Raw genomic sequence first — 72,089 nt, 5'->3', positions numbered from 1 at the left:
CACACCTCGTACACGTGCAGCTCTGCTCCACACACCTCGTACATGCGTGTCTCTGCTCCACACACCTCGTACACGTGCGGCTCCACTCTGCACACCTCGTACACGCACGGTTCCGCTCCGTACAGCTTGTACACGCGCGGCTCCTCTCCGTACAGCTCGTACACGCGCGGCTCCGCTCCATACACCTTGTACACGCGCGGCTCCGCTCCGTACACCTTGTACACGTGCGGATCCGCTCCGCTCCGCGCACCTCATACATGCGCGGCTGTGCTCCACACACCTCGTACACGCGCGGCTCAGCTCCACACACCTCGTACACGCGCTGTTCTGCTCTGCACATTTCGTACACGTGCGGCTCCGCTGCGCACACTCGTACACGCGCGGATCCATTCCGCACACTCGTACACGCAGTGCTCTGCTCTGTACACCTCGAACACGCACGGCTCCGCTCCACACACCTCGTACACGCGCGGCTCCACTCCGCACACCTTGTACACGCACGGCTCCGCTCCACACACCTCGTACACGCGTGTCTTCGCTCCACACACCACGTACACTCGCGGCTCCGCTCCACACACCTCATACACGTGCGGCTCTGCTTTGCACACCTTGTACACGTGCGGCACCGCACACTCGTACACGCGCAGCTCTGCTCCGCACACCTCGTACACGCACGGTTCCGCTCCATACACTTTGTACACGCGCAGCTCCGCTCTGCACACGTCGTATACGCACGGCTCCGTTCCGTACAGTTCGTACACGCGCGGCTCCGCTCCTTACAGCTCCTACACGCGCGGCTCCACTTCGTACACCTTGTACACGCATGGATCCGCTCCGCACACCTCATACACGCGTGTCTCCGCTCCATACACCTCGTACATGCGCGGCTCCGCTCCGTACACCTCGTACACGAGCGGCTAAGCTCCACACACTTGTACACGTGCGGCTCTGCTCCGCACACCTCGTACACGCGTGGCTCCGCTCAGCACACCTCGTACACGCGCGGCTCCGCTCTGCACACCTCGTACATGCACGGCTCCGCTCTGTACAGCTTGTACACGTGCGGCTCTGGTCCGTACAGCTCGTACACGCGCGGCTCCGCTCCGTACAGCTCGTACACGCGCAGCTCCGCTCCGTACACTTTGTAGACGCGCGGATCCGCTTCACTCTGCACACCTCGTACACGCGCGGCTCCGCTCCGTACACCTCGTACACGATTGTCTCCTCTGCGTACACCTCATACACGATTGGCTCTGCTCCACAGACCTCATACACGCGTGTCTCCGCTCCACACACCTCGTACAAGCGTGTCTCCACTCCACACACCTCGTACACGCGCGGCTCCACTCCGCACACCTCGTACACGCGCAGCTCCACTCCGCACACTCGTACACGCGCGGCTCCGCTCTGCACACCTCATACACGCTGGCCTCCACACACTCGTACATGTGCGGCTCCGCACACCTCGTACACGCACAGCTCCGCTCCATACACTTCATACACGCGCGCCTCCGCTATGCACACCTCGTACACGCACGGCTCTGCTCCGTACAGCTCATACACTCGCTGCTCCGCTCCATACTCCTTGTACACGCGTGGATCCACTCCACACACCTCATACACGCGTGTCTCCGCTCCAAACATCTCGTACACACGAGGTTCCGCTCCAGCTCCGCACACTCGTACACGCGCTGCTCTGCTCTGTACACTTCGTACACGCGCGGCTCCGCTCTGCACATCTCGTACACGCGCGGCTCCGCTCTGCACATCTCGTACACGGGCGGCTCCGCTCCGCATACTCGTACACGCGCGTCTCTGCTCCGCACACATCGTACACACACGACGCTGCTCCGTACGTCTTGTACACGCGCGGCTCAGCTTCGTACAAATCGTACATGCGCGGCACCACTCTGTACACCTAGTACACACGCGGCTCCGCTCCGTACACCTCCTACACGCGTGGCTCCGCTCCGTACACCTCGTACACGTCCGACTCTGCTCTGCACACTCGGACACGCGCTGCTCTGCTCTGTATACCTCGTACACGCGTGGCTCCGCTCCGCACACCTCGTACACGCGCGGCTCCGCTCAGCAGACTCGTAATTGCGCAGCTCTGCTCCATACACCTCGTACACGCGTGGCTCCGCTCCGCACACATCATACAAGCACGACTCCGCTCCGTACACCTTGTACACACTCGGCTCCACTCTGTACACTCGTACACGCGCAACTCAGCTCCGTACACGCTCGGCTCCGCTCCGTGCAGGTCGTACACGCGCGGCTCCGCTCTGTACACCTCGTACACGCGTGGCTCCTCTCCGTACACCTCGTAAACGCGTGGCTTGGCTCCGTACATCTCGTACACGTGCGGCTCCGCTCCAGCTCTGCACACTCGTACACGCGCTGCTCTGTACACCTCGCACACGCGCGGCTATGCTCTGCACAAATCATACAAGCGCGACTCAGCTCCGTACACCTCGTACACACTCGGCTCCACTCTGTACACCTCGTACACACGCAGCTCCGTTTCGCACACTCGTACACGCGCGACTCTGCTCCATACACTTCGTACACGCGCGACTCTGCTCCGCACACTCGTACAAGCGCAACTCAGCTCCGTACACCTCGTACACACTCGGCTCCACTGTGTACACCTCTTACACACGCAGCTCCGCTTCAAACACTCGTACATGCGCGACTCCGCTCCGTACAACTCGTACACGCTCGGCTCCGCTCCGTGCAGCTCGTACACGCGCGGATCTGCTCTGTACACCTCGTACATGCATGTCTCTGCTCCACACACCTCGTACACGTGCGGCTCCGCTCTGCACACCTCGTACACGCACGGTTCCGCTCCGTACAGCTCGTACACGCGCGGCTCTGCTCCGTACACCTTGTACACGTGCGGATCCGCTCCGCTCCGCGCACCTCATACATGCGCGGCTGTGCTCCACACAACTCGTACACGCGCGGCTCAGCTCCACACACCTCGTACACTCGTGTCTCCGCTCCACACACCTCGTACAAGCGCTGCTCTGCTCTGCACATTTCGTACACGTGCGGCTCCGCTGCGCACACTCGTACACGCAGTGCTCTGCTCTGTACACCTCGAACACGCACGGCTCCGCTCCACACACCTCGTACACGCGCGGCTCCGCTCCGCACACCTTGTACATGCACGGCTCCGCTCCACACACCTCATACACGTGCGGCTCTGCTGTGCACACCTTGTACACTTGCGGCATCGCACACTCGTACACGCGCAGCTCTGCTCCGCACACCTCGTACACGCACGGTTCCGCTCCATACACTTTGTACACGCGCAGCTCCGCTCTGCACACGTCGTATACGCACGGCTCCGCTCCGTACAGTTCGTACACGCGCGGCTCCGCTCCTTACAGCTCCTACACGCGCGGCTCCACTCCGTACACCTTGTACACGCATGGATCCGCTCCGCACACCTCATACACGCGTGTCTCCGCTCCATACACCTCGTACATGCGCGGCTCCGCTCCGTACACCTCGTACATGTGCGGCTCCGCTCCGTACACCTCGTACACGAGCGGCTAAGCTCCACACACTCGTACACGTGCGGCTCTGCTCCGCACACCTCGTACACGCGTGGCTCTGCTCAGCACACCTCGTACACGCGCGGCTCCGCTCTGCACACCTCGTACATGCACGGCTACGCTCTGTACAGCTTGTACACGTGCGGCTCTGGTCCGTACAGCTCGTACACGCGCGGCTCCGCTCCGTACAGCTCGTACACGCGCAGCTCCGCTCCGTACACTTTGTAGACGCGCGGATCCGCTCCACTCTGCACACCTCGTACACGCGCGGCTCCGCTCCGTACACCTCGTACACGATTGGCTCTGCTCCACAGACCTCGTACACGCGTGTCTCCGCTCCACACACCTCGTACAAGCGTGTCTCCGCTCCACACACCTCGTACACGTGCGGCTCCACTCCGCACACCTCGTAGACGCGCAGCTCCACTCCGCACACTCGTACACGCGCGGCTCCGCTCTGCACACCTCATACACGCTGGCCTCCACACACTCGTACATGTGCGGCTCCGCACACCTTGTACACGCACAGCTCCGCTCCATACACCTCATACACGCGCGCCTCCGCTCTGCACACCTCGTACACGCACGGCTCTGCTCCGTACAGCTCATACACTCGCTGCTCCGCTCCATACTCCTTATACACGCGTGGATCCACTCCGCACACCTCATACACGCGTGTCTCCGCTCCATACATCTCGTACACGCGAGGTTCCGCTCCAGCTCCGCACACTCGTACACGCGCTGCTCTGCTCTGTACACTTCGTACACGCGCGGCTCCGCTCTGCACATCTCGTACACGCGCGGCTCCGCTCTGCACATCTCGTACATGGGCGGCTCCGCTCCGCATACTCGTACACGCGCGTCTCTGCTCCGCACACATCGTACACACACGACGCTGCTCCGTACGTCTTGTACACACGCGGCTCAGCTTCGTACAAATCGTACATGCGCGGCACCACTCTGTACACCTAGTACACACGCGGCTCCGCTCCGTACACCTCCTACACACGTGGCTCCGCTCCGTACACCTCGTACACGTCCAACTCTGCTCTGCACACTCGGACACGCGCTGCTCTGCTCTGTATACCTCGTACACTCGTGGCTCCGCTCCGCACACCTCGTACACGCGCGGCTCCGCTCCGCAGACTCGTAATTGCGCAGCTCTGCTCCATACACCTCGTACATGCGCGTCTCTGCTCCGCACACATCGTACACACACGACGCTGCTCCGTACGTCTTGTACACGTGCGGCTCAGCTTCGTACAAATCGTACATGCGCGGCACCACTCTGTACACCTAGTACACACGCGGCTCCGCTCCATACACCTCCTACACGCGTGGCTCCGCTCCGTACACCTCGTACACGTCCGACTCTGCTCCGCACACTCGGACACGCGCTGCTCTGCTCTGTACACCTCGTACACGCGTGGCTCCACTCCGCACACCTCGTACAATCGCGGCTCCGCTCCGCAGACTCGTAATTGCGCAGCTCTGCTCCATACACCTCGTACACGCGTGGCTCCGCTCCGCACACATCATACAAGCACGACTCCGCTCCGTACACCTTGTACACACTCGGCTCCACTCTGTACACTCGTACACGCGCAACTCAGCTCCGTACACGCTCGGCTCCGCTCCGTGCAGGTCATACACGCGCGGCTCCGCTCTGTACACCTCGTACACGCGTGGCTCCTCTCCGTACACCTCGTAAACGCGTGGCTTCGCTCCGTACATCTCGTACACGTGCGGCTCCGCTCCAGCTCTGCACACTCGTACACGCGCTGCTCTGTACACCTCGCACACGCGCGGCTATGCTCTGCACACATCATACAAGCGCGACTCAGCTCCGTACACCTCGTACACACTCGGCTCCACTCTGTACACCTCGTACACACGCAGCTCCGTTTCGCACACTCGTACACGCGCGACTCTGCTCCATACACTTCGTACACGTGCGACTCTGCTCCGCACACTCGTACAAGCGCGACTCAGCTCCGTACACCTCGTACACACTCGGCTGCACTGTGTACACCTCTTACACACGCAGCTCCGCTTCAAACACTCGTACATGTGCGACTCCGCTCCGTACAACTCGTACACGCTCGGCTCCGCTCCGTGCAGCTCGTACACGCGCGGATCTGCTCTGTACACCTCGTACATGCGCGGCTCCGCTCTGCACACGCGCGACTATGCTCCTTATACGTAGTACACGTGCGGCTCCGCTACGTACACCTCATACACTCGTGGCTCCGCTCCGTACACCTCGCACACGCACGGCTCCGCTCCGCACACCTCGTCCACGCGCGGCTCCGCACACCTCGTACACGTGTGTTTCTGCTCCACAACCTCATACACGCTGAGCTCCGCTCTGCACACCTCGTACACGCACGGCTCCTCTCCCTACAGCTCGTACACGCACGGCTCCACTCCTTAAATGTCGTACACGTGCGGCTCCGCACACCTCGTACACACGCAGCTCCGCTCTGTAAACCTCGTAAATGCGTGGCTCCGCTCCATACACCTCGTAAACTCGCGGCTCCGCTCCGTACACCTCATACACGTGCGGCTCCGCTCCGCACACTCGTACACGCGCAGCTCTGATCCGTACACCTCGTACACGCACTGCTCTGATCCGTACACCTCATACACGCGGGGCTCCGCTCCGTACAGCTCGTACACGTGCGGCTCCGCTCCGTACAGCTTGCACATGCGCGGCTCCGCTCCGTACACCTCATACACGCGGGGCTCCGCTCCGTACAGCTCGTACACGTGCGGCTCCGCTCCGTACAGCTTGCACATGCGCGGCTCCGCTCCGTGCACCTTGTACACGTGCAGATCCGCTCCGCAAACTCGTACACACGCTGCTCTGTTCTGTACACCTCGTACACGCGCGGCTCCGCTCTGCACACTCGTACACGTGCGGCTCTGCTCCGTACACCTCGTACATGCACAGCTATGCTCCGTACATCTAGTACACGTGCGGCTCCGCGCCGTACACCTAGTACAAGCGCGGATCTGCTCCGCACACTCGTACACTCACTGCTCTGCTCTGTACACCTCGTACACATGCGGCTCCGCTCCGCACACCTTGTACATGCGCGGCTCTGCTCCGTACACCTAGTACACATGTGGCTCCGCTCCGTACACCTCGTACACGCGTTGCTTCGCTCCGTACATCTCGTACACACGCGGCTCCTCTCCAGCTCTGCACACTCGTACACATGCTGCTCTGCTCTGTACACCTCGTACATGGGTGGCTCTGCTCCGCACACATCGTACACACGCGACGCTGCTCTGTACGCCTTGTACATGTGCGGCTCAACTCCGTACAACTCGTAGAAGCGCGGTTCCGCTCTATACACCTCGTACACGCGCGGCTCTGCTCCGTACACCTCATAGACGCGCAATACCCCTCCGTACACCGCGTACACGCGTGGCTCTGCTCTGTACACCTCGTACACGCGTGGCTCCGCTCCGCACACCTCGTACAAGCGCAGCTCTGCTCCGCACACCTCGTACATGCAAGGTTCCGCTCCGTACAGCTCGTACACGCGTGGCTCCGCTCCGTACACTTTGTACACGCGCAGCTCCGTTCTGCACATCGTACATGCACGGCTCCGCTCCGTACAGCTCGTACACGCGCGGCTCCGCTCCGTACAGCTCAACACGCGTGGCTCGCTCCGTACAGCTCGTACATGCGCGGCTCCGCTCCGTACACCTTGTACACGTGCGGATCTGCTCCACACACCTCATACACGCTTGTCTCCACTCTGCACAGCTCGTACACGCACGGCTGTGCTCCACAACTCGTACACGCGCGGCTCCGCTCCACAACTCGTACACGCGCGGCTCCGCTCCGCACACCTCGTACACGTGCGGCTCAGCTCCACACACCTCGTACATGCGTGTCTCCGCTCCACACACCTCGTACATGCGCGGCTCCGCTCTGCACATTTCGTACACGCGCAGCTCCGCTGCGCACACTCGTACATGCGCGGATCCGCTCCACACACTCGTACACGCGCTGCTCTGCTATGTACACCTCATACACACACGGCTCCGCTCCACACACCTCGTACATTCGCGGCTCCGCTCCGCACACCTTGTACATGCGCGGCTCCGCTCCGCACACCTTGTACACGCGCAACTCCGCTTTGCACACCTCGTACACGCGTGACTCCGCACACTCGTACATGCGCAGCTCTGCTCCGCACATCTCGTACACGCACGGTTCCGCTCCATACACTTTGTACACGCGCAGCTCCGTTCTGCACATCATACATGCACGGCTCCGCTCCGTACAGCTCGTACACGCGCGGCTCCGCTCCGTACAGCTCAACACGCGCGGCTCCGCTCCGTACAGCTCCTACACGCGCGGCTCCACTCCGTACACCTTGTACACGAGCGGCTAAGCTCCGCACACTCGTACACTTGCGGCTCTGCTCCGCAAACCTCGTACACGCGTGTTTCCGCTCCGCACACCTCGTACACGCATGTCTGCGCTCTGCACACCTTGTACATGCACGGCTCCGCTCTGTACAGCTCGTACACATGCGGCTCCGCTCCGTACAGCTCGTCCACGCGCGGCTCCGCTCCGTACAGCTCGCACACGCGCGGCTCCGCTCCGTACACTTTGTACACTCGCGGATCCGCTCCGCACACCTCGTACACGCGCGGCTCCGCTCCATACACTTTGTACACGCGCAGCTCTGCTCTGCACACCTCGTACATGCACGGCTCGGCTCCGTACAGCTCATACACGCGCGGTTCCGCTCCATACACTTTGTACACGCGCGGATCCGCTCCGCACACCTCGTACACGCGCGGCTCCGCTCCATACACTTTGTACACGCGCAGCTCTGCTCTGCACACCTCGTACATGCACGGCTCCGCTCCGTACAGCTTATACACGCGCGGTTCCGCTCCATACACTTTGTACACGCGCGGATCCGCTCCGCACACCTCGTACACGATTGGCTCCGCTCCGCACACTCGTACATGTGCGGCTCTGCTCTGCACACCTCGTACACGCGCGACTCCGCTCCGCACACTTCGTACACGCGCGGCTGTACTCCACACACCTCGTACACGCGTGTCTCCTCTCCCCACCTTGTACTTGCGCGGCTCTGCTCCACATACCCCGTACACGCACGGCTCCGCTCTGCACACCTCGTACACGCTAAGCTCCGCTCCGTACACCCTGTACACGCATGGATCCGCTCCGCACACTCGTACATGCGCTGCTCTGCTCCGTACACCTCGTACACGTGCGGCCCGCTCCGTACAGCTCGTACACGCGCGGCTTTTCTCTGTACACTTTGTACACGCGCGGATCCGCTCCGCACACCTCGTACACATGCGGCTCCGCTCCATACAACTCATACACGATTGGCTCTGCTCCGTACACTTTGTACACGCATGGTTCCGCTCCATACACTTTGTACACGTGCAGCTCCGCTCTGCACACCTCGTACATGCACGGCTCCGCTCTGTACAGCTCATACACGCGCGGCTCCGCTCCGTACACTTTGTACACGTGTGGATCCGCTCCACTTCGCACACTTTGTACACCATTGGCTCCCCTCCGCACACTCGTACATGTGCGGCTCTGCTCCGCACACCTTGTACACGCGCGGCTCCGCTCCGCACACCTCTTACACGCGCGGCTCTGCTCCACACACCTCGTACACGCGCGGCTCTGCTCCACACACCTTGTACACGCGTGTCTCCGCTCCATACACCTCGTACACGCGCGGCTCCACTCCGCACACCTCGTACACGCGCAGCTCCACTCTGCACACCTTGTACACGCGTGTCTCCGCTCCACACACCTAGTACACGCGCGGCTCCGCTCTGCACACCTCATACATGCTCGGCTCCGCACACTCTTACACGCGCGGCTCTGCTCCGCACACTTGTACACGCGCTGCTCTGCTCCGTACACCTCGTACACGTTCGGCCCGCTCCGTACAGCTCGTACACCCCCGGCTTTTCTCTGTACACTTTGTACACGCGCGGCTCTGCTCCGCACAACTCGTACACGCACAGTTCCGCTCTATACACCTCATACACGCGCGCCTCCGCTCTGCACACCTCGTACACGCACAGCTCCGCTCAGTATACCTTGTACAAGCGCGGATCCGCACACTCGTAAATGCGCAGCTCTGCTCCATACACCTCGTACACGCGCGGCTCCGTTTCGCACACATCATACACGCTCGGCTCCGCTCCGTACAAATCGTACATGCGCGTCTCCATTCTGTAAAACTCGTACACGCGCGGCCCCTTTCCGCACACCTCGTGCACGCGCGGCTCTGCTCCGTACACGTCGTACACACGCGGCTCCGCGCCGTACACCTCGTACTTGCGCAGTTTCGCTCCGTACACCTCGTACTTGCGCGGCCTCGCTCCGTACACATTGTACACGTGCGGCTCCACTCCGCTCCGCACACCTCGGACACGTGCGGCTCCGCTCCGTACACCTCGTAAACGCACGACTCTGCTCCGCACACCTCGTACACGCGCGTCTCCGCTCCTTACACGTCGTACATGCGCTGCTCTGCTCTGCACACCTCGTACACGCGCGCCTCCGTTCCGCACACCTCGTACACGTGTGGCTCTGCTCCGCACACCTCGTATATGCGTGGTTCCGCACACCTCGTACACGCTCGACTCCGCTCCGCATACCTCATACATGCGCGGCTCTGCTCTGTACACCTCGTACACCCGCGGCTCCGCTCCGCACACCTAGTACACGAGCGGCTCCGCTCCATACACCTCATACACGCGGGGCTCTGCTCCGCACACCTAGTACACGCGCGGCTCCGCTCCGTACACCTCGTAGACGCGCAGCTCCACTCCGCACACTCGTACACGCGCGGCTCCGCTCTGCACACCTCATACACGCTGGCCTCCACACACTCGTACATGTGCGGGTCCGCACACCTCGTACACGCACAGCTCCGCTCCATACACCTCATACACGCGCGCCTCCGCTCTGCACACCTCGTACACGCACGGCTCTGCTTCGTACAGCTCATACACTCGCTGCTCCGCTCCATACTCCTTGTACACTCGTGGATCCACTCCGCACACCTCATACACGCGTGTCTCCGCTCCATACATCTCGTACACGCGAGGTTCCGCTCCAGCTCCACACACTCGTACACGCGCTGCTCTGCTCTGTACACTTCGTACACGCGCAGCTCCGCTCTGCACATCTCGTACACGCGCGGCTCCGCTCTGCACCTCTCGTACATGGGCGGCTCCGCTCCGCATACTCGTACACGCGCGTCTCTGCTCCGCACACATCGTACACACACGACGCTGCTCCGTACGTCTTGTACACACGCGGCTCAGCTTCGTACAAATCGTACATGCGCGGCACCACTCTGTACACCTAGTACACACGCGGCTCCGCTCCGTACACCTCCTACACGCGTGGCTCCGCTCCGTACACCTCGTACATGTCCGACTCTGCTCCGCACACTCGGACACGCGCTGCTCTGCTCTGTACACCTCGTACACGCGTGGCTCCACTCCGCACACCTCGTACACGCGCGGCTCCGCTCCGCAGACTCGTAATTGCGCAGCTCTGCTCCATACACCTCGTACACGCGTGGCTCCGCTCCGCACACATCATACAAGCACGACTCCGCTCCGTACACCTTGTACACACTCGGCTCCACTCTGTACACTCGTACACGCGCAACTCAGCTCCGTACACGCTCGGCTCCGCTCCGTGCAGGTCATACACGCGCGGCTCCGCTCTGTACACCTCGTACACGCGTGGCTCCTCTCCGTACACCTCGTAAACGCGTGGCTTCGCTCCGTACATCTCGTACACGTGCGGCTCCGCTCCAGCTCTGCACACTCGTACACGCGCTGCTCTGTACACCTCGCACACGCGCGGCTATGCTCTGCACACATCATACAAGCGCGACTCAGCTCCGTACACCTCGTACACACTCGGCTCTACTCTGTACACCTCGTACACACGCAGCTCCGTTTCGCACACTCGTACACGCGCGACTCTGCTCCATACACTTCGTACACGCGCGACTCTGCTCCGCACACTCGTACAAGCGCGACTCAGCTCCGTACACCTCGTACACACTCGGCTCCACTGTGTACACCTCTTACACACGCAGCTTCGCTTCAAACACTCGTACATGTGCGACTCCGCTCCGTACAACTCGTACACGCTCGGCTCCGCTCCGTGCAGCTCGTACACGCGCGGATCTGCTCTGTACACCTCGTACATGCGCGGCTCCGCTCTGCACACTTCGTACACGCGCGACTATGCTCCTTACACGTAGTACACGTGCGGCTCCGCTACGTACACCTCATACACTCGTGGCTCCGCTCCGTACACCTCGCACACGCACGGCTCCGCTCCGCACACCTCGTCCACGCGCGGCTCCGCTCCGCACACCTCGTACACGTGTGTTTCTGCTCCACAACCTCATACACGCTGAGCTCCGCTCTGCACACCTCGTACACGCACGGCTCCTCTCCCTACAGCTCGTACACGCATGGCTCCACTCCTTAAATGTCGTACACGTGCGGCTCCGCACACCTCGTACACACGCAGCTCCGCTCTGTAAACCTCGTAAATGCGTGGCTCCGCTCTGTACACCTCGTAAACTCGCGGCTCCGCTCCGTACACCTGATACACGTGCGGCTCCGCTCCGCACACTCGTACACGCGCAGCTCTGATCCGTACACCTCGTACACGCACTGCTCTGATCCGTACAGCTCGTACACGTGCGGCTCCGCTCCGTACAGCTTGTACATGCGCGGCTCCGCTCCGTACACCTTGTACACGTGCGGATCCGCTCCGCAAACTCGTACACACGCTGCTCTGCTCTGTACACCTCGTACACGCGCGGCTCCGCTCTGCACACTCGTACACGTGCGGCTCTGCTCCGTACACCTCGTACATGCACAGCTATGCTCCGTACAGCTAGTACACGTGCGGCTCCGCGCCGTACACCTAGTACAAGCGCGGATCTGCTCCGCACACTCGTACACTCACTGCTCTGCTCTGTACACCTCGTACACATGCGGCTCCGCTCCGCACACCTTGTACATGCGCGTCTCTGCTCCGTACACCTAGTACACATGTGGCTCCGCTTCGTACACCTCGTACACACGTTGCTTCGCTCCGTACATCTCGTACACGCGCGGCTCCTCTCCAGCTCTGCACACTCGTACACATGCTGCTCTGCTCTGTACACCTCGTACATGGGTGGCTCTGCTCCGCACACATCGTACACACGCGACGCTGCTCTGTACGCCTTGTACATGTGCGGCTCAACTCCGTACAACTCGTAGAAGCGCGGCTCCGCTCTATACACCTCGTACACGCGCGGCTCTGCTCCGTACACCTCATAGACGCGCAATACCCCTCCGTACACCGCGTACACGCGTGGCTCTGCTCCGTACACCTCATACACGCGCGACTCCGCTCCGCACACTCGTACACGCGCTGCTCTGCTCTGTACACCTCGTACACGCGTGGCTCCGCTCCGCACACCTCGTACAAGCGCAGCTCTGCTCCGCACACCTCGTACATGCAAGGTTCCGCTCCGTACAGCTCGTACACGCGTGGCTCCGCTCCGTACACTTTGTACACGCGCAGCTCCGTTCTGCACATCGTACATGCACGGCTCCGCTCCGTACAGCTCGTACACGCGCGGCTCCGCTCCGTACAGCTCAACACGCGTGGCTCGCTCCGTACAGCTCGTACATGCGCGGCTCCGCTCCGTACACCTTGTACACGTGCGGATCTGCTCCACACACCTCATACACGCTTGTCTCCACTCTGCACACCTCGTACACGCACGGCTGTGCTCCACAACTCGTACACGCGCGGCTCCGCTCCACAACTCGTACACGCGCGGCTCCGCTCCGCACACCTCGTACACGTGCGGCTCAGCTCCACACACCTCGTACATGCGTGTCTCCGCTCCACACACCTCGTACATGCGCGGCTCCGCTCTGCACATTTCGTACACGCGCAGCTCCGCTCGTACATTCGCGGATCCGCTCCACACACTCGTACACGCGCTGCTCTGCTGTGTACACCTCATACACACACGGCTCCGCTCCACACACCTCGTACATTCGCGGCTCCGCTCCGCACACCTTGTACATGCGCGGCTCCGCTCCGCACACCTTGTACACGCGCAACTCCGCTTTGCACACCTCGTACACGCGTGACTCCGCACACTCGTACATGTGCAGCTCTGCTCCGCACATCTCGTACACGCACGGTTCCGCTCCATACACTTTGTACACGCGCAGCTCCGTTCTGCACATCGTACATGCACGGCTCCGCTCCGTACAGCTCGTACACGCGCGGCTCCGCTCCGTACAGCTCAACACGCGCGGCTCCGCTCCGTACAGCTCAACACGCGCGGCTCCGCTCCGTACAGCTCCTACACGCGCGGCTCCACTCCGTACACCTTGTACACACACGGATCCGCTCCACACACCACATACACGCGCGGCTCTGCTCCGTACACCTTGTACACGAGCGGCTAAGCTCCGCACACTCGTACACTTGCGGCTCTGCTCCGCAAACCTCGTACACGCGTGGGTCCGCTCCGCACACCTCGTACACGCATGTCTGCGCTCTGCACACCTTGTACATGCACGGCTCCGCTCTGTACAGCTCGTACACGTGCGGCTCCGCTCCGTACAGCTCGTCCACGCGCGGCTCCGCTCCGTACACTTTGTACACTCGCGGATCCGCTCCGCACACCTCGTACACGCGCGGCTCCGCTCCATACACTTTGTACACGCGCAGCTCTGCTCTGCACAACTCGTACATGCACGGCTCCGCTCCGTACAGCTCATACACGCGCGGCTCCCTCCATACACTTTGTACACGCGCGGATCCGCTCCGCACACCTCGTACACGATTGGCTCCGCTCCGCACACTCGTACATGTGCGGCTCTGCTCTGCACACCTCGTACACGCGCGACTCCGCTCCGCACACTTCGTACACGCGCGGCTGTACTCCACACACCTCGTACACGCGTGTCTCCTCTCCACACCTTGTACTTGCGCGGCTCTGCTCCACATACCCCGTACACGCACGGCTCCGCTCTGCACACCTCGTACACGTTAAGCTCCGCTCCGTACACCCTGTACACGCGTGGATCCGCTCCGCACACTCGTACATGCGCTGCTCTGCTCCGTACACCTCGTACACGTGCGGCCCGCTCCGTACAGCTCGTACACGCGCGGCTTTTCTCTGTACACTTTGTACACGCGCGGATCCGCTCCACACACCTCGTACACATGCGGCTCCGCTCCGTACAACTCATACACGATTGGCTCTGCTCCGTACACCTTGTACACGCATGGTTCCGCTCCATACACTTTGTACACGTGCAGCTCCGCTCTGCACACCTCGTACATGCACGGCTCCGCTCTGTACAGCTCATACACGCGCGGCTCCGCTCCGTACACTTTGTACACGTGTGGATCCGCTCCACTCCGCACACTTTGTACACCATTGGCTCCCCTCCGCACACTCGTACATGTGCGGCTCTGCTCCGCACACCTTGTACACGCACGGCTCCGCTCCGCACACCTCTTACACGCGCGGCTCTGCTCCACACACCTCGTACACGCGCGGCTCTGCTCCACACACCTCGTACACGTACGGCTCTGCTCTGCACACCTTGTACACGCGTGTCTCCGCTCCATACACCTCGTACACGCGCGGCTCCGCTCCGCACACCTCGTACACGCGCAGCTCCACTCTGCACACCTTGTACACGCGTGTCTCCGCTCCACACACCTAGTACACGCGCGGCTCCGCTCTGCACACCTCATACATGCTCGGCTCCGCACACTCTTACACGCGCGGCTCCGCTCCGCACACTTGTACACGCGCTGCTCTGCTCCGTACACCTCGTACACGTTCGGCCCGCTCTGTACAGCTCGTACACGCGCGGCTTTTCTCTGTACACTTTGTACACGCGCGGCTCCGCTCCGCACAACTCGTACACGCACAGTTCCGCTCTATACACCTCATACACGCGCGCCTCCGCTCTGCACACCTCGTACACGCACAGCTCCGCTCAGTATACCTTGTACAAGCGCGGATCCACTCCGCACACTCGTAAATGCGCCGCTCTGCTCCATACACCTCGTACACGCGCGGCTCCGTTTCGCACACATCATACACGCTCGGCTCCGCTCCGTACAACTCGTACATGCGCGTCTCCATTCCGTAAAACTCGTACACGTGCGGCCCCTCTCCACACACCTCGTGCACGCGCGGCTCTGCTCCGTACACGTCGTACACACGCGGCTCCGCTCCGTACACCTCGTACTTGCGCAGTTTCGCTCCGTACACCTCGTACTTGCGCGGCCTCGCTCCGTACACATTGTACACGTGCGGCTCCACTCCGCACACCTCGTGCACGCGCGGCTCTGCTCCGTACACGTCGTACACACGCGGCTCCGCGCCGTACACCTCGTACTTGCGCAGTTTCGCTCCGTACACCTCGTACTTGCGCGGCCTCGCTCCGTACACATTGTACACGTGCAGCTCCACTCCGCTCCGCACACCTCGGACACGTGCGGCTTCGCTCCGTACACCTCGTACATTCACGGCTCTGCTCTGCACACCTCGTACACGCGTGTCTCCGCTCCTTACACGTCGTACATGCGCTGCTTTGCACACCTCGTAAACGCGCGTCTCCGCTCCTTACACGTCGTACATGCGCTGCTCTGCTCTGCACACCTCGTACACGCGCGGCTCCGCTCCGCACACCTCGTACACGTGTGGCTCTGCTCCGCACACCTCATATACGCGTGGTTCCGCACACCTCGTACACGCTCGACTCCGCTCCGCATACCTCATACATGCGCGGCTCTGCTCTGTACACCTCGTACACCCGCGGCTCCGCTCCGCACATCTAGTACACGAGCGGCTCCGCTCCATACACCTCGTACACGCGCGGCTCCGCTCCGTACACCTAGTACACGCGCGGCTCCGCTCCGCACACCTCGTACACGCGCAGCTCCGCTCCACACACCTCGTACACGCGCGGCTCCGCTCCACACACCTCGTACATGCGCAGCTCCACTCCACACACCTCGTACACGCGCGGCTCCGCTTCATACACCTCGTACATTATTGAGTTGATCAAAAATGTTGTGACGTTTGGTGTTTTCATGTCAGTTTTGCCCAGCTTCACCAAAATGGGCAGAGTTGGGGCAGGATGGAAGTGTGGCACCACAGCTTGTCTAATTCATAGCGAACTGTGGCTTCCCTTACACCAGAAATCTTACTCCAGTCCGTGACTGGAGTAAGATTTGTGGCAAGGTGCACACACCACTTGTCAGAAGTGCATAATTCATGCGCCACTTAATGAATCTGGACCGTCTGACTCCAGCACGCTCCCTCATCAAGAGCAGCTTGAATATGGCCAGTCTTAATGAATCCCTGTCCTAAGTGCTTTATTAGTTAAAGAATAACCGTTGTTTTAATTTTTGTTTTGTAAATTAATATTACACATGAAAATAAGTAATTTTATAATCTTATCAGAGAAGTCTTCTTTTTCCTGCTGGATTGATCTTTCAGTCTCAATTCGCGGTAACATCTGTAAAATCTGTATTCAGTGAAGACAAACTTTCCTATTAGTGAGATAGATGACAGTTAGTGCTATTAATACTCTTTACAGAAGGAAGGGGAGGAGCTAACAGAAGGGGGAGGAGCTAGCGGAAGGCACAGACCTTCTGCTGCAAGTTCTCCTGAAACCACAGTTACTTCTCCATGGAAGATTGCAGCTGGTGTTTATACATAGAATCCTAGAACATTAGAATTGGAGGAACCTCCAGGGTCCTAGTGTCCAACCCCTGCTCAATGCAGGATTCACTAAACCATCTCAGACAAATGTCTGTCCAGCCTCTGTTTGAAGACTTCCATTGAAGGAGAATTCACCACCTCTCGTGGCAGCCTGTTCCATTGAAAAACGCACCAAATCTGCAGCGTGTGCACACAGCCTTGTTGTTCTTTTGGTCACAGGCAGGTCTTTGCACAGTCCTGAATGATAAGTACAGCACATACACGCTAAGGCTATGTGCCCACGTAGCAGATTTACATGCATTTTTTCTGCCAGAGAGAAGTGTTTTTTCAGCATTTTTTCAGCGTTTTTTCAAGCACTTTTCCAAGTGATTTTGAGCATCACCTGGAAAGTGCTTGACAAGTTGGTTGCACAATATAAATCCATGCAACCGGCAACCGGCATGGATTTATATTGTGTGACCAACTTAGATGCTTTAAATGCTGCATCTATAGTAACAAAAAAAAAGAAGTTAAAAATAAAAAAAACCCTGTATACTCACCTCTCCAGTCTCCTCCCGGCGGTGTTCTCTCTCTTCAGCGTCCCGCGGTATACTGGCAGGACCTGCGGTGACGTCATTTAGTCAGCTGATGGTCACGCGACCATCACCTGACCTCTGACGTCAGCGGTCGCATGACCATCAGCTGACTAGATGACGTCACCGCAGGTCCTGCCAGTACACCGCTGGACGCCGAGGAGAGAGGACGCCGCCGGGAGCAGACCGGAGAGGGGAGTATACAGGGTTTTTTTATTTTTAACTTATTTATTTCTTTTTTTCACCGCTTGGTAGCCGGGATGAAGAGGAGCTGTAGTCTCTTCTTCATCCTGGGTACCACACGCACCCCGATTACGCTGCAAATTCTCGGCCATTGAATTTAATTGAAACGCAGCAAATCCACATATACCTGCGGGTTTGCTGCTTTTCAATGGCCGCGTAATCGCGGTAGAAATGGTCATGCTGAGTTTTGCAACGCAATGCGAATTCGGCGCGCTAATTAGCGCATCATGTGCACAGCACATCCCAATTCACATTGCTTTGCATGGCAGACGGTTTTACATGGGCACATAGCCTAAGAGCGGGGAGCGGCTCTAGTGTCACCGGCTGGGATGGCACAATCACTGTCAGCAGGATACAGGTGACATTATCAGAAAGGAGGAGATGACGTCTCTGCCCTCTCGCCTATCAGAGAATAGATTGCTGTATACGGGGGGCCTTATCCTCTTCTATTACACAGCACTCAGCTCCTAAAGGGAATGATTTGACCATAATACAATATATTTGAGTGGGGCCAGTGCTCCAGTTTTACGTTCATAATGTTGAATGGAGATTGATCAGTTCCAGTGTGTCTGAACAGGGTCCGAGCCCACATCTCCTGAGCTCAGGCTTTACACTGAGCATCACTGTCACGGAGGTCAGATTAGAAGGGCATGGAGCACGATGTGGATGGTTGCCTCCGTATCCGCCATTACCTGGACTGCTAGCTTTCCCTGGACACTCTGGATCAGCTCCTCCGTCTTGTCGAGACCTCTAAGGGCCGGTTCACACAAGCAGATAAAATATCATTCAGAGTTTCATCCAGAAAAGTGGGAGAATTCTTTCCTCACTTGTCGTCCATGTGCAGTCCAGATCTAATCTGGCTTTTTAACCATTTACAGTTTCCAGGGCTACAGGATTGCAATGTATCTGTAGAAAGCAGATTTTTTTCTGTACCCATAGACTTGAATGGGTGAATCTTGTCTGACAGATGAAACGAGGACATGCTGCCATTTTCTTTCTTTATTTTTTGCTCACACACAGATTCGATCAGTGACAAAAAAGAAAAATGACTCCTCTGCACTTTCCCATTGAATCCCATTGGTCTGAGTGCCGTCCATTTGTTCCACAGACAACTTTCCTACTGAAAATACATTCGTGTGAACGAGTCCTAAGAAAGACATTGTAATTGGTTATTAGATGTTGACTGAAGTTTGGCTCTGAACATGCAGGGCTCTTAAAGACGTTCTCTAATACTTTAATGCAGATGATTTATGCATAAAATAGGTGGTCTATATCAGATCGTTGTAGGTCCGACTCTTGGCTCCCCACCAATAAGTTGTTTATAGCTCTGGCAACGGCCGGATGTAACTTGTGCACAGAGCGCACCCCAGTGGCCACTGCCTGGTGCTGCAGATCACCTCCGGTACTCCTCAATAGCTGGTCTGCACCCGGCAGCGGCCGCAGTGTACGGAGCGGTTTTGTTCCACTTTGAACATTGCCTGCATCTTGCCAGAGGTGATGACAGCTGATCATCGGGGGGCCGATGGTTGGACCCCACCTATCTTATATTAATGACCTATCCAGTGGAGTATAAAAGTGTTTGATAACTCCTTTTAAAATCTTGTTTCCATCCCATTGTCTTATACAGCGTGTATCTGTGTTCTTTCTGTAACCAGATGGGCCTGACCTCTGATGGTTCTTCTAGGCCTCTATTACAGCTCTTACAGCCCCAGCATGCATCATTTGTGCTGGAGAGGAATATGAAGACGCAGGAGCAAATAGAAGAACAATTAGGAAAGCTTGGATTATTAGAAGAGCAAGAAATGCTCATAGTGGAGGTGAGGCTATTATTATTTTTATTTTTTTTTTCTTAACTTTCATTTTTATATATTTTTATTTTTAGGACATTTGTTTCCTCTCTTCAGAAAATAACAGTAGATAAGATTGATTAAAGCTTCTGGAAAGGTGTTCAATAACGTCTGATCAGGTGGCTGGTTTGTAATGGTTGTCCCATCTTACCAATCCCTCTCTTCTACCATGAATGTGACATTGTGGGATGAATATATATATATATGTGTATGTGTGAAAAGTTGTTTGCCCCTTCCTGATTTCTCATTCTTTTGCATGTTTGTCATACTTAAATATTTCAGATGTCAAAACAAATTTTAATATTAGACAAAGATAACACAAGTAACCACAAAATGCAGTTTTTAAATGAAGATCCTAATTATTAAGGGAAAAAGAAATCCAAACCTACAGGGCCCTGTGTGAAAAAGTGATTGCCCTCTAAACCTAATAACTGGTTGAAGCACCCTCAGCAACAACAACTACAATCAAGTGTTTGGGATAATTGTCAATGAGTCTTTTACAACACTCTGGAGGAATTTTTGCCCACTCATCTTTGCAAAATTGTTGTAATTTAGCCACATTGGAGGGTTTCCGAGCATGAACCGCTTTCTTAAGGTCAGGACTTTGACTAAGCCACTGCAAAGTCTTAATTTTGTTTTCCTTAAGCCATTCAGAGGTGGACTTAATGGTGTGTTTTGGATCATTGTCCTGCTGCATAACCCAAGTGCACTTCAACTTGAGGTCATGAACAGAAGGCCAGACATTCACTTTCAGGATTTTTTGGTTAACCAGCAGAATTCTTGGTTCCATTTCCACAGCAAGTCATCCAGGTCCTGAAGCAGTATAACAGTCCCAGACCATCACACTACCGCCACCATATTTTACTGTTGGTATGATGTTCCTTTTTTAAAATGCAGTGTTACTTCTACACCAGATGTAATGGGACATACACCTTTCAAAAAGTTCAACTTTTGTCTTGTCAGTCCACAGAGTATTCTCCCAAAAGTCTTAGCGATCATCAAGATGTTTTCTGCCAAAACTGAGATGAGCCTTTGTTTTTATTGCTCAGCAATGGTTTTCGTCTTGGAACTCTGCTATGCGTGTCATTTTTGCCCAGTCTCTTTCTTATGGTGTAGTCATGAACACTGTCCTTAACTGAGGCAAGTGAGACCTGCAGTTCTCTGGATGTTGTTGTGGGGTCTTTTGTGACCTCTTGGATGAGTCGTTGCTGCGCTCTTGGGGTAATTTTGATCAGCCGGCCATGCCTAGGAAAGTTCACCATTGTTCCATATTTTTGCCTATTGTGGATAATGACTTCCACTGTGATTCACTGGAGTCCCAAATCTTTAGAAATGGGTTTAGAACTTTTTCCAGACTGATAGATCTCAATTACTTTATTTCTCATTTGGTCCTGAATTTCTTTGGATCGCAGCATGATGTCTAGCTTTAGAGGATCTTTTGTTCTACTTCACTTTGTCAGGCATGTCCTATTTAAGTGATTTCTTGATTGAGAACACGTGTGGCAGTAAACAGGGCTGTGTGGGGCTACGGAAATTGAACTCAGCTTCCCAAAGATGTGACAAATCACAGTTAATTTATGTTTTAAGGAGGGAGGGGCATCACTTTTTCACACAGGGCCCTTTAGGTTTGGATTTCCTTTTCCCTTAATCATAAAAACCTTCCTTTTAAAAACTGCATTTTGTGTATACTTGTGCTATCTTTGTCTAACAGGAGTCTGCTGCTGACATTGGTATTGGGGTAATGTCCCCCAATTCTGTTACTATCCTCCATCCTGGTATGTATGGTCCCTCCTTCCTGGTATATGTGGCCCCCATCACATCTTGGTATACGTGACCCTCATCCCCATCCTGGAATGCATGGTACCCCTTGAGCCCCCGGTATTCATGGCACCCCTTTGATCTACCATCCTGGTATGCATGGCACCCCCTGATCCCCATCCTAGTTTTCATGGCACCCCTTGATCCCCCATCCTGGTATACATGGCATCCCTTGATCACCCATCCTGGTATGCATGACACCCCTTGATCTCCCATTCTGGTATGTATGGCACCCCGTGATCACACATCCTGGATATATACAGTAACAGACCAAAAGTTTGGACACACCTTCTCATTTAAAGATTTTTCTGTATTTTCAATGACTATGAAAATTGTACATTCACACTGAAGGCATCAAAACTATGAATTAACACATGGGGAATTATATACTTAACAAAAAAGTGTGAAACAACTGAAAAAATGTCTTATATTCTATGTTCTTCAAAGTAGCCACCTTTTGCTTTGATGACTGCTTTGCACACTCTTGACATTCTCTTGATGAGCTTCAAGAGGTAGTCACCGGAAATGGTTTTCACTTCACAGGTGTGCCCTGTCAGGTTTAAAATGTGGTATTTCTTGCCTTATAAATGGGGTTGGGACCATCAGTTGTGTTGTGCAGAAGTCTGGTGGATACACAGCTGATAGTACAAATTCTATTCAGTAGGATTATGGCAAGAAAAAAAGCAGAAAAACATGTCCCCAGCATGAGACACCCATTCAGGGCCGGCGTAATTGCAAGCAGACTAGGCATCTGCCTGGGGCCTCCAGCCCGTGGCGTGCCTCTATAGGGTCCGTGAGTTCGTCCCCCCACATCGCGCATTGAACTGTATAGGTAGCGGGGGAATGACTGTGCCTGCAGAGTGGAGCTGCTGAGACGCTCTGCAGAGCATGGAGCAGCTGGAGAACGAGGAGAGGTGAGTATTGTATGTATTTGTTTTTTATATGTGGTGACCATAATACTGCAGAACTGGGGGGCTGCATTATACTGTATGGAGTGGCTGAATTATACTCTATGGTTGGGGCCGAATTATACTTTACGAGGACTATGGGTTGGGTTATATTATATGTACTATATGTTTGGCTGCATTATACTATAGGGAGGCTGCATTATACTCTATTAAGGACTGAGGAGAATGCATTATACTATATGAAGGACTATGGGGAGTGCATTATACACTATGAAGGACTATGGAGAGTGCATTATACTATAGGGAGGGCTATGGGGAGTGCATTATACTATAGGGAGGGCTATAGGGAGTGCATTATACTATATGGAGGACTATGAGGTGCATTCCATTATATGGAGGACTATGGGGAGTATATTATACTATATGGAAGGCTATGGGGAGTGTATTATACTATATGGAGGACTATGAGGTGCATTATACTATATGGAGGGCTATGGGGAGTGTATTATACTATATGGAGGACTATGAGGTGCATTATACTATATGGAGGGCTATGGGGAGTGCATTATACTATATGGAGGGCTATGGGGAGTGTATTATACTATATGGAGGACTATGAGGTGCATTATACTATATGGAGGGCTATGGGGAGTGTATTATACTATATGGAGGACTATGAGGTGCATTATACTATATGGAGGGCTATGGGGAGTGCATTATACTATATGGAGGGCTATGGGGAGTGTACTATACTATATGGAGGACTATGAGGTGCGTACTATACTATATGGAGGACTATGAGGTGCATTATACTATATGGAGGGCTATGGGGAATGTATGCACTATATTGAGGAATATGGGCCACATTATACAATATGGAGGGCTGTGGGGCACATTATACAATATGAAAGACTATGGGGAGTGCATTATGCTATATGAAGGACTATGGGGAGTATATTATACTATATGGAGGGCTATGAGGTGCATTATACTATATGGAGGGCTATGAGGTGCATTATACTATATGGAGAACTATGAGGTGCATTAAACTATATAGAGAGCTATGGGGAGTGTATTATACTATTTGGAGGAATATGGGCCACATTATACAATATGGAGGGCTATGGGGAGTGCATTATGCAATATGGAGGACTATGGGGAGTGCATTATACAATATGGAGGGCTGTGGGGCACATTATACAATATGGAGGACTATGGGGAGTATATTATACTATATAGAGGGTTATGGGGAGTGCATTATACAATATGGAGGACTATGGGGAGTATATTATACTATATAGAGGGTTATGGGGAGTGCATTATACTATATGGAGGGCTATCGGGAGTGTATTATACTATATGGAGGACTATGGGGAGTGCATTATACAATATGGAGGGCTATGGGGAGTGCATTATACAATATGGAGGGTTGTGGGGCACATTATACAATATGGAGGACTATGGGGAGTATATTATACTATATAGAGGGTTATGGGGAGTGCATTATACTATATGGAGGGCTATCGAGAGTGTATTATACTATATGGAGGACTGTGGGCCTCATTATACAATATGGGGGGGCTGTGGGGCACATTATAAAATATGGAGGACTATGGCATGTATTATACTAAACAAGCAAAATGCTGCCTATTCATCGAGTAATTGGATTGTTTATGCCAGAACAAAAATCCTTGTTCTCAGCAGCACATCGGCCGGTGTAACCTGCAGATGTGCTGCTGATAACATGATGCTGTATGGGGACAGATTGATCTATTAGTGATTGTTCTGTATCCATCATTCTTCCTCAGCTGGTGTAAAGAGGTTGGGAAACAAGCGTCGAACGGCTTCAGTATTGTGGATTGCGCTCGTTTAGCGGCCTGATCTCAGCGCATGTAAATACAAGCTAAATGTTTGTGTGGTGCTGTATGTCAGCATTTGGGACCCCACTTTAAACTTTTCCCCAGGGCCCCACTTTAACTAAAATCGGCCCTGCACCCATTTAAATGGTTCCCGTCCGCTGCACAGACTGGGAGAGAGAGGGGAGACTATTTGTGGCTTATGTAGTGGCGCTCAGTTTTGTGGACATCGGAGGGAAAGTTTTCTTTTAATTTATGAAATTCAATTCATGTCCTAAATTTACAAAAATATTAGTAACAATTCAACTTTATTTTAATCCTTAGGTTATGGGTGAGGATCTTTTGGCAGAAAGAACAGAGGAAGGACAAATGGACACAAAAACCACTCAGACATTGGCCTCTTACATAATGGCGTCTGACGCCGAGTTCAGAGTCAAATGGTTTCAGAAAGCGAGAACTTTCCTAATGAGCAGCGAGTAAAGATGATCAGCTCTCCGCCATCACTGACTGTCTGCAGACTGGAGCTTGTCCATCTCTAATCATTCCTGCTCAATGGGGGCCACAATATTTTTACTTCACAGTAATCACTGACATCTTTTCGGGTGCCGTATGTGTTGTACCCAGGGCCGGCATCACCACCCGGGCAAGTGCCTGGGCCCTGAGCGAGCAGGGGGGCCCACTCACCCTCTGGGACACCAGCGCGCTATGGGGCCCATGAGTCAGCGGGGCCTGATGCCAGCGAATGGGCACTTGCATTGGGCCTTCCCCAGTGCTTTAAACTGTTTGCAATACTTACCTCTCCCTGTTCCTCTGCTGCTCCTCTGTGTTCTGCGTCTTCCTACTCTGTGACATCTCAGGACAGAGGGCGCGATGACGTCACTACAGAGCGCCCTCTGCTGAGCAGTCCCAGTGCAGAGAGTCGGAAGACGCTGATGAGACAGGCCTGCTTCCAGCAAGGAGTGGTGAGTATTTGATTTTTTTTTTTTATGTTATGAGTATTATATGGGGCTCATTATCTATTGAACAATATATGGGACCCATTATGTATGGAGTATTATATAGGGCTCATTATCTATTGAACAATATATGGGGCTCATTATGTATGGAGTATTATATGGGGCTCATTATCTATTGAACAATATATGGGGCTCATTATGTATGGAGTATTATATGGGGCTCATTATCTATTGAACAATATATGGGACTCATTATGTATGGAGTATTATATGGGGCTCATTATCTATTGAACAATATATGGGGCCCATTATGTATGGAGTATTATATAGGGCCCATTATCTATGGAGCATTATATGGGGCTTATTCTTCATGGAGCAATATATTGGGCCCACTATTTAGGGAGCAATATATAGGGCCCATACTGTATGGAGCAATATATGGGGCCCATACTGTATGGAGCAATATTTGGGCTCCATTATTCTGTATGGAGCATTATATGGTACCCATTATGTATGGAGCAATATATGGGGCTCATTTTACTTTATGGAGCAATATATGGGGTCCATTATACTGAATGGAGCAATATATGGGGATCATACTGTATGGAGCATTATATGCGGTCCATTATTCTGTATGGAGCAATATATGGTGCCCATAGTACTGGACGCAGGACCATGTGCTGCCCATAATACTGTATGAAGGACCATGTGGTGTCCATAATACTGTATGGAGGACCATGTGGTGTCCATAATACTGTATGGAGGACCATGTGGTGTCCATAATACTGTATGGAGGACCATGTGGTGCCCATAATACTGTATATGGAGGACCACGTGGTGCCCATAATACTGTATATGGAGGACCACGTGGTGCCCATAATACTGTATATGGAGGACCACGTGGTGCCCATAATACTGTATATGGAGGACCACGTGGTGCCCATAATACTGTATATGGAGGACCACGTGGTGCCCATAATACTGTATATGGAGGACCACGTGGTGCCCATAATACTTTATGTGGAGGACCACATGGTGCCCATAATACTGTATATGGAGGACCACATGGTGCCCATAATACTGTATGGAGGACCACGTGGGGCCCATAATACTGTATATGGAGGACCACGTGGGGCCCATAATACTGTATATGGAGGACCACGTGGTGCCCATAATACTGTATATGGAGGACCACGTGGTGCCCATAATACTGTATATGGAGGACCATGTGGTGCCCATAATACTGTATATGGAGGACCACGTGGTGCCCATAATACTTTATGTGGAGGACCACATGGTGCCCATAATACTGTATATGGAGGACCACATGGTGCCCATAATACTGTATGGAGGACCACGTGGGGCCCATAATACTGTATATGGAGGACCACGTGGGGCCCATAATACTGTATATGGAGGACCATGTGGTGCCCATAATACTGTATATGGAGGACCACGTGGGGCCCATAATACTGTATATGGAGGACCACGTGGTGCCCATAATACTGTATATGGAGGACCACATGGTGTCCATAATACTGTATGGAGGACCACGTGGGGCCCATAATACTGTATATGGAGGACCACGTGGGGCCCATAATACTGTATATGGAGGACTACGTGGGGCCCATAATACTGTATAGAGGACTATATTGTCTGGTCTGAACTGTGCGCTGGGAGGATTCGCCGGTTTCTGAGCTGTTGTAGACTTTACAATAGATATCACTCATGTAATGTGAGAAGTCAGTGAAATCTTTAGCATTGTACTATACCTATATTTCTGTGCATCATGAATCGTGGTAGGTGTGAAAGGGGCCCACTGAGACTTTTGCCCGGGGCCCATGAAATCCTGGAGCCGGCCCTGGTTGTGGCATCTATTTCTTTTTGTACTGTATGCATGAGTTTTAATGGCGAATTTCTTTCAAAAAACAGTGGGATAAACAGTGATCTGAACTTGTCCCTTAACTTACATTGGTCTGTGAGGTGATCTGAAAGCAGAAAATCCAATGCTGACTTCTAGAACATTTGGGGTAACTTTCCCGCATTGGTCTCTACATAATCTGTGAATTCAGGGAACTGCTAGATCTGCAGCAGATAAAAGAGGGATTATATCAAAATGCCATCATGCAGACCAGCAAGTGACACATCGCTGGCATAAGGTCCTCTGCCCCGACTTGTTGCTTTTAGATTACATAGCAAAAACCTGATGACAGTTTCCCTGTAATAAAATCCCAGAGCTTCTCCCATGGGAAATCCAGCGGGTGGCAGATACTGGCCTGGAATCCTGCAGATACACAGCACTGCCGTCGCCTATACACTGCATTGTGAAAGGATTTGGCCCCCTTGAACTTTTCTACCTTTTGCCACATTTCTGGCTTCAAACATAAAGATATAAAATTCTATTTTTTGGGGGAAGAATCAACAACAAGTGGGACACAATCGTGAAGTGGAATGAAATTTATTTGCTATTTCAAACTTTTTTAACAAATTAAAAACTGAAAAGTGGGGCGTGCAATATTATTCGGCCCCCTTGAGTTAATACTTTGTAGCGCCACCTCTTGCTGCGATTACAGCTGCAAGTCGCTTGGGGTATGTCTCTATCAGTTTTGCACATCGAGTGGCTGAAATTCTTGCCCATACTTCCTTGCAAAACAGCTGGAGCTCAGTGAGGTTGGATGGAGGGCGTTTGTGAACAGCAGTTTTCAGCTCTTTCCAAGATTCTCGTTTGGATTCAGGTCTGGACTTTGACTTGGCCATTCTAACACCTGGATACGTTTATTTTTGAACCATTGTAGATTTTGCTTTATGTTTGGGATCATTGTCTTGTTGGAAGATAAATCTCCGTCCCAGTCTCAGGTCTTTTGCAGACTCCAACAGGTTTTCTTCCAGAATGGTCCTGTATTTGGCTCCATCCATCTTCCCATCAATTTTAACCATTTTCTTTGTCCCTGCTGAAGAAAAGCAGGCCCAAACCAAGATGCTGCCACCACCATGTTCGACAGTGGGGATGGTGTTTTGAGGGTGATGAGCTGTGTTGCTTTTACGCCAAACATATCGTTTTGCATTGTGGCCAAAAAGTTTGATTTTGGTTTCATCTGACCAGAGCACCTTATTCCACATGTTTGGTGTGTCTCCCAGATGGCTTGTGGCAAACTTCAAACGAGACTTTTTATGGATATCTTTGAGAAATGGCTTTCTTCTTGCCATTCTTCCATAAAGCCCAGATTTGTGCAGTGTACAACTGATTGTTGTCCTATGGACAGCCTAACCCACCTCAGCTCTAGATCTCTGCAGTTCATCCAGAGTGATCATGGGCCTTTTGGCTGCATCTCTGATCAGTCTTCTCCTTGTTCGAGATGAAAGTTTAGAGCAGTGTTTCCCATACTCCAGTCCTCACAGACCCCACAGGTCGTGTTTTCAGGATTTCCATAGTATTGCACAGGTGAGAGAATTCCTGATGCCTTGATGATACTTCCATCACCTATGCAATACTAAGGAAATCCTGAAAACACGACCTGTGGGGGTCCGTGATGACTGGAGTTTGGGAAACACTGGTTTAGAGGTACGGCCGGGTCTTGGTAGATTTGCATTAGTCTGATACTCCTTCCATTTCAATATGATCGCTTGCACAGTGCTCCTTGAGATGTTTAAAACTTGGGAAATCTTTTTGTATCCAAATCCGGCTTTGAACTTCGCCACAACAGTATCTCGGACCTGCCTGGTGTGTTCCTTGGTCTTCATGATGCTCTCTGCACTTGAAACAGAACCCTGAGACTATCACACAGCAGGTGCATTTATACAGAGACTTGATTACACACAGGTGGATTCTAGTTATCGTTACCAGTCATTTAGGACAACATTGGATCAGTGGATTCTATTTATCATTACCAGTCATTTAGGACAACATTGGATCAGTGGATTCTAGTTATCGTTACCAGTCATTTAGGACAACATTGGATCATTCAGAGATCCTCACTGAACTTCTGGAGTGAGTTTGCTGCACTGAAAGTAAAGGGGCCGAATAATATTGCACTTTTCAGTTTTTATTTTTATTTAAAAGTTTAAAATATCCAATAAATTTCATTCCCACTTGTTAATTCTTCCCAAAAAAAATTCAATTTTATATCTTTATGTTTGAAGCCAGAAATGTGGCAAAAGGTAGAAAAGTTCAAGGGGGCCAAATCCTTTCACAATGCGCTGTATCTACCACTCGCTGACCTCCCTCTGTGAGAAGCTGATGGTTATTAATGATGGAATACAATGTTTTATTATAGCGGTGAGTGCTGCATTCACTTCTTACACTCATTCATGTGGATTTGTCTGATTAGTGACCTGCACCAGCTTATATCATGGGGCTGCTCAAAGTATAAAAATTTACCAAAAAGGTGTGGTCTGTTTATTTTCTTTTGGTTTCCATTTTGTTTTACTTTTTTTTTTTTTTCTTTACGTGGATCTTTCTGTAAAAAATAAATAAAAACTAAAATATAGTCAACCTCTGGTATGCTCTACTACCATGAGATCCCCATAATAAAGGCAGAATTTAATATAGGGTTACACATTTATCCAAGACATTGAAAGTTATGGTTAAAAAGGTAAAAAGACTTTTCTTTTTTTGCAGCAAAATTGGCTACAATTGCCCAGACAGGTTATATTTGCCCACAGCGTCGCACTGGGGAGACTGGGGCCCACCCTACAGCTAGATGCTGATACCTGATAGCCGTTATCCCCGTTATAGTGGGACCTCGACTGTAAAACACAGGCGGCTCCTGCACATCTACTGTGCGCACAGCACAACTGGGATGGACAATTACGGTAGTTTGCATTAAAGGGCTTCTTTGGTGAAAACAAGTTATCACCGATCCATGGGCTCCTCAGGATTGGTGATAACTTAATGATCGTTTGGGTCCGACCATTGGAAACCGCACTGATCAGAATTGGGAAGTTTTATTCCTGACAGGACACTTTTATCCCCATTTTAAAATGCAGCGTCAGGTGGGATGTCTGACCCCAGATCCATTCATTCTCTTTGGGGCTTCCAGAAAAAAACAAGAGCAGCGCTCGCAGCCATTGAGGGAATGAATGGATCAGTGGTGAAGTCGCACATGCTGCTCCAGTCTAGTGGGGATAAAAGCTCCACATTCTACCAATCGGTGCGGGTCCCAGCAGTCAGACCCCCACCAATCAATACCTTATCACTTATCCTTTGGAAAGGTGATTACTTGTTTTCACAGTAGAATTCCTGTAAGTGCATCTTGTTCCAAGTATTTAATCACAAATCTAAATAAAGATTATTCTCCTAATTAATATCAGAGAGAACAATTGACTGCTGTACACAACACAATCCACTTTTTCAAGACCAATAATACCACATTCAAGGGAGAACTAACGTGACACTGTGACCAGACCACATATTACCAGCATAAAGCGACCGAATAATCCCACGTAGAAGGGAGAAATACAGCCACACCGTGACCAGACCACATATTACCACCACATAGTGACCGAATAATACCACATATTGTATAAGGGACAAATATCGCCACACCATGATCAGACCAGATTTTAGCAGCATATAGCGACCAAATTATTCCACATAGAAGGGAGAACTACCGTCACACCGTGAGCAGACCACATATGACCACCACATAGTGACCGAACAATACCTCATACTGTAAAAGGGACAAATATCGCCACACCATGACCAGACCAGATTTTAGCAGCATATAGCGACCAAATTATTCCACATAGAAGGGAGAACTACCGTCACACCGTGAGCAGACCACATATGACCACCACATAGTGACCGAACAATACCTTATACTGTAAAAGGGAGAAATATCGCCACACCATGACCAGACCAGATATTACCAACATAAAGCGACCGAATAATCCCACGTAGAAGAGAGAAATACAGCCACACCGTGACCAGACCACATATTACCACCACATAGTGACCGAACAATACCTCAGACTGTAAAAGGGAGAAATATCGCCACACCATGACCAGACCAGATATTACCAACATATAGCGACCAAATAATTGCACATACAAGGGAGAAATACCACCACACCATGTCCACACCACATAGTGACTAAATAATAACACATACAGGGATAAATACCACACCATGACCGGACCAGATATTACAACATAGTGACCGAATATTACAATACTGATCATTAATGAAATGTCCTCGGACGCACATTCAGTTGAAACCAGTGGGCCCCCTCTACGTCCTGCTCAGGGTCCTGCCAAGGACCCTGGCCCACCGGATAATCGTCCAGTGTCCCGGTGCTCCAGTCAGACCCTGTTTGCCCACCAAACTCATCCATTTAAATGTCTGATTTTAGAGTTTGCATTGTGTTCCTTTTCTTTGCTTATAAAAACATAATAATTATAGTCTATGGACCTTTTCTGATGCTGATGGTTCACAAAAGAAATTTGAGACATGTTTGATTGTAATCTGATTTGCAGATAAAGCTGGCCCATTCAAATGATTGGATTGCCAAAAAAAGATCCATTTGCATCCTTGTTCTGTATGTTTTTCACTGACTAATGTTAGAAGTTTGTAAATCTTCATCACTTTTTTTCTCTCATCAATAGGTGGCAGAAAATGTCATTTTTCAACATGAGGAGAGAAAACGTCATTCCATCACTTTACCTGATGGGCCCATGTAGGGTTGGACTGGCCTGGTGTGATAAATTCCCGGTGGGCCCCGATGAGAGAGTGAGAGAATTGGTAGCGGGGGCTCTTAAAAAGTGCGGGCCTTTAAAAGCGCAGCCGAAGGAAATGTAGCGTCGCGTGCGGCGCTCCTACTATTCAGTGGTGACAGCGGGTGACGCGCATAGTCACATGACAGGAGGACGTGATCTTGGTGGGCGGTGACACGCACCGCGCTCTGCTTTCCCGCTGGTGGCTGGCAGGTGTGTGGTGTCAGGTGACACGCTGACGTCACGCTCTCCTCTCCCTGCTCCCCTGCCGGCTTTTGATACGCCGACGCCGCGCTCTGCTCTCCAGTCCCGGCTCCTGCTCCCTTGGAATTGGCCTTGTAACACCGGCTCCCGTCCGGGTATGTAACACCGCACCAGCACCGCGCACCGCCCTCTTCTCTCCTGCTCTCTTGGTCTTTTAAGCCGGCTCCTGGGCTGAGTATGCGGTGACCTGCACTCTGCTCTCTCACCATCACTCTGGAAACAAGACTGCAGGCCTGGCTACAGCTCTCCCTGCTTCAACTTCAAGTCAAGTGCAATATCCACGTTTTTCTGGGTGAGTGTTCCCAGCATTGGTCATCATCCATATATGGAGGGGTCGCAGGCTGGTCACATGGGGACATGGGGCTGAAGGGGGGACTGGCTGGACCCATGGGAACATGGATGGGGACATGGGGCTGAAGGGGGGCCTGGCTGGACCCATGGTGACATGGATGGAGACATGGTGCTGAAGGGGGGGGCTGGCTGGACCCATGGGGACATGGATGGAGACATGGGGCTGAAGGGGGGGCTGGATGGACCCATGGGGACATGGATGGAGACATGGGGCTGAAGGTGGGGCTGGCGGGACCCATGGGGACATGGATGGAGACATGGGGCTGAAGGGGGGGCTGGATGGACCCATGGGGACATGGATGGAGACATGGGGCTGAAGGGGGGCTGGCGGGACCCATGGGGACATGGAGGAGGATATGGGGCTGAAGGGGGGGCTGTCTGGCCCCATGGGGACATGGAGGGGGATATGGGGCTGAAGGGGGGGCTGGTGGGACCCATGGGGACATGGAGGGGGATATGGGGCTGAAGGGGGGGCTGGAGGGACCCATGGGGACATGGAGGGGGATATGGGGCTGAAGGGGGGGCTGTCTGGACCCATGGGGACATGGGGCTGAAGGGGGGGCTGTCTGGACCCATGGGGACATGGGGCTGAAGGGGGGGCTGTCTGGACCCATGGGGACATGGGGCTGAAGGGGGGGCTGTCTGGACCCATGGGGACATGGGGCTGAAGGGGGGGCTGTCTGGACCCATGGGGACATGGGGCTGAAGGGGGGGCTGTCTGGACCCATGGGGACATGGGGCTGAAGGGGGGGCTGGCTGGACCCATGGGGACATGGGGCTGAAGGGGGGGCTGGCTGGACCCATGGGGACATGGGGCTGAAGGGGGGGCTGGCTGGACCCATGGGGACATGGGGCTGAAGGGGGGGCTGGCTGGACCCATGGGGACATGGGGCTGAAGGGGGGCTGGCTGGACCCATGGGGACATGGGGCTGAAGGGGGGGCTGGCTGGACCCATGGGGACATGGATGGGGACATGGGGCTGAAGGGGGGGCTGGCTGGACCCATGGGGACATGGATGGGGACATGGGGCTGAAGGGGGGGCTGGCTGGACCCATGGGGACATGGAGGAGGACATGGGGCTGAAGGGGGAGCTGGATGGACCCATGGGGACATGGAGGGGGACATGGGGCTGAAGGGGGGGCTGGATGGACCCATGGGGACATGGAGGGGGACATGGGGCTGAAGGGGGGGCTGGATGGACCCATGGGGACATGGAGGGGGACATGGGGCTGAAGGGGGGGCTGGCTGGACCCATGGGGACATGGAGGGGGACATGGGGCTGAAGGGGGGGCTGGCTGGACCCATGGGGACATGGAGGGGGACATGGGGCTGAAGGGGGGGCTGGCTGGACCCATGGGGACATGGAGGGGGACATGGGGCTGAAGGGGGGGCTGGCTGGACCCATGGGGACATGGAGGGGGACATGGGGCTGAAGGGGGGGCTGGCTGGACCCATGGGGACATGGAGGGGGACATGGGGCTGAAGGGGGGGCTGGCTGGACCCATGGGGACATGGAGGGGGACATGGGGCTGAAGGGGGGGCTGGCTGGACCAATGGGGACATGGAGGGGGACATGGGGCTGAAGGGGGGGCTGGCTGGACCCATGGGGACATGGAGGGGGACATGGGGCTGAAGGGGGGGCTGGCTGGACCCATGGGGACATGGAGGGGGACATGGGGCTGAAGGGGGGGCTGGCTGGACCCATGGGGACATGGAGGGGGACATGGGGCTGAAGGGGGGGCTGGCTGGACCCATGGGGACATGGAGGGGGACATGGGGCTGAAGGGGGGGCTGGCTGGACCCATGGGGACATGGAGAGGGACATGGGGCTGAAGGGGGGGCTGGCTGGACCCATGGGGACATGGAGGGGGACATGGGGCTGAAGGGGGGGCTGGCTGGACCCATGGGGACATGGAGGGGGACATGGGGCTGAAGGGGGGGCTGGCTGGACCCATGGGGACATGGAGGGGGACATGGGGCTGAAGGGGGGGCTGGCTGGACCCATGGGGACATGGAGGGGGACATGGGGCTGAAGGGGGGGCTGGCTGGACCCATGGGGACATGGAGGGGGACATGGGGCTGAAGGGGGGGCTGGATGGACCCATGGGGACATGGAGGGGGACATGGGGCTGAAGGGGGGGCTGGCTGGACCCATGGGGACATGGAGGGGGACATGGGGCTGAAGGGGGGGCTGGATGGACCCATGGGGACATGGAGGGGGACATGGGGCTGAAGGGGGGGCTGGCTGGACCCATGGGGACATGGAGGGGGACATGGGGCTGAAGGGGGGGCTGGCTGGACCCATGGGGACATGGAGGGGGACATGGGGCTGAAGGGGGGGCTGGCTGGACCCATGGGGACATGGAGGGGGACATGGGGCTGAAGGGGGGGCTGGCTGGACCCATGGGGACATGGAGGGGGACATGGGGCTGAAGGGGGGGCTGGCTGGACCCATGGGGACATGGAGGGGGACATGGGGCTGAAGGGGGGGCTGGCTGGACCCATGGGGACATGGAGGGGGACATGGGGCTGAAGGGGGGGCTGGCTGGACCCATGGGGACATGGAGGGGGACATGGGCTGAAGGGGGGGCTGGCTGGACCCATGGGGACATGGAGGGGGACATGGGGCTGAAGGGGGGGCTGGCTGGACCCATGGGGACATGGAGGGGGACATGGGGCTGAAGGGGGGGCTGGCTGGACCCATGGGGACATGGAGGGGGACATGGGGCTGAAGGGGGGGCTGGATGGACCCATGGGGACATGGAGGGGGACATGGGGCTGAAGGGGGGGGCTGGCTGGACCCATGGGGACATGGAGGGGGACATGGGGCTGAAGGGGGGGGCTGGCTGGACCCATGGGGACATGGAGGGGGACATGGGGCTGAAGGGGGGGGCTGGCTGGACCCATGGGGACATGGAGGGGGACATGGGGCTGAAGGGGGGGGCTGGCTGGACCCATGGGGACATGGAGGGGGACATGGGGCTGAAGGGGGGGGCTGGCTGGACCCATGGGGACATGGAGGGGGACATGGGGCTGAAGGGGGGGGCTGGCTGGACCCATGGGGACATGGAGGGGGACATGGGGCTGAAGGGGGGGGCTGGCTGGACCCATGGGGACATGGAGGGGGACATGGGGCTGAAGGGGGGGGCTGGCTGGACCCATGGGGACATGGAGGGGGACATGGGGCTGAAGGGGGGGGCTGGCTGGACCCATGGGGACATGGAGGGGGACATGGGGCTGAAGGGGGGGGCTGGCTGGACCCATGGGGACATGGAGGGGGACATGGGGCTGAAGGGGGGGGCTGGCTGGACCCATGGGGACATGGAGGGGGACATGGGGCTGAAGGGGGGGCTGGCTGGACCCATGGGGACATGGAGGGGGACATGGGGCTGAAGGGGGGGCTGGCTGGACCCATGGGGACATGGAGGGGGACATGGGGCTGAAGGGGGGGGCTGGCTGGACCCATGGGGACATGGAGGGGGACATGGGGCTGAAGGGGGGGGCTGGCTGGACCCATGGGGACATGGAGGGGGACATGGGGCTGAAGGGGGGGGCTGGCTGGACCCATGGGGACATGGAGGGGGACATGGGGCTGAAGGGGGGGGCTGGCTGGACCCATGGGGACATGGAGGGGGACATGGGGCTGAAGGGGGGGGCTGGCTGGACCCATGGGGACATGGAGGGGGACATGGGGCTGAAGGGGGGGGCTGGCTGGACCCATGGGGACATGGAGGGGGACATGGGGCTGAAGGGGGGGGCTGGCTGGACCCATGGGGACATGGAGGGGGACATGGGGCTGAAGGGGGGGGCTGGCTGGACCCATGGGGACATGGAGGGGGACATGGGGCTGAAGGGGGGGGCTGGCTGGACCCATGGGGACATGGAGGGGGACATGGGGCTGAAGGGGGGGGCTGGCTGGACCCATGGGGACATGGAGGGGGACATGGGGCTGAAGGGGGGGGCTGGCTGGACCCATGGGGACATGGAGGGGGACATGGGGCTGAAGGGGGGGGCTGGCTGGACCCATGGGGACATGGAGGGGGACATGGGGCTGAAGGGGGGGCTGGCTGGACCCATGGGGACATGGAGGGGGACATGGGGCTGAAGGGGGGGGCTGGCTGGACCCATGGGGACATGGAGGGGGACATGGGGCTGAAGGGGGGGCTGGCTGGACCCATGGGGACATGGAGGGGGACATGGGGCTGAAGGGGGGGGCTGGCTGGACCCATGGGGACATGGAGGGGGACATGGGGCTGAAGGGGGGGCTGGCTGGACCCATGGGGACATGGAGGGGGACATGGGGCTGAAGGGGGGGGCTGGCTGGACCCATGGGGACATGGAGGGGGACATGGGGCTGAAGGGGGGGGCTGGCTGGACCCATGGGGACATGGAGGGGGACATGGGGCTGAAGGGGGGGCTGGCTGGACCCATGGGGACATGGAGGGGGACATGGGGCTGAAGGGGAGGGCTGGCTGGACCCATGGGGACATGGAGGGGGACATGGGGCTGAAGGGGGGGGCTGGCTGGACCCATGGGGACATGGAGGGGGACATGGGGCTGAAGGGGGGGGCTGGCTGGACCCATGGGGACATGGAGGGGGACATGGGGCTGAAGGGGGGGGCTGGCTGGACCCATGGGGACATGGAGGGGGACATGGGGCTGAAGGGGGGGGCTGGCTGGACCCATGGGGACATGGAGGGGGATATGGGGCTGAAGGGGGGGGCTGGCTGGACCCATGGGGACATGGAGGGGGACATGGGGCTGAAGGGGGGGGCTGGCTGGACCCATGGGGACATGGAGGGGGACATGGGGCTGAAGGGGGGGGCTGGCTGGACCCATGGGGACATGGAGGGGGACATGGGGCTGAAGGGGGGGGCTGGCTGGACCCATGGGGACATGGAGGGGGACATGGGGCTGAAGGGGGGGGCTGGCTGGACCCATGGGGACATGGAGGGGGACATGGGGCTGAAGGGGGGGGCTGGCTGGACCCATGGGGACATGGAGGGGGACATGGGGCTGAAGGGGGGGGCTGGCTGGACCCATGGGGACATGGAGGGGGACATGGGGCTGAAGGGGGGGGCTGGCTGGACCCATGGGGACATGGAGGGGGACATGGGGCTGAAGGGGGGGGCTGGCTGGACCCATGGGGACATGGAGGGGGACATGGGGCTGAAGGGGGGGGCTGGCTGGACCCATGGGGACATGGAGGGGGACATGGGGCTGAAGGGGGGGCTGGCTGGACCCATGGGGACATGGAGGGGGACATGGGGCTGAAGGGGGGGGCTGGCTGGACCCATGGGGACATGGAGGGGGACATGGGGCTGAAGGGGGGGGCTGGCTGGACCCATGGGGACATGGAGGGGGACATGGGGCTGAAGGGGGGGGCTGGCTGGACCCATGGGGACATGGAGGGGGACATGGGGCTGAAGGGGGGGGCTGGCTGGACCCATGGGGACATGGAGGGGGACATGGGGCTGAAGGGGGGGCTGGCTGGACCCATGGGGACATGGAGGGGGACATGGGGCTGAAGGGGGGGGCTGGCTGGACCCATGGGGACATGGAGGGGGACATGGGGCTGAAGGGGGGGCTGGCTGGACCCATGGGGACATGGAGGGGGACATGGGGCTGAAGGGGGGGGCTGGCTGGACCCATGGGGACATGGAGGGGGACATGGGGCTGAAGGGGGGGGCTGGCTGGACCCATGGGGACATGGAGGGGGACATGGGGCTGAAGGGGGGGGCTGGCTGGACCCATGGGGACATGGAGGGGGACATGGGGCTGAAGGGGGGGGCTGGCTGGACCCATGGGGACATGGAGGGGGACATGGGGCTGAAGGGGGGGGCTGGCTGGACCCATGGGGACATGGAGGGGGACATGGGGCTGAAGGGGGGGCTGGCTGGACCCATGGGGACATGGAGGGGGACATGGGGCTGAAGGGGGGGGCTGGCTGGACCCATGGGGACATGGAGGGGGACATGGGGCTGAAGGGGGGGGCTGGCTGGACCCATGGGGACATGGAGGGGGACATGGGGCTGAAGGGGGGGGCTGGCTGGACCCATGGGGACATGGAGGGGGACATGGGGCTGAAGGGGGGGGCTGGCTGGACCCATGGGGACATGGAGGGGGACATGGGGCTGAAGGGGGGGGCTGGCTGGACCCATGGGGACATGGAGGGGGACATGGGGCTGAAGGGGGGGGCTGGCTGGACCCATGGGGACATGGAGGGGGACATGGGGCTGAAGGGGGGGGCTGGCTGGACCCATGGGGACATGGAGGGGGACATGGGGCTGAAGGGGGGGGCTGGCTGGACCCATGGGGACATGGAGGGGGACATGGGGCTGAAGGGGGGGGCTGGCTGGACCCATGGGGACATGGAGGGGGACATGGGGCTGAAGGGGGGGGCTGGCTGGACCCATGGGGACATGGAGGGGGACATGGGGCTGAGGGGGGGGCTGGCTGGACCCATGGGGACATGGAGGGGGACATGGGGCTGAAGGGGGGGGCTGGCTGGACCCATGGGGACATGGAGGGGGACATGGGGCTGAAGGGGGGGGCTGGCTGGACCCATGGGGACATGGAGGGGGACATGGGGCTGAAGGGGGGGGCTGGCTGGACCCATGGGGACATGGAGGGGGACATGGGGCTGAAGGGGGGGGCTGGCTGGACCCATGGGGACATGGAGGGGGACATGGGGCTGAAGGGGGGGGCTGGCTGGACCCATGGGGACATGGAGGGGGACATGGGGCTGAAGGGGGGGGCTGGCTGGACCCATGGGGACATGGAGGGGGACATGGGGCTGAAGGGGGGGGCTGGCTGGACCCATGGGGACATGGAGGGGGACATGGGGCTGAAGGGGGGGGCTGGCTGGACCCATGGGGACATGGAGGGGGACATGGGGCTGAAGGGGGGGGCTGGCTGGACCCATGGGGACATGGAGGGGGACATGGGGCTGAAGGGGGGGGCTGGCTGGACCCATGGGGACATGGAGGGGGACATGGGGCTGAAGGGGGGGGCTGGCTGGACCCATGGGGACATGGAGGGGGACATGGGGCTGAAGGGGGGGGCTGGCTGGACCCATGGGGACATGGAGGGGGACATGGGGCTGAAGGGGGGGGCTGGCTGGACCCATGGGGACATGGAGGGGGACATGGGGCTGAAGGGGGGGGCTGGCTGGACCCATGGGGACATGGAGGGGGACATGGGGCTGAAGGGGGGGCTGGCTGGACCCATGGGGACATGGAGGGGGACATGGGGCTGAAGGGGGGGGCTGGCTGGACCCATGGGGACATGGAGGGGGACATGGGGCTGAAGGGGGGGGCTGGCTGGACCCATGGGGACATGGAGGGGGACATGGGGCTGAAGGGGGGGGCTGGCTGGACCCATGGGGACATGGAGGGGGACATGGGGCTGAAGGGGGGGCTGGCTGGACCCATGGGGACATGGAGGGGGACATGGGGCTGAAGGGGGGGCTGGCTGGACCCATGGGGACATGGAGGGGGACATGGGGCTGAAGGGGGGGCTGGCTGGACCCATGGGGACATGGAGGGGGACATGGGGCTGAAGGGGGGGCTGGCTGGACCCATGGGGACATGGAGGGGGACATGGGGCTGAAGGGGGGGCTGGCTGGACCCATGGAGGGGGACATGGGGCTGAAGGGGGGGCTGGCTGGACCCATGGAGGGGGACATGGGGCTGAAGGGGGGGCTGGCTGGGGACATGGAGGGGGACATGGGGCTGAAGGGGGGGCTGGCTGGGGACATGGAGGGGGACATGGGGCTGAAGGGGGGGCTGGCTGGACCCATGGGGACATGGAGGGGGACATGGGGCTGAAGGGGGGGCTGGCTGGACCCATGGGGACATGGGGCTGAAGGGGGGGCTGGCTGGACCCATGGGGACATGGGGCTGAAGGGGAGGCTGGCTGGACCCATGGGGACATGGGGCTGAAGGGGAGGCTGGCTGGACCCATGGGGACATGGGGCTCAAGGGGAGGCTGGCTGGACCCATGGGGACTTGGATGGACACATGAAGGTGAAGGGCGGCAAGCTGGACACATGGGGACTTGGATGGACACATGAAGGTGAAGGGCGGCAAGCTGGACACATGGGGACCTGGATAGATATATGGGGTGGGGTGGGATGCATATATGAGGTGGACAGGATGGATATCTGAAGGGGGGCGGGCTGGTCACATGGAGGCCCGGATGGATATATGGGAGGGGCAGGCTGGACACATGGAGACCAGAATGGATATATGGGGGGGGTCAGGATGGATAGATGGGGGGGCCACGCTGGACAAGGGACTTTATTACTGTTTAGGGGCCAGATTGAGGAACTTTATTAGTTTATGATGGCGAGTGGGGAACATTATTACTTTAGAGTCCAATTAGGGACATTATTACTTCTGTAATATAGCTTACTTTTTAGGAAACTGTTTTCCATAAGAGGGGACAAAAGGGGGGTCCTGTTACTGTGCAGGGCGCCACTATGTTGCTTTATTTCTTCAACTGGTGTAGTGTAGAAGCCTGGGGAAAAGTGGGAATGTGCTCTAAAAGAGATCAGTTATTGATAACTGTGTTATTTTCTGCAGAGATGATTCCTGGCTGGAAGAAGTGATGGCGGACTGTGCCAGATGAAGAAAAGCGAAGATGAAGAACTTCACCTAGAGACATCACTGGTAAGTCAGTGTATTACTGTACACTTACAGTATATAGTATATTCAGAGCTCCTGTGTATGTCACTGCTGACCAGTGTATTACCTATATACAGAGCTCCTGTGTATAATGTCACTCGTGATAACTGTATTACCTGTACACTATATGCAGAGCTCCTGTGTATAATGTCACTCGTGATAACTGTATTACCTGTACACTATATGCAGAGCTCCTGTGTATAATGTCACTCGTGATAACTGTATTACCTGTACACTATATGCAGAGCTCCTGTGTATAATGTCACTCGTGATAACTGTATTACCTGTACACTATATGCAGAGCTCCTGTGTATAATGTCACTCGTGATAACTGTATTACCTGTACACTATATGCAGAGCTCCTGTGTATAATGTCACTCGTGATAACTGTATTACCTGTACACTATATACAGAGCTCCTGTGTATAATGTCACCGGTGATCACTGTATTACCTGTACACTGACACTATATACAGAGATCCTGTTTATAATGTCACTGGGGATCACTGTATTACCTGTACACTGACACGATATACAGAGATCCTGTTTATAATGTCACTGGGGATCACTGTATTACCTGTACACTGACACTATATACAGAGCTCATATGTATAGTGACAGTGTTGTTAGTATTGTGGTTTGTATTCCTGATCAGTATTGTATTATTTGGTCACTATGTGGTGGTAATATGTGGTCTGGTCATGGTGTGGCGATATTTGTCCCTTTTGTATGTGGTATTATTGGTGTTGTTATAGTGGATTATGTTGTGTATGGCGGTCATTTGTTCTCGCTGAGATTAACTAGGAAAAGATTTTTTTCCATGAGGCCACGGCTTCACTATCAGCATTTGGTCAGTATTTTTTCTCAGTAGTGAGAGGCAAAAGCAGGAGTGGGTGATAAATCCAGAATTGGTGACTTGTTTCTATTCTACCTTTTCTCTCATTGTTCCTCACCTGGTTTTGGCTCCCACTCCTGAGAATAATCCTGACTGAATACTGATAGTGGGGCTGTGGCCTTAGAGATGGAATACTTGGAGCAGAGCGTCAGAGATGCACTTACAGGGGTTCTCCGGTGAGAACAAGTCATCACCTCTCCACAGGATCAGTGATAACTTATTGATTGGTGGGGTCTGACTACTGGGACCTGCACCGATCGGCAGAATGTGGAGCTTTTCTCCCCATTAGACTGGAGCTCATGTGCGACTCGACCACTGATCCATTCATTCCCTCAGAGGCTGCGAGCGCTGCTCTTTTTTGGAAGCCCCCAAGAGAACGAATGAGGCTGCGGTCAGACATCCCACCTGTCGCTGCATTTTAAAATGGGGATAAGTGTCCTGTCAGGGATAAAACTTCCCCATTCTTCCAATCAATAAGTGATCACCTATCCTGTGCAGCCCATGAATCTGTGATCACTTGTTTTAACCAAAGAAGCTCTTTCATGCAAACTCCAGAAATTGTCCATCCCTGTTCTAGTCTGTGCACAGTAGATGTGAGGAGCCGCCGGTCACTGCTCCACTTTAACAGGGAGAGCAGAGAAAAGAGATCTGCATATTGCTGTAGGTGGCCCCTAGAGTCAATGTCCCCTGTGGGCCCCAGACACCCCAGTCCGACCCTGCTGACATCTGATTAAGGCCTAAGGCCCCGTTCACATGTCAGGTTTTAATCAGTGTTTTTTTCTCATTTTCATCTGATTTTGGTCAGTGTGGCAGTTTTTCTCCTCAGTGGGGCATATTTTTTTATATGTAAAGTAAAAAGCTAAAGGTTTCCTCGCCTCGCTTGCCCGGCCTATAGACACTGGAGAACAAGCAGTACAGGCAACATGGTTGGTTCTGGCCATTTTTCTGACAGACTCATTGACTTCAATAGATGATCTTTATCTACAAATCGGATGAAAATCGGACCGGTCTCAGTTCTGATTTGCAGATCAATCGTCCACAAAAAATAGAGCTGTAAACCTGTCCCCGGTCTATAACGGAGCATATTCTACCTGTTACAGAAATAACCAGACGTGAAAAGAGCCGTGTGCTATTCTTACAGGGAAGGGGCCACCATTTTATGTTTTGTATTAATAATTATGTAATCAATTATTTTTAATACAAAATTAAATGTACCACTTTATTAGTTTTTTAGCTATTTATGTTGACATTGGCCACTGGGGGCTGCCATTTTTATTTGGGGGGGGGGGTGTAAGAAGCGCTCTTACACACCTCATTTACGGCAGCCCTGGCCATAAGAGACAGTAGTCTGTCACCGACCCTATCTCTAACATTACAGGCCGCTCCTCCTGCCTCTAGCTGTGACCTGGGCACGCCCCCTTGGCTGTTCAGGCCGCAGCCGTGGGAGGAGATTGCAGCCATCTTTGTGGAGCCTGCAGTGTAAGCTGTACATTCCCCCTGTCGTCGCACGCACTGCTCAGTCAGAGCGTGCCATGACAGGAGCTGCCGGGGAGGAAATGCCTGGGAGTGGAGGCCCCGAGTGAGTATCTGCGGCGGCTCCGTGCGGTGATCTCAGCTTCTCTGCTGTTATCACTGCCGACATCTTCAGGCACCACAGACACAGCGCTGCATGGGAACGTGGAAGGTGAGTAGAAGCGTTTATTGTTTTGTTTGTTTTTTTTCCTTTGCATTGAATATATGGGGGCATATACACACAAGGGTGTAGTTGGAGGCATATACCCACCAGGGTGGAGGAGGGGGGCATATACCCACCAGGATGGATGGAAGGGGCATATACCCACCAGGATGTAGGGAGTGTGCATATACCCACCAATGAAGGGGGGCATTTACCCACCAGGATGGATGAAGGGGGCATATATCCACCAGGATGGATGGAGGGGGGGCATATATCCACAAGGATGAAGGTGGGGCTTATGCCGACAAGGATGGAGGGGGGCATATACCCATCAGGATGGATGGAGGGGGGCATATACCCATCAGGATGGATGGAGGGGGGCATATACCCATCAGGATGGATGGAGGGGGGCATATACCCATCAGGATGGATGGAGGGATCATATACCCACCAGGATGGATGGAGGGGGGGCATATACCCACCAGGATGGATGTAGGGGGGGCATATACCCACCAGGATGGATGTAGGGGGGGCATATACCCACCAGGATGGATGGAGGGAGGCATATACCCACCAGGATGGATGGAGGGGGGGCATATACCCACCAGGATGGAGGGGGGCATATACCCACCAGGATGGAGAGGTGGCATATACCCACCAGGATGGAGAGGCATATACTCACCAGAATAGAGGGAGGGGGCATATACATCTACCCAGGATGGATGGATGGAGGGGCATATACACCTACCCAGGATTGATGGATGGAGAGGCATATTCACCTGCCAAGGATGGAAGGAGGGGCATATACTCCTACCCAGGATGGATGGATTGATAAAGGGGCATCTACACCTAACGAGGATGGATAGATGATGGAGCATATATACTTACCCAGGATGGAGGGAGGGGCATATACACCTACCCAGGATGGATGGAGGGGCATATACACCTACCCAGGATGGATGGAGGGGCATATACACCTACCCAGGATGGATGGAGGGGCATATACACCTACCCAGGATGGATGGAGGGGCATATACACCTACCCAGGATGGATGGAGGGGCATATACACCTACCTAGGATGGATGGAGGGGCATATACACCTACCCAGGATGGATGGAGGGGCATATACACCTACCCAGGATGGATGGAGGGGCATATACACCTACCCAGGATAGATGGAGGGGCCGATACACCTACCCAGGATGGATTTATGGATGGAGGGGCATCTACACCTACCCAGGATGGATGGATGGAGGGGCATATACACCTACCCAGGATGGATGGATGGAGATACATATACACCTACCCAGGATGGATGGATGGAGGGGCATATACACCTACCCAGGATGGATGGTTGGAGGGGCATATACACCTACGCAGGATGGATGGATGGAGGGGAATATACACAGACCCAGGATGGATGGATGGAGGGGCATCTACACCTACCCAGGGTGGATAGATGGATGGAGGGGCATATACAGCTACCAGAATAGACTACCCAGGATGGATGGATGAAGGGGCATATACACCTACCCATGATGGATGGATAGATGGAGGGGCATATACAGCTACCCAGGATGGATGGATGAAGGGGCATATACAGCTACCCAGGATGGATGGATGGAGGGGCATATACACCTACCCAGGATGGATGGATGGAGGGGCATATACACCTACCCAGGATGGATGGATGGAGGGGCATATACACCTACCCAGGATGGATGGATGGAGGGGCATATACACCTACCCAGGATGGATGGATGGAGGGGCATATACACCTACCCAGGATGGATGGATGGAGGGGCATATACACCTACCCAGGATGGATGGATGGAGGGGCATATACACCTACCCAGGATGGATGGATGGAGGGGCATATACACCTACCCAGGATGGATGGATGGAGGGGGATATACACCTACCCAGGATGGATGGATGGAAGGGTATATACACCTACCCAGGATGGATGGATGGAGGGGCATATACACCTACCCAAGATGGATGGATGGAGGCGCACATACACCTACCCAGGATGGATAGATGGAGGGGTATATACACCTACCCAGGATGGATGGATGGAGGGGCATATTCTCCTACCAAGGATGCATGGAGGGGCATATGCTCCTACCCAGCATGGATGGATGGAGGGTCATCTACACCTAACCAGGATGGATGGAGGGGCATAAACACATACTAGAATAGACTACCCAGGATGGATGGATGGAGGGTCATCTACGCCTACCCAGAATGGATGGATGGAAGGTCATCTACGCCTACCCAGAATGGATGGATGGAGGGGCATATACACCTACCCATGATGGATGGATGGGCCGATACACCTACCCAGGATGGATTGATGGATGGAGGGGCATCTACAACTACCCAGAATTGATGGATGGAGAGGCATATACACCTACCCAGGATGGATGGATGGAGAGGCATATACACCTACCCAGGATGGATGGATGGAGAGGCATATACACCTACCCAGGATGGATGGAGGGGCATATACACCTACCCAGGATGGATGGAGGAAGGGACATATACTGCTACCCAGGATGGATGGATGGAGGGCCATATACACCTACCCAGGATGGATGGACGGGCAAATACACCTACCCAGGATGGATGGAGGGGCCGAAACACCTACCCAGGATGAATTGATGGATGGAGGGGCATCTACAACTACCCAGAATTGATGGATGGAGAGGCATATACACCTACCCAGGATTGATGGATGGAGAGGCATATTTACCTACCCAGGATGGATGGATGGAGGGGCATATACACCTACCCAGAATGGATAGATGGAGGGAGGGACATATACTGCTACCCAGGATGGATGGATGGAGGGGCATTTACACCTACTGAGGAAGGATGGAAGGGTATATACACCTACCCAGGATGGATGGATGGAGGGGCATATACACCTACTGAGGAAGGATGGAAGGGTATATACACCTACCCAGGATGGATGGATGGAGGGGCATATACACCTACCCAGGATTGATGGATGGAGAGGCATATTCACCTACCCAGGATGGATGGATGGAGGGGCATATACACCTACCCAGGATGGATGGATGGAGGGGCATATACACCTACCCAGGATTGATGGATGGAGATGCATATTCACCTACCCAGGATGGATGGATGGATAGGCATATACACCTACCCAGGATTGATGGATGGAGAGGCATATTCACCTACCCAGGATGGATGGATGGAGGGGCATATACACCTACCCAGGATGGATGGAGGGGCATATACACCTATCCGGTATGGATGGGGGGGGCGTATACACCTACCCAGGATGGATGGATGGAGGCGCATATACACCTACCCAGGATGGATGGATGGAGGGGCATATACACCTACCCAGGATGGATGGATGGAGGCGCATATACACCTACCCAGAATGGATGGATGGAGGGGCATATACACCTACCCAGGATGGATGGATGGAGGGGCATATACACCTACCCAGAATGGATGGATGGAGGGGCATATTCTCCTACCAAGGATGGATGGAGGGGCATATACTCCTACCCAGCATGGATGGAGGAAGGGACATATACTGCTACCCAGGATGGATGGAGGGGCATAAACACATACTAGAATAGACTACTCAGCATGGATGGATGGAGGGTCATCTACGCCTACCCAGAATGGATGGATGGAGGGCCATCTACGCCTACCCAGTATGGATGGATGGATGGAGGGGCATAAACACATACTAGAATAGACTACCCAGGATGGATGGATGGAGGGTCATCTACGCCTACCCAGAATGGATGGATGGATGAAGGGTCATCTACACCTACCCATGATGGATGGATGGGCCGAAACACCTACCCAGGATGGATTGATGGATGGAGGGGCATCTACAACTACCCAGAATTGATGGATGGAGAGGCATATACACCTACCCAGGATGGATGGATGGAGAGGCATATACACCTACCCAGGATGGATGGATGGAGAGGCATATACACCTACCCAGGTTGGATGGAGTGAGAAGCATATACACCTACCCAGGTTGGATGGATGGAGAGGCATATACACCTACCCAGGATGGATGGAGGGGCATATACACCTACCCAGGATGGATGGAGGAAGGGACATATACTGCTACCCAGGATGGATGGATGGAGAGGCATATACACCTACCCAGGATGGATGGACGGGCAAATACACCTACCCAGGATGGATGGAGGGGCCGAAACACCTACCCAGGATGGATTGATGGATGGAGGGGCATCTACAACTACCCAGAATTGATGGATGGAGAGGCATATACGCCTACCCAGGATTGATGGATGGAGAGGCATATTCACCTACCCAGGATGGATGGATGGAGGGGCATATACACCTACCCAGGATTGATGGATGGAGGGGCATATACACCTACCCAGGGATTGATGGATGGAGAGGCATATTCACCTACCCAGGATGGATGGATGGAGAGGCATATTCACCTACCCAGGATGGATGGATGGAGGGGCATATACACCTACCCAGGATGGATGGATGGAGGGGCATATACACCTACCCAGGATGGATGGAGGGGCATATACACCTACCCAGGATGGGGACCATATTCCATATACCAGGATGGGGCATATAGAAGGATGAGGGGCATATACTGTAGGGCGTATATGGTGTCATTACGCTTAGGCTCTTTTGATACCTGTGATACGTCTGACCTCATAGTATGTCCCCCCCTTTTTACTCTTTTGAAGGAGGTTGTTTTACACTTGAAGCATATATGTGTTACAATCCATAACTAAATCGTGTATATTTTTTTATTTTTCCTCTTTAGTGGTTAACTCTGGAATGAAGCACCGCTTTGTATTCATTTATATGAGATATTTTCATGTGCTGAGTGTCGGCTTATTTGTTACCCCCCCTCTTTTTCTCAGATATGATTGTAATTTGATTTATCATGAGACGATGGATTTTCGTTTTTTATACAGTTCTTCCCATTTTTGTATTGTTTTAGATAAACCTTGATAAAGGCTGAGGCCGAAGTGTTGGTCATACATCTGTCTCATGAACAATTTATTGTCTGAATAAATACCTTGATTTGCATCAATATCCATTGTGCCTAAAGGTTTATATATATATAAAATAAGTATTTTTGCTTGTGAGTTTTCTTATAATGGTTTTAAATAGAAGACCGTACTGCGATATCATTGAGATACAAATGTTTCTGTTGCGATCCTCAGCTCTACCTGAGAACACCATCTGCGTGGGACTGGGCCGAGTGGGGGGCATCTGGCCAACATATAGCGGCGGGCACTCTGCAGCAACTCAGCACTGTTGACTTTGGAGGTCCTCTTCATTCCCTGGTGATCAGCGGCTGCATGCATCCCCTAGAACTGGATATGCTAAGACTGTTTGCTGTGGAGCCCTCTAGTTTCGATCAGATAAATGTGGAGGACAGCTCAACATATCTGTCATCATAGACAATCTGTGCCGAATCCGCACCCCTCACTGCTGAGCAGCTACCCTGTCTAGGTGGCAGCACACAGTGCTTTGTGTGTGTCCCATTGTGTTACTAGTGATATAGCAGTATACTAGGGATGCACCAACTCCACATTTTTATTAATATTACTCCAGATATGGACGAAACCCTCCAAGATGCAGGCTTTATTATACTACAGAATTTTGGTGCATCCATAATATATGCTCAAGCACTTTAATAGAAACCTGTTCCACCATGTCCATCCTTCACTGCGCTACTGGTATTTATTTGGAAACACAGGGATATTCCAGGAAAACGTGTTTTATGCTTAATAGAAATAAACTGATAACATTTTCAAAGAATTTCCATTGGTGTTTATCTCATTTTTGTAATTTACCTGTCTGGTTAATTCACATTTTTCATGTTTTTTTGTACAACCAGTTAATGGGGTGGTCTCAGTTTCTTAAAGGGAGTCTGTCACCCCAATACTCAAATCATTTATGGATTTGTATAGGAATCTTGGCCCCTATAAAAAAAAAATATACTTTAGGTACAGATGATATTTTTATGCAAAAACAGCATTTACACCCCACGCTTAATTACCATCCTCTGCCCCTTACGATGATTGACAGCACAACCTATATTGAATCCTCATCCCTGCACACACTGACACTGCAGGAGCTGAAAACTCAGTGTCACGAGCTTGTGGGCATCCTCTGATCCCCTTGTCCAGTCTACAGTTGTCTTGTTCAGTGGGCAGAAAAAAGCTTTTACTTAAAAATTGTAAGTCTCGATTTGAGTTTGCCAAAAAACATGTGGGAGACTCCCAAAATATATGGAGGAATGTGCTGTTGTCAGATGAGACCAAAATTGAACTTTTTGGCCACCAAGGTAAACGCTATGTCTGGCACCAAACCAACAGCTCATCACTCCAAGAACACCATCCCCACAGTGAAACATGGTGGTTGCAGTATCATGCTGTGGGTATGTTTTTCTGCAGCAGCCACCTCCATTATCTGAATGCAAGGAAGATTGTGAACTTGTGCTACTTGTGCAGTAACACTTTGTCATTTCTGCTCCATTCTGTTTTCAAGCACAGGGTTAACAATGCTCTGACTTCATATCCGGCTTCATGGCTTGATCATAGATGCTGGATCCTGATTCCCAAGAAAATCCCACCAACCCAAGATTGTGAAAGAAATGCACAAAACACTTTTAGTGAATGTTAAATAGACCAAATTTTATTACAAATCATATTATTTCATTCAGTGTCTGAAATTTAGAATCAGCCAATTGCTATGAAAAAGACACTGAAAATGGCAAACCTCCGACTCACGAAGAATCATCCGTCAGCACTCAGGAGAGGAAAACCCCCTGTGGAGGAAACCTCTAGGGAACCATGGCTGGAGGACTTGCCCATCCCTCGGGCTTAGAAGGATAGTGCCAACAAGTAACAGCAAATTGTACTAGAATTTGTACATTGTATCATATCATATCATATCATCATTACAGTGAGACATGATATACATCCACTATAGATATGATAGCAGTGACATCACATAGTCACACAAGTTACACATTACATCATCAGAAAACAGACAGTAATGGAGAAGGTCAAAGTAGGTGCCCTGTGCGAGCACCATATGGAGAAGTCTAATGCGACATCTCCAGGCCGTACACATAAAGGTGAAGGCAACTAGTACCGGACGTGAGGGAGATCTGGCTGCAACATCTGTCACCCCATTGATCGCTAGGGTTAGTTTGATCTGGCTGGCTAGGCGATATGGCTGATCTGGCTGGCTAGGCGACATGGCTGATCTGGCTGGCTAGGCGATATGGCTGATCTGGCTGGCTAGGCGATATGGCTGATCTGGCTGGCTGGGCAGTATGGCTGATCTGGCTGGCTAGGCAGTATGGCTGATCTGGCTGGCTAGGCGGTATGGCTGATCTGGCTGGCTAGGCGGTATGGCTGATCTGGCTGGCTAGGCGGTATGGCTGATCTGGCTGGCTAGGCCGTATCCCCTTCCTCCCTTACAGGTTGTGGAGTGATGAAGCTCCAGGTCTCCAGACACATCAAGTACGGCGCTTCATACGGCTGAATGACCTGTGGTTCTGGAATCATCTTTTATATCATAGATGTATGTGTTTATGACATCAGCACAGTTGCCGTAGTTACCACAGGTGTTTATTACTGGTGCTTCACTGGCTAGAAAGTCTCTCTCAGTGTTCCAAAGAATTAACCCTTGAATGACTGGCACTGTACATTTGTCCAGAATCCTGTAACATAATCTTGTCACTATGCAGGACCGTTATCAATATTATACTTTAAAATTACCCTAAACAAAGTCTAATTAGTGAGCGCATCTACAGATTTGATGGGTAACAAGCACAATAATCCCCTTAAGCCCTACTAAATGCATAAATGTCTAATATGAGTACAGAGCAGTCCATACAGATTGGATGATATAGAGGGCAATACAGTTAGATAAAGAAGTAGAAAGCCAAACCAAGTAAATGTCTCCTGAGATCTTGGCTCCTGAGGTCTCAATTGCGCATCTGCTGCCTCAGGCGGCCATTTGTGTAACACAAGCGATCGGAAGATCACAGCTTCTAGTCTGCTAAGGAGACTATTGAAGCATGTAAAAAGTAAAAAAAAAATATTTAAAAGTTCAAATCACCCCCCTTTTACCCCATTCAAAATAAAACAATCAAAAATCCACGTTTGGTGTCGCCGCATTTAGAATCGCCCGATCTATCAATATATAAAAAGAATGACTTCCATCAGTAAACTGTATAACGAGAAAAAAAACAAAACTCCAAAATTAAGTTGTTTTGGTCGCTGCAGCATTGCATTAAAATGTAATAACAGGCGATCATAACATCATATCTACACCAAAACGGTATCAATAAAAATGTCAGCTCAGTGCGCAAAAAATAACCCCTGACCCGGCTCTAGATCACCAAAAATGGAGACGCTACGGGTCTCGGAAAAATGATTATTTTTTTTTACAAGCTTTGAATTTTGATTTCACCACTTAAATAAAATAGAAGCTCCACATGTTTGGTAACTACGAACTCGTAATGACCTGGAGAATCATAATGGCCGGTCAGTGTTAGCATTTAGTGAACATGGTAAAAAAAAACCTTTTGTGGAATTGCACTTTTTTTGCCATTTCACTGCACTTGGATATTTTTCCCATTTTCCAGTACACAATATGGTAAAATCAATGGTGGTTTTCAAAAGAATAACTCATCCCACAATAAAACAAGCCCTCACATGGCCATATTGACGGAAAAATAAAAAAGTTATGGCTCTGGGAAGAAGGGAGCAAAAAATGAAAGCGCAAAAACGGAAAAACTTGAGGTGATAAAGGGGTTAACTGGAATTTTCTGCCATGGACTCATTGGCAAATCTGAAATAGATATTTCTCGCTCCCTTATCAGTATGGAAACATATATCTTTGGCCTCATTCAGACGTCTGTTTTTCATGTTTGTGTCCTCTCCATATTTGTTACGGATAGATCACATACACAATATAATCTGTGGAGTCGTCCACATGTCATTTTTTTTTGTTGAAAACCGCGTAGTGTCCGTTTTTTATCCTAGTGGTTGATGAAAATTCTCCAGTCAGATCTATGGGTCCATGACATCGCTGACAGCTGGCATTGCCATCCATGTGCTGTCTGTGATAACACTGTTACCATAGTAACATAGTTAGTAAAGCCGAATAAAGACTTGCGTCCATCAAGTTCGACCTGTTAGTTCTGTAATTGCTAACGTTGATCCAGAGGAGGGCAAAAACCCCAAATGATTTGGCCAATCTTCACCTGAGGAAAAATTCCCTCCCGACTCTGAAACCAGCAGTCAGAATAAATCCCTGTATCAACCTACTATTTTATTTTATTTTTAAGTATATGCTGAAATCTGCCTGGTATCTAGAAATGCATCCAGTCCCCGCTTGAACTGGTGTAGTGAATGCGACATTACCGTCTCCTCACTCAGTGAATTCCATATTCTCACTGCTCTTACCGTAAAGAACCCCTTCCTATGCTGGTGCTGAAACCTTTTCTCTTCCAGTCTTAGTGAATGCCCTCTTGTTACCGTAATATCCCTCCTTTTGAACAACTCCCGGGCAAGATCTCTATACTGTCCCCTAACATATTTGTACACATTTATTATGTCCCCCCTCAACCTTCTCTTTTCCAGGCTGAATAGTCCTAGTTTTGCCAACCTCTCTGGGTATTGCAGTCCCTCCATTCCCTTTATTAATTTTGTTGCCCTCCTTTGTACCTTTTCAAGCTCATTTATATCCTTTCTATATATTGGGGCCCATAACTGAGCACAGTATTCCAAGTGTGGTCTGACCAGTGCTTTGTACAGTGGAAGAACAATGTTCTCATCCTTTGCAGCTATACCTCTTCTGATACATCCCATTACCCTGTTTGCCCTTACAGCAGCGGCCTGACTTTGGGCACTCCAATTTAGTTTGCTATCAATCAAGATGCCCAAGTCCTTCTCCATCTCTGAATTCCCCAATGATTTCCCATTCAGTGAGTACTGGTGACTTCCATTTTTCCTTCCCATATGTATGACCTTACATTTCTCCTCGTTAAACCTCATTTGCCATTTAATGCTCCACCTACCCAGCTTATCCAAATCCCTCTGTAGGTCTTCACTATCCTCTTTTGTATTAATTGTTTTACATAACTTTGTGTCATCTGCAAATATTGATATTTTACTATTTATCCCGTTGACTATGTCGTTAATAAAGATATTAAATAACATTGGGCCTAGTACAGACCCCTGTGGTACCCCACTAGTGACGCTTACCCAATCTGAGTATATTCCATTTATAACCACCCTCTGTCTTCTATCCTTTAGCCAGTTAGCTACCCACTTGCAGGCATTTTCCCCCAGCCCCATCATTCTCATTTTGTATACTAACCTATTATGTGGCACGCTATCGAACGCTTTTGAGAAGTCGAGATACACGACATCCACTGGTTCCCCCTGATCTACTCGAGAGCTAACCTCCTCGTAGAAGTCAATCAGGTTTGTTTGGCAGGAGCGATTCCTCATGAATCCATGTTGGTTCGGGGTTAATAGATTATTAGCATCAAGATGCTCCGTAATTGCCTCTTTAATGAAGCTTTCAAAAATTTTGCCCACAACGGACGTCAGACTCACCGGCCGATAGTTTCCGGCGTCACTTTTCGCTCCCTTTTTGAATATTGGCACTACATTCGCCTGTCGCCAATCAAGTGGCACAGACCCAGTCTCAACAGAGTCCTTAAATATAAGATATAACGGTCTGTCTATCACATTACTTAGTTCCCTTAGTACCCGTGGGTGTATGCCATCAGGTTCTGGTGATTTGTTTATTTTAATGTTACTGAGGCGTTTCTGTACCCCAGCTTGGGTTAGATTTGTCATACTTAGTGGAGGATTAAGCTTGTCACTTCTCATTTCTCCTGTTAGTTCGATTTCCTTTGTGAAAGTTGTCGAAAAAAAATTATTTAATAGATTAGCTTTATCCTCATCTTTCTCTATGATTTTGCCTTCCTCACTTTTTATCGGTCCAATATTATCCGATTTAATCCTTTTACTATTTATATACGTAAAGAACAGTTTGGGATTTGATCTACTTTCCCTAGCAATACGTCTCTCTGTTTCCTCCTTCGCTATTTTTATTTGTTTTTTGCAGGTTCTCGTTTTTTCCTTGTAACACATTAGTGCCTCCTTACTGTTTTCCTGTTTTAATCTCTTGAATGCCTCTTTTTTGCTATTTAACGCCCCTTTTACGTTCTTATTCAACCATATTGGTTTCCTCTTATTTTCTGGCCCTTTTATTCCCATACGGTATATACCTCTCGCACTGAGTATTCAGAATTCTTTTGAAGGTTTCCCATTTACTATTCGCCCTCCTAAAGTTTAATGTTTTTGTTGTTCCCTTATTGATAACCCTACTGAAGGGCATTTTGAAGTCGATAATATTATGGTCGCTATTACCTAGGTGCCCCCCTATCTGTACCTCAGTTATTCTATCAGGCCTATTAGTCAATATTAAGTCCAACACGGCCTTCCATCTCGTTGGTTCCTGCACTAGTTGGGAGAGATAATTATCCTTAATATTTGTCAAGAACCTTTTTCCTTTCTGAGATCTACAGGTTTCTGTTTCCCAGTCAATATCCGGGTAGTTGAATTCCCCCATTACAATCACTTCATTATGTTTTGCTACTTTGTCTATTTGTCCTAATAGCAGATTCTCATTCTCCTCTGTTATATTTGGTGGCTTATAGCAGACCCCCAGTAATATTTTATTATTATTTTTAGTTCCCTCTATCTCTACCCACATGGACTCGACCCCCTCTTCTCCCTCTCCTATATCTTCCCTTAGTCTGGGTTTTAGACATGACTTTACATATAAGCAGACTCCTCCGCCTTTCCCCTGTTTCCGGTCCCTTCTAAATAAACTATAAGCTAATAAATTTACCACCCAGTCGTAGCTATCGTCTAGCCAAGTCTCTGTTATACCTACGATGTCATACCTCTCCTCCGATATAAGCGCCTGCAGCTCATCCGCCTTATTGGTCAGGCTTCTTGCGTTGGTCAGCATGCAAGATAAAACTTTGGGGTTATTTAGCATCCTATTCTTCTCTAACGATCTAACTGTACTATCCCCACCCCCCTCTCCACCCTCATTATATTCACTTCTCCCCTTCCCCCTTGCTTGCCTCACATCCCACCTATTTCCTTGGTTTCCCCCCCCCCGTCTCTAGTTTAAAAACTCCTCCAACCTATTAGCCATCTTCTTCCCCAGCACCGCTGCACCCTCCCCATTGAGGTGCAGCCCGTCCCTACGGTAGAGCCTGTAGCCGACCGCGAAGTCGGCCCAGTTCTCCATGAACCCAAACCCTTCTGCCTTGCACCAACTCTTTAGCCACTTATTCACCTCCCTAACTTCCCGTTGGCGCTCCTGTGTGGCTTGCGGGATTGGTAGTATTTCTGAGAAAACTACCTTGGAGGTCCTTGCCCTAAGCTTCCTACCTAGGTCCCTGAAATCATTTTTAAGGACCCTCCATCTACCACTCACTTTGTCATTGGTGCCGATGTGGACCATGACCGCTGGGTCTTCGCCAGCCCCACCCAGTAACCTGTCAACCCGATCCGCGATGTGCCGGACTCGAGCGCCAGGGAGGCAGCACACCGTTCGGCGATCCCAGTCTTTGTGACAGATTGCCCTGTCTGTCCCCCTAATAATAGAGTCACCCACTACCAGAACCTGTCTTGCCTGCCCTACACTTCCCCCCCCTCCCCCTCATTACTGGAGCATACACTCCCCCGGCGGTCAGAGGATCTGTCGTGCTCCAATAATGCCGCTTCTGAACCAGCCTTCCTATACTTCTTCCCTCTATCCCTCCTAACTGTTATCCAGCTCCCTGCCTGTTCAGCCTGCACTTCCCCTCTATGCTCCACCCCCAGTATTGACCCATTGAGTGTCTGCTCGGTGAGCAGCAAACTCCGTTCCATGTTGTCGATGCTCCTCAGTACCGCTATCTGAGCACTTAGATCCAGAATTTGGGCTTCCAAGTGCACGATATGCTCACATCTCTCGCAGCAGTATGGATCCTCGAGCGGTTGCTCACGGAATGCATACATTGCGCAAGATGTACACTGCACGGCTGCGGCCAAAATGGACGTCATTCTAAATATGAGGATACAGTCAGTATATATATACAAGCACAAAACACAATTATTTATATATAGGTGTATGGATGGGGATCAATTAGGGATGTGCAAGTATATCAATTAGATATCAGCGGGGGATCAGTTAAGTATGGACGGGGGATCAATTAAGTATCAAGTATGGACGGGGGAATCAGATAAGTAGGTCAGGTGGATTAATTAAGTAAAAAGTAAAGTAAAGAAAGAATGAAATACAGTCAGCAATTCAGTCCTAAGTCCTCCCTTCCAAACTCCCTGAATCCAAAGTCACTGAAAAACAAGTCACACACTTACTTTCGTTCGCACTTACGCTCCGGACACACACAGCTCGTTCACACTCGCAAACTAAGAGATTTAAAGAGTTTTTTTTTTTTTTTTTTTTTCTTCCTTTTCCAGCAATGTACCCTTCACCTCAATGCACTTCCAAAGGGAAGGAGAAGCTTCTCAATTTATGGCTTTATTTTGCATACAAGAAAAGCTGATGAAATGCTGAAGATAAAAACTGACCACTTTCAGACATTTTTTGCATATACGATAAGTCACTGACATCTGATTAAGGCCTAAGGCCCCGTTCACATGTCAGGTTTTAATCAGTGTTTTTTTCTAATTTTTATCTGATTTCAGTCAGTGTGGCAGTTTTTCTCCTCAGTGGGGCATATTTTTTTATATGTAAAGTAAAAAGCTAAAGGTTTCCTCGCCTCGCTTGCCCGGCCTATAGACCCTGGAAAACAAGCAGTACAGGCAACATGGTTGGTTCTGGCCATTTTTCTGACAGACTCATTGACTTCAATAGATGATCTTTATCTACAAATCAGATGGAAATCGGACCGGTCTCAGTTCTGATTTACAGATCAATCGTCCACAAAAAATAGAGCTGTAAACCTGTCCCCGGTCTATAACGGAGCATATTCTACCTGTTAGAGAAATAACCAGACGTGAAAAGAGCCATGTGCTATTCTTACAGGGAAGGGGCCACCATTTTATGTTTTGTATTAATAATTATGTAATCAATTATTTTTAATACAAAATTAAGTGTACCACTTTATTAGTTTTTTATGTATTTATTTTTACATTGGCCACTAGGGGCTGCCATTTTTATTTGTGGGGTGTGTAAGAAGCGCTCTTACACACCTCATTTACGGCAGCCCTGGCCATAAGAGACAGTAGTCTGTCACCGACCCTATCTCTAACATTAGAGGCCGCTCCTCCTGCCTCTAGCTGTGACCTGGGCACGCCCCCTTGGCTGTCCAGGTCGCAGCCGTGGGAGGAGATTGCAGCCATCTTTGTGGAGCCTGCAGTGTAAGCTGTACATTCCCCCTGTTGTCGCACGCACTGCTCAGTCAGAGCGTGCCATGACAGGAACTGCCGGGGAGGAAATGCCTAGGAGTGGACGTCCCGAGTGAGTATCTGCGGCGGCGCCGTGCGGTGATCTCAGCTTCTCTGCTGTTATCACCGCCGACATCTTCAGGCAACACAGACACAGCGCTGCGTGGGAACGTGGAAGGTGAGTAGAAGCGTTTATTGTTTTTGTTTTTTTTCCTTTGCATTGAATATATGGGGGCATAAACCCACCAGGATGGAGGAGGAGGCATAAACCCACCAGGATGGGGGAGGAGGCATAAACCCACCAGGATGGAGGAGGCATAAACCCACCAGGATGGAGGAGGAGGCATATACCCACCAGGATGGAGGGGGCATATACCCACCAGGAAGGAGGGGGGACATATACCCACCAGAATGGATGGAGGGGGGTCATATACCCACCATGATGGATGTAGGGGGGGCACATACCCACCAGGATGGATGGAGGAAGGCATATACCCACCAGGATGGAGGGGGGATATACCCACCAGGATGGATGGATGGAGGGGGGCATGTACTGACTGGGATGGATGGAGAGGCATATACACCTAACCAGGATGGATGGAGGTACATATACACTTACCCAGTATGGATGGATGGAGGGGCATATACACCTACCCAGAAAGGATGGATGGAGAGGCATATACATCTAACCAGGATGGATTGAGTGGCATATACACATAGCCAGGATGGATGGATGGAGGGGCATATACACCTACTCAGGATGGATGGATGGATGGAGGGGCATTTACACCTACCCAGGATGGATGGAGAGGCATTTACACCTACCCAGGATGGATGGATGGGCATTTACACCTACCCAGGATGGATGGAGGGGCATATACACCTACCCAGGAAAGATGGAGGGGCAGATACTCCTACCCAGGATGAATGGAGGGGCATATACACCTACCCAGGATGGATGGAGGGGCATATACACCTACTCAGAATGGATGGATGGAGAGGCATATACACCTACCCAGAATGGATGGATGGATGGAGGGGCATGTACACCTACCCAGGACGGATGGAGGGCCATATACACCTACCCAGGATGGATGGATGGAGGGGCATTTACACCTACCCAGGATGGATGGATGGAGGGGCATTTACACCTACCCAGGATGGATGGATGGAGGGGCATTTACACCTACCCAGGATTGATGGATGGATGGAGGGGCATTTACACCTACCATGGATGGATGGATGCATGGAGGGGCATGTACACCTGCCCAGGATAAATGGATGGATGGAAGGGCATGTACACCTACCCAGGATGGATGGATGGATGGAGGGGCATTTACACCTACCCAGGATGGATGGATGGAGGGGCATTTACACCTACACAGGATGGATGGAGGAGCATGTACACCTACCCAGGATAGATGGATGGATGGAGGGGCATGTACACCTACCCAGGAGGGATGGATGGATGGAGGGGCATTCACACCTACCCAGGATGGATGGATGGAGGGGCATTTACACCTACCCAGGATGGATGCATGGAGGAGCATTTACACCTTCCCTGGATGGAGGGGCATTTACTCCTACCATGGATGGATGGATGGATTTAGAGGCATGTACACCTACCCAGGACGGATGGATGGATGGAGGGGCATTTACACCTACCCAGGATGGATGGATGGAGGGGCATTTACACCTACCCAGGATGGATGGATGGATGGAGGGACATTTACACCTACCCAGGATGGATGGATGGATGGAGGGGCATTTACACCTACCCAGGATGGATGGATGGATGAATGGATGAATGGATGGAGGCGCATTTACACCTACCCAGGATGGATGTAGGGGCATTTACACCTACCCAGGAGGGATGGATGGATGAAGGGGCATTTACACCTACCCAGGATGGATGGATGGGCATTTACACCTAGCCAGGATGGATGGATGAAGGGGCATATACATTTACCCAGGATGGATGGATGGATGGATGGAGGGGCATATACACCTACCCAGGAAAGATGGAGGGGCAGATACTCCTACCCAGGATGGATGGAGGGGCATATACACCTACCCAGGATGGATGGATGGAGGGGCATATACACCTACCCAGGATGGATGGCTGGAGGGACATATACACCTACTCAGAATGGATGGATGGAGAGGCATATACACCTACCCAGGATGGATGGATGGATGGAGGGGCATGTACACCTACCTAGGATGGATGGATGGATGGGCATTTAAACCTACCCAGGATGTATGGATGGAGGGGCATTTACACCTACCCAGGATGGATGGAGGGGCATGTACACCTACCCAGGATAGATGGATGGATGGAGGGGCATGTACACCTACCCAGGAGGGATGGATGGAGGGGCATTTACACCTACCCAGGATGGATGGATGGAGGGGCATTCACACCTACCCAGGATGGATGGATGGAGGGGCATTTACACCTGCCCAGGATGGATGGATGGAGGAGCATTTGCACCTTCCCTGGATGGACTGGCATTTACACCTACCATGGATGGATAAATGGATTTAGAGGCATGTACACCCACCCAGGATGGATGGATGGAGGGGTATTTACACCTACCCAGGATGGATGGATGGATGGAGGGACATTTACACCTACCCAGGAGGGATGGATGGATGGGGGGGGCATTTACACCTACCCAGGATGGATGTAGGGGCATTTACACCTACCCAGGAGGGATGGATGGATGGAGGGGCATTTACACCTACCCAGGATGGATGGATGAAGGGGCATATACATTTACCCAGGATGGATGGATGGATGGATGGAGGGGCATATACACCTACCCAGGATTGATGGAGGGGCATCTACACCTGCCCAGCATGGATGGATGGAGGGGCATTTACACCCACCCAGGATGGATGGATCGATGGAGGGGCATATACATCTACCCAGGATGGATGGATGGGGGGGCATATAAACCTACCCAGCATGGATGGATGGAGGGGCATTTACACCTACCCAGGATGGATGGATGGAGGGGCATTTACACCTACCCAGGATGGATGGATGGAGGGGCATCTACGCCTACCCAGAATGGATGGATCGATGGAGGGTCATATACATCTACCCAGGATGGATGGATGGGTGGGCATATAAACCTACCCAGCATGGATGGATGGATGGAGGGGCATATACACCTACCTAGGATGGATGGATGGAAGGGCATATATACCTACCCAGAATGGATGGATGGAGGGGCATATACACCTAACCAGGATGGGGACCATATACCATATACGAAGATGTGGTCATATACAAGTATGGGGAGGGCATATACTGTGGGGCATATATGGGACCATTACGCTGTAGAGCACTCTATGGGGACATGACGCTGTGGCTCACCATATGGGGCCATTACGCCTTTGGCTCACCATATGTGGCCATTACGCTGTGGCTCACCATATGTGGCCATTACGCTGTGGCTCACCATATGGGGCCATTACGCTGTGGCTCACCATATAGGGCCATTACGCTGTGGGTCACCATATGGGGCCACTGAAGTTCTCCACCGAGGGGGTTAGAAACTCCTATTACAGTTACTGATGATTACTGCACGCCTCCTGTCACACAATTATGTTATAGCCTACTGACTTTGTACTTATATATAAAGATGATAATCATAGTGTCTTTTCAGCAGGGACAGATGTTACAGACTTTGCAGTAACTAATAAAAATGATGCCTTAAAACATTCTCTCATTATTCTGGCATTTAGCAAATATTAAAAATTATGGTAATCCTAATTGACCTAAAACGGGAAAGATTTATTCTGATTTCATGTCAGATATTGAGAAAAACCTGCATATGTGTCTATTTATATAGTGTATGGAAACTTCTGGTTTCAACTCTGTGTGTGTGTATATATATATATATATATATATATATATATATATATATATATATATATACGGTATATACTCGCTATTGGCGAGCATTTTTATTGGTATATCGTCTCCCATGCTGGTATGTGCTGCCCCCCTCCTTGTATTTGTGCTGCCCCCATACTGTACCCACCATCCAATCCTGGTATGCGTGGTACCCCTTATCCCCAATCCTGGTATGCGTGGCACCCCTCACCCCCAATCCTGGTATGCATGGCACCCCTCACCCCCAATCCTGGTATGCGTGGCACCCCTCACCCCCAATCCTGGTATGCGTGGCACCCCTCATCCCTATCCTGGTGTGTATGGTATCCCTCATCCTGGTATGCATGGCACCCTATCCCTCACTCCCAATCCCGGTATGCGTGGCACCACTCATCCCGGCATGCGTGGCACCCCTCACCCCCAATCCCGGTATGCGTGGCAACCCTCACCCCCAATCCCGGTATGTGTGGCACCCCTCATCCTTATCCTGGTATGTATGGTATCCCTCATCCTGGTATGCATGGCACCCCATCCCTCATCCCTATCCTGGTGTGTATGGTATCCCTCATCCTGGTATGCATGGCACCCCATCCCTCATTCCCAATCCCGGTATGCGTGGCACCCCTCATCCCCAATCCCAGTATGCCTGGCACCCCTCATCCCCAATCCCGGTATGCCTGGCACCCCTCACCCCCAATCCCGGTATGCGTGGCACCCCTCACCCCCAATCCCGGTATGCGTGGCACTCCTCACCCCCAATCCCGGTATGCGTGGCACCCCTCACCCCCAATCTCGTTATGCTTGGCACCCCTCATCACGGTATGCGTGGCACCCCTTATCCCTATCCTGGTATCTATGGCACCCCTCATCACTATCCTGGTGTGTATGGTATCCCTCATCCTGGTATGCATGGTACCCCATCCCTCATCCCGGTATGAATGGCACTCCATCCCTAATCCCGGCATGCGTGGCACCCCTCATCCCCAATCCCGGTATGCGTGGCACCCATCATCCCCAATCCCGGCATGCGTGGCACCCCTCATCCCCAATCCCGTCATGCGTGGCACCCCTCATCCCCAATCCCGGCATGCGTGGCACCCTTCATCCCCAATCCTTGTATGTGTGGCACCCATCATCCCCAATCCTGGTATGCGTGGCACCCCTCATCCCCAATCCCGGTATGCGTGGCACCCCTCACCCCCAATCCCGGTATGCGTGGCACCCCTCACCCCCAATCCCGGTATGCATGGCACCCCTCACCCTCAATCCTGGTATGCATGGTCCCCTCACCCCCCAATCCTGGTATGCGTGTTACCCCTCACCCCCCAATCCTGGTATGCGTGGTACCCCTCACCCCCTCCAATCCTGGTATGTGTGGTACCCCTCACACCCCAATCCTGGTATGCGTGGTAGCCCTCACCCCCCAATCCTGTTATGCGTGGTACCCCTCACCCCCTAATCCTGGTATGTATGGCACCCCTCACCCCCCAATCCTGGTATGTGTGGCACCCCTCACCCCCCAATCCTGGTATGTGTGGCACCCCTCACCGCCCAATCCTGGTATGCGTGGTACCCCTCACCCCCAAATCCTGGTATGCGTGGTACCCTTCACCCCCAATCCTGGTATGTGTGGTACCCCTCTCCCCCAATCCTGGTATGCGTGGCACCCCTCACCCCCAATCCCGGTATGCATGGCACTCCTCACCCCCAATCCCGGTATGCGTGGCACCCCTCATCCCCAATCCCGATATGCGTGGCACCCCTTACCCCCAATCACGGTATGCGTGGCACCCCTCACCCCCAATCCCGTTATGCTTTGCACCCCTCATCCCGGTATGCGTGGCACCCCTCACCCCCAATCCCGGTATGCGTGGCACTCCTCACCCCCAATCCCGGTATGCGTGGCACCCCTCATCCCCAATCCCGTTATGCTTGGCACCCCTCATCACGGTATGCGTGGCACCCCTTATCCCTATCCTGGTATCTATGGCACCCCTCATCACTATCCTGGTGTGTATGGTATCCCTCATCCTGGTATGCATGGTACCCCATCCCTCATCCCGGTATGAATGGCACTCCATCCCTAATCCCGGCATGCGTGGCACCCCTCATCCCCAATCCCGGTATGCGTGGCACCCATCATCCCCAATCCCGGCATGCGTGGCACCCCTCATCCCCAATCCCGTCATGTGTGGCACCCCTCATCCCCAATCCCGGCATGCGTGGCACCCTTCATCCCCAATCCTTGTATGTGTGGCACCCATCATCCCCAATCCCGGTATGCGTGGCACCCCTCATCCCCAATCCCGGTATGCGTGGCACCCCTCACCCCCAATCCCGGTATGCGTGGCACCCCTCACCCCCAATCCCGGTATGCATGGCACCCCTCACCCTCAATCCTGGTATGCATGGTCCCCTCACCCCCCAATCCTGGTATGCGTGTTACCCCTCACCCCCCAATCCTGGTATGCGTGGTACCCCTCACCCCCTCCAATCCTGGTATGTGTGGTACCCCTCACACCCCAATCCTGGTATGCGTGGTAGCCCTCACCCCCGAATCCTGTTATGCGTGGTACCCCTCACCCCCTAATCCTGGTATGTATGGCACCCCTCACCCCCCAATCCTGGTATGTGTGGCACCCCTCACCCCCCAATCCTGGTATGTGTGGCACCCCTCACCGCCCAATCCTGGTATGCGTGGTACCCCTCACCCCCAATCCTGGTATGCGTGGTACCCTTCACCCCCAATCCTGGTATGTGTGGTACCCCTCTCCCCCAATCCTGGTATGCGTGGCACCCCTCACCCCCAATCCCGGTATGCATGGCACTCCTCACCCCCAATCCCGGTATGCGTGGCACCCCTCATCCCCAATCCCGGTATGCGTGGCACCCCTTACCCCCAATCCCGGTATGCGTGGCACCCCTCACCCCCAATCCCGTTATGCTTTGCACCCCTCATCCCGGTATGCGTGGCACCCCTCACCCCCAATCCCGGTATGCGTGGCACTCCTCACCCCCAATCCCGGTATGCGTGGCACCCCTCATCCCCAATCCCGTTATGCTTGGCACCCCTCATCACGGTATGCGTGGCACCCCTTATCCCTATCCTGGTATCTATGGCACCCCTCATCACTATCCTGGTGTGTATGGTATCCCTCATCCTGGTATGCATGGTACCCCATCCCTCATCCCGGTATGAATGGCACTCCATCCCTAATCCCGGCATGCGTGGCACCCCTCATCCCCAATCCCGGCATGCGTGGCACCCCTCATCCCCAATCCCGTCATGCGTGGCACCCCTCATCCCCAATCCCGGCATGCGTGGCACCCTTCATCCCCAATCCTTGTATGTGTGGCACCCATCATCCCCAATCCCGGAATGCGTGGCACCCCTCACCCCCAATCCCGGTATGCGTGGCACCCCTCACCCCCAATCCCGGTATGCATGGCACCCCTCACCCTCAATCCTGGTATGCATGGTCCCCTCACCCCCCAATCCTGGTATGCGTGTTACCCCTCACCCCCCAATCCTGGTATGCGTGGTACCCCTCACCCCCTCCAATCCTGGTATGTGTGGTACCCCTCACACCCCAATCCTGGTATGCGTGGTAGCCCTCACCCCCCAATCCTGTTATGCGTGGTACCCCTCACCCCCTAATCCTGGTATGTATGGCACCCCTCACCCCCCAATCCTGGTATGTGTGGCACCCCTCACCCCCCAATCCTGGTATGTGTGGCACACCTCACCGCCCAATCCTGGTATGCGTGGTACCCCTCACCCCCCAATCCTGGTATGCGTGGTACCCTTCACCCCCAATCCTGGTATGTGTGGTACCCCTCTCCCCCAATCCTGGTATGCGTGGCACCCCTCACCCCCAATCCCGGTATGCGTGGCACCCCTCATCCCCAATCCCGGTATGCGTGGCACCCCTTACCCCCAATCCCGGTATGTGTGGCACCCCTCACCCCCAATCCCGTTATGCTTTGCACCCCTCATCCCGGTATGCGTGGCACCCCTCATCCCTATCCTGGTATGTATGGCACCCCTCATCACTATCCTGGTGTGTATGGTATCCCTCATCCTGGTATGCATGGTACCCCATCCCTCATCCCGGTATGCATGGCATTCCATCCCTCATCCCCAATCCCGGTATGCGTGGCACACCTCATCCCCAATCCCGGCATGCGTGGCACCCCTCATCCCCAATCCTGGTATGTGTGGTACCCCTCACCCCCCAATCCTGATATATGCATGGTCCCCTCACCCCACAATCCTGTTATGTGTGGCCCCCTCATCCCTTTCACACTGTACACACATACAAAAAAAAAAAACAGTTATACTCACCTTTCTTCTCTGTACTCCAGCGCTGCTGCGTCCTCTTCTGCCGGAGGCCGGGGGAGGAGTGCGGCGCCGGAGCACCACGCTGTCCGGTGCCATTTTGCTGAAGACACGCTGTAAATGTGTCTTCAGTAAAATGGCGCCGGATAGCGCAATGCGCACGCGCCGGTCCGACGCCTTCACTCCGCCCCTGGTCTCCAGCGGAGAGAGGCGCCGCGGCAGCGCTCCTCCCGGTCAGGTAAGTATCTAAGTATGGCGCCGGAGATCGCGGTATACGTTCAGTGTCTACGCATGCCGCGAACTCCGGCGCCATACACCTCCTCTTACCTGTAACGGCTGGATGCGTGCTTCTCTCTGGAGCCAGACTGCGCGTCACGCATGCGCAGTCTATCGAGGCTTCAGACAGAGACACGCATCCCGCCTTATATTATAGATATATGTATATATGTAATATATATATATATACAGTACAGACCAAAAGTTTGGACACACCTTCTCGTTTAAAGATTTTTCTGTATTTTATTGACTATGAAAATTGTACATTCACACTGAAGGCATCAAAACTATGAATTAACACACGTCGAATTATATACTTAACAAAAAAGTGTGAAACAACTGAAAATATGTCTTATATTCTAGGTTCTTCAAAGTAGCCACCTTTTGCTTTGATGACTGCTTTGCACACTCTTGGCATTCTCTTGATGAGCTTCAAGAGGTAGTCACCGGAAATGGTTTTCACTTCACAGGTGTGCCCTGTCAGGTTTAATAAGTGGGATTTCTTGCCTTATAAATGGGTTTGGGACCATCAGTTGTGTTGTGCAGAAGTCAGGTGGATACACAGCTGATAGTCCTACTGAATAGACTGTTAGAATTTGTATTATCGCAAGAAAAAAGCAGCTAAGTAAAGAAAAACGAGTGGCCATCATTACTTTAAGAAATGAAGGTCAGTCAGTCCGAAAAATTGGGAAAACTTTGAAAGTGTCCCCAAGTGCAGCTGCAAAAACCATCAAGCGCTACAAAGAAACTGGCTCACATGAGGACCGCCCCAGGAAAGGAAGACCAAGAGTCACCTCTGCTGCTGAGGATAAGTTTATCCGAGTCACCAGCCTCAGAAATCGCAGGTTAACAGCAGCTCAGATTAGAGACCAGGTCAATGCCACACAGAGTTCTAGCAGCAGACACATCTCTTCAACAACTGTTAAGAGGAGACTTTGTGCAGCAGGCCTTCATGGTAAAATAGCTGCTAAGAAACCACTGCTGAGGACAGGCAACAAGCAGAAGAGACTTGTTTGGGCTAAAGAACACAAGGAATGGACATTAGACCAGTGGAAATCTGTGCTTTGGTCCGATGAGTCCAAATTTGAGATCTTTGGTTCCAACCACTGTGACTTTGTGCGACGCAGAAAAGGTGAACGGATGGACTCTACATGCCTGGTTCCCACCGTGAAGCATGAAGGCGGAGGTGTGATGGTGTGGGGGTGCTTTGCTGGTGACACTGTTAGGGATTTATTCAAAGTTGAAGGCATACTGAACCAGCATGGCTACCACAGCATCTTGCAGCGGCATGCTATTCCATCCGGTTTGCGTTTAGTTGGACCATCATTTATTTTTCAACAGAACAATGACCCCAAACACACCTCCAGGCTGTGTAAGGGCTATTTGACCAAGAAGGAGAGTGATGGGGTGCTACGCCAGGTGACCTGGCCTCCACAGTCACCAGACCTGAACCCAATCGAGATGGTTTGGGGTGAGCTGGACCGCAGAGTGAAGGTAAAAGGGCCAACAAGTGCTAAGCATCTCTGGGAACTCCTTCAAGATTGTTGGAAGACCATTTCCGGTGACTACCTTTTAAAGCTCATCAAGAGAATGCCAAGAGTGTGCAAAGCAGTTATCAAAGCAAAAGGTGGTCACTTTGAAGAACCTAGAATATAAGACATATTTTCAGTTGTTTCACACTTTTTTGTTAAGTATATAATTCCACATGTGGTAATTCATATGTTTGACACCTTCAGTGTGAGTGTACAATTTTCATAGTTATGAAAATACAGAAAAATCTTTAAATGAGAAGGTGTGTCCAAACTTTTGGTCTGTACTGTATATATGTAATTTTGCATGTGAGCTTCCCTATCATAATGTTTTTAAATAGTAGACCATATTACGATATCATTGTGATACAAATGTTTCTGTTGCGATCCTCAGCTCTAATTGAGAACACAATCTGCGTGGGACTGGGCCGAGTGGGGGCATCTGACCAACATTTAGCGGCAGGCCACGTGACTGCTATGGGGCCCGTGAGCCGGGGGTGCCCCATAGCAGTCGCCCCCCTCCTGCACCCCCCACTCCGCTGCTTGATTGCCTCCGTCGCCCGCCAGCACTGTCTTCAGGCATGACTGTGAGCTGTGCGCTGTGTGGCTGTGTCTTGTAGTAATGACACGGCAGAGGCGACGCTACACCTTTAATTGTGCTTGTGTCGCCCCTGCTGTCATTACTAGCAGACCAGCCGCACTGCATGCGGCCATGCCTGAAGACAGAGCTGGTGGGCGACTGCGGCATTCAAGCAGCGGAGCGGGGGTGCAGGAAGGGGAACCTGATGAAGGGAAGCCCCGAGGGGGGCCCCGATGAAGGGAGGCCTCGAGGGGGGCCCTGATGAAGGGGGGCCCTGATGAAGGGAAGCCCCGAGGGGGGCCCGATGAAGGGAGGCCCCGAGGGGTGCCCCAATGAAGGGAGGCCCTGAGGGGGGCCCTGATAAAGCGCCGGTAATTAAGCAGCGCTGGCAGAGCGGGGGGGAGGGGGCAAGAGGGGGGTCCTGATGAAGTGCCGGCAATCAAACACCGCCGGAGGTTCTCCCTGTGGAGATGCTTGGGGAGCAGTCCAGGCCCCGACGGCGAGTGGGTTCCTCTGATGGTCTAGGGCCTGTGATGCCATCAGACAAGCCAGTGGCCCTGCATAGTTGGACTGGACACAGGACAAGGGGCAGGTGAGTGAGGCTTGTCGCCAGATTCCCCAATCCCCATATTAACCCCTTAACGCCCAATGACAGACACTGCACGGCATGAGCGGGTGTATGTTAACGCTCCTTGCCGTTCAGTGTCCGTCATGGCTTTAAACTCACTGTGTGTAGACACGCAGTGACAGTTAAGTAGTTAAGTACCGACAGCTGTCTATGACAGCTGAGTGGCACGAGAAGGGGTGCAGGGATCCATGCTGTTGGTCCCCGCACCCAGATCGCTGAGATCGGTCAGTCAATCTGACTGACTGATCTCGGCATGATCGCCCAGGAGAGGCTGTAATATCAGCACCTCCTGCATGTTCAGTGCCAAAGCTCAGCGCTGCTGGTGGCTGAGCTCCGCCACTAAACAGCCAGGAGCAGTGTCAGCACCGCCCCTGACTGTTAACCCCCTGAATGCTGCGATTGAGCGTGATCGCAGTGTTCAGGAGGCAGGCAGAGGGACGGCAGCTCCCTCTGCCTTCAGATCGGCGCCCCTGCGATGTAATCGCGGGGCTCAATCGTTGCCATGGTGACCCAGGTCACCAAGCTACAGAAAGCTGCTGAAACCATGTTCACAGCATGGTCTCAGGAGCTTTCACTACAGGTATAATGTACTGCAGTGCATTATACCTGTGATCATAGGCGGATTATAATGAGGGCAATTTGGGCTACCTCCCGGGGCTCTGGGGTGCCCGGGACCCCGGGGGGTCTATGGCCAGATTGCCCTCATTATAATATGTGCGGTGTCGCGGCACATACCAGCAGTCATAGGCGGGGGGCCCCCGGATCGCTCCCCCAGCAGCGGCGCATGGCCACTGCTTCTTCTTCGGCCGGGCCAGCACTGCACCTGTTAACTTCCCCGTGTTTTCCCGGCCGCGTCACAGATAGGAGACACGGCCCTGTGTGCGGCCGTGTCTGCTAGTGTGACGTCACGCAGTGCGCGCCCTGCACTGCTACTTACCACCGGAGAGGAGCTGGACGACAGGAGCCGGGGGATGGTGAGTGTGTGTGTGTGAGTGTGCAGATATGTGTTTATGCGTGTATGTGTATGTCTGTATATGTTTGTGTGACTGCGTGCGGCCTCCCGCTGTCTCTGGGGGGGCGCCGTGCGGCCTCCCGCTGTGTATAGATGGTGCCGTGCGGCCTCCCACTGTGTATAGATGGCGCCATGTGGCCTCCAGCTGTGTATAGCTGGCACCGTGCGGCCTCCCGCTGTGTATAGATGGCTATGTGCGGCCTCCCGCTGTATATAGATGGCTACGTGCGGCCTTCTGCTGTGTATAGATGGCACCGTGCGGCCTTCCGCTGTGTATAGATGGCTACGTGTGGCCCCCTGCTGTGTATAGATGGCTACGTGCGGCCTCCTGCTGTGTATAGATGGCTACCTGCGGCCTCCCGCTGTGTATAGATGGCTACCTGCGGCCTCCCGCTGTGTATAGATGGCTTAGTGCGGCCTCCTGCTGTGTATAGATGGTGCCGTGTGGCCTCCCGCTCTGTATAGATGGCACCGTGCGGCCTCTCGCTGTGTATAGATGGCACCGTGCGGCCTCCCGCTGTGTATAGATGACACCATGCGGCCTCCCGCTGTGTATAGATGGCACAGTCCGGCCTCCTGCTGTGTATAGATGGCACCGTGTGGCCTCCTGATGTGTATAGGAGGATTGTGGCAGCTCATATTGTGTATAGGGTCTCATACTGTACATAGGGGATGTCAGCATACTTAAATGTGCTCAATATTAAGTCATACAATTAATGTAAAAAAAATATTATAATTAATATATTAATATTGTGCCAAATTAATTTCACGTGAACTATCACATGATCTATCACAGGGGATCATGTGACATGTCACATGATACATCAGGTGTGTGTGTGTGTGTGTGGGGGTGCCACACCTTCTAAACTGCCCAGGGCCCTTGCTACTCTTAATCCACCCCTGCCTGTGATCAAAGAGAAAAAAAGTGAAAGTCCCATAAAGGGACTAAGTAAAAAAGTTTAAAAAAATTGTAAAAAAAAATATTACAAAATAATAATAATAAAAATATTCACTAAGAAATACACATTTTTATGTAAAAAAAATAAATAAAAAAGTACACATATTTGGTATTTCCGTATCCGGAACAACCCAACCTATAAAAGTGCCACAC

The sequence above is a fragment of the Phyllobates terribilis genome, unplaced genomic scaffold (assembly GCF_046119375.1).
Source record: "Phyllobates terribilis strain yellow unplaced genomic scaffold, ASM4611937v1 Scaffold_768__1_contigs__length_696390, whole genome shotgun sequence".
Lineage (NCBI taxonomy): Eukaryota > Metazoa > Chordata > Amphibia > Anura > Dendrobatidae > Phyllobates > Phyllobates terribilis.
This window is presented reverse-complemented; position numbering follows the sequence as displayed.